General features: G+C 50.6%; 1 protein-coding gene across 1 annotated transcript; it reads right to left on the reverse strand.

The window, feature by feature from the left end:
• Positions 1-865: 865 nt before the first annotated feature.
• MROH7 (maestro heat like repeat family member 7) lies at positions 866-43,693 on the reverse strand. Its single transcript, XM_036113994.2, has 22 exons — positions 42,466-43,693; positions 36,246-36,319; positions 33,271-33,345; positions 31,849-31,928; positions 31,437-31,566; positions 29,283-29,378; positions 28,670-28,774; positions 28,324-28,459; positions 26,291-26,403; positions 25,550-25,726; positions 24,972-25,126; positions 22,624-22,762; positions 19,383-19,573; positions 14,522-14,659; positions 13,325-13,439; positions 8,969-9,109; positions 8,115-8,294; positions 7,372-7,527; positions 6,979-7,101; positions 3,821-3,923; positions 1,644-1,706; positions 866-1,110 (listed from the first exon to the last, which is right to left on the reverse strand). The coding sequence occupies exons 1-22, from the start codon at positions 43,691-43,693 to the stop codon at positions 866-868; spliced, it is 3,963 nt and encodes a 1,320-aa protein (XP_035969887.2).
• Positions 43,694-59,133: the final 15,440 nt, after the last annotated feature.

Consider the following 59,133-nt stretch of genomic DNA (forward strand, 5'->3'; position numbering starts at 1 on the left):
TGGGAAGCTTTCCCTGACACCCCAACTCCCTGCTGGCCTATGTACATCCTTTGGACTTCACAGCTCCCATGAGTTCCTTCATCACAGCACTGGGCTGTTGGTGTCTTTCCATGTCTCTGATACTTCCATTAGACCAAAGTGTCTCAACCTCAGCACTTTTGACCATTTGGGATGGATAATTCTTCACTGTGGGGCCTGTCCTGTGCACTGTAGGATGTTTAGCAGCGTCTCTGGGCTCCATCCAACAACAAAAATGTCTCCAGATATTGCCAAATATTCCCCACAGGTCAAAATCACCCCTTTTGAGAAGCCCTGCTTCAGAGTATGAATTACCAGGGCCTGGGACTGGTCTTGTTCTCCTCCAGCACCCAGAGCAGGCCTGGTCCAGGTGAGGTGCTCAGTGAATGTGACCCGAATAAGAGACAGCCAATCTCCGAGCAGAGACCCGAGAGTGGGACTCAGAGGTCAGGGCTCCAGGATGTGCCGATGTCATGGGGTGGGAGAGTCTCTCCTTTCCTTCCCCTAAAGCCACTCCAATCACCATCCCCCTTTGTTCTTCTACCCTCCCTGTGGGGGAGGGGACACTGAGGCAGGCAGGAGACTTGCTCTGTGGCCATGAGGAAGCCACTTCACCTCTCAGAGCATGGCTTCCCCACCTATAAAATGTGGACACAACAGCCTGTGTGAGTCTGTCGATGTTGACCGAGTCAACAGTGAAGGCCACGCTCATCTTGCCGATGAGTCGCACAGAGCCACAGTGTCTCCCATGAGGAAACACTCACAGGGAGAGGTAAGCCACGTGGCATTTATAGGGGCATGACTGTGGCCGTGGCCACCCCTGAGGAGGGCTGGGGGCTCAGGGACATCACTGCTTCAAGGACATCTTCCAGGAGCCCAGGGCCTGCATGATCCAGGAGCGCCGCTGGTGGGAAGTGGGCAGGTTCTCACAGCTGGGGCTCCAGCGGTGCGTGGTGGCCGGGTCGCACACCCACGAGTCCCCGTGCGGGAGTGGCCAGGAGTTCCGCCAGCAGCTGGCCAGGATGTGGTCCTGGGCCTGGGCCGCGTAAATGCACACTGATGCTTCTGGGTCGTGTCTCAGGTTTTCCAGAGCTGGGTCACAGGGAGGGGAAAGGCCGCTTGTTAAGACCAGGTCTCCACATAGGTCTCACACTCATCCTTCCTTCTCACTTCTGTGTCTTGGCTCAGGCACTCTGCTCAGCATCCCCTCATCTCACCTTCCTCCCAGCTCTTCAAACCGTTCCTGCTTTTCAAAGCCTGAATCAAAACTGCCTCCTTCAGGAAGCCTTCTGGGACTGCTCCAGCCTCAGGCTCCCATCCGTTTCCCCAGTTACAAAATTAATCTGCCCCAGTAAGAGTCTGAACTATTCGCCCTGCACGAAATGGTTTTGGGCTTATTTTCTAGTCTGGTTTCCTAGACTGTAAACTCCCCTAGGGTGGGGCTGTGTATTCTGTGTCTTGGTGACCCCTTAACACTACTCACTGTGGATAAAGACTAGCACAGTTGGGCTGAGCTGAAGCCACTTGCTTTGAGACCTATCTCTTCTGTTTCCTGTCACCCACTGTGAGCCCACTCATTCTCTCACCGGCCCCCTGAGATCTCAAAGATGCAGGGTATGACTTACCTGCTTTAACTTCATTCAGACGGTCTTCTGTCATTATGCTCTCCATGCAGGGGACCAGGGACCCTTGAGTGTAATCCAAGAGGTTAGTGCATCCACCTCCTGACTCTGACCCCCACCCTCAGACCAGACCTCCTAAGAGAAACTCTCCCACCCTTCTTGAGTCCCACAAATGAGGACATAAAAGGAGGACTTCGTTTTGACCCTGGGACAGATTCTCCCAGGGAGAGGTGGCAGGTCCAGAGGGCAGAGATGGCACCAGGACAGGGACAGGAGCTGGGCTGCAGCTGACTCTGACAGTGGTCCCTTACCCAGGCTGGCCCTCAGTGTCCTGATCTGAGACTCAGGGAAGTGCTGCCTCAGCTGCCCCCCTTCTTCAGGTAGTTTGAGCAGCATTCATGCGAAGGACACAGTGCCTCGCATACCTTTCAAGCAGGTGGTTGGTGGGGCCCTGGAAGGCCTGAGACTCTGCTCCTCGGCCACATTGTCCAGCCCTCCCCCACTCCCTGCCTGCATGCCTCGTTCCCAAAGCACCTGCAGGTCCTTGAATGTGGCCTGCTGTTAGGCCCTTCCCACATTTCTCTGCCGGGCTCATTCCTATTTATCCTTGACTATTCGGCTTAACATAATTACTTCTCCGGGAAATCCTTCCTGACCCTGCACCCAAACTCGGTTAGGTGCCTCTCTGGGTTCTCAGAGCACCTGAGTTTCCCTTCATCTGTATATACTGTGATATACCTTGTGACCTATGAACCGCTCCCACCAGACCCGAGGTCTCCCGCTTAGATGCACTCGAGGTGGGCAAGTGGGAAGGGCAGTCTCTGAGGATCTTAAATCACACGCACAATTGTATGCATGTATGCATTTTTCTAGGGAAAGTGTTCATAACTTTCTTCAGGGTTTCACGAACGCACAAGAGGTGAGAAATCACTGCATCGGGCAGGGGGTTGTACGGGGATGGACACCGCTTCTCCTCTGCTTCGTTTCCCCAGCACAGGCCTCTGACTCAGAGAACACACTCAAGTGTTAAACACTAACATTTTTAGATGTGATTAATTTGGAGCAGGATTTAGAGAAGTCAGCGTCTAGGAAATAATGTCACTCTGTGTGAGAAGCTGCCTCTGAGCAGGCCCCCACAGTCTGAGGGATGCCCCCGGTCCTGGGCATTGCTCCTCTGTCCCTGCCTGGATCATGTTAACAGCACACGCGCCCCACCCCCACCCCTGCCATCCACATCACCTCCGGAAGGGTTCTCTGTTTCTCTAGACTAGGCACAGTGCCTGACAGAGTGGAGCATCAAGCAACGTTTGCTAACTGAACCAGTGAATGGGTGCATGGGTGACTGGACCGATGAAAACCACAAGTGAATTGAGGAAAGGAACCAAAAGAAGCATCGCTTTTCAAAGTGGGGGATGGGAAGGTCATCCTCTCCAAGCTCCTGGGCAGTGGGATCTCTTGGTCCTGGTGAAGAGTGTGTGGTTATTTGGGGGAGGGGAGGGCAGTAGCTGGGAGGAGATAGTCCCACATGCCATCAGAAGGCTCTGGGCTAGAGTGGGGGATTCTGAGTGAGGGGAATCTAGTTGTTTTTTCCCCAGAAAGGCAGAGGTTGGGATTATGGGAAATGTGGAGTGAGCTATGTTGAGGGAGTACCTTGACTAGCCAGGCTTCACGTTTTTTAAAAAGTATTCTCATCTGATCTGTGAAACAGGAGTTAATCCCCATTTTACAAGTGAGGAAACAGGCTCAGTGGCAGTAAATGACTCGGTTGGGGTCACGTGGAAAGGGGATCACGGAGCTGAGATTCTACTTCACTCTTTCTACTGCACAGCTTGGCCCCTCCTGACACAGTCAATGGTAGGCTCCCGCTGGGCCTGGAGCCATGCTGTACTAGCGGTGGGAGGGGCGGGCAGGAAGCAGCAGTCCTGCTGTGTACAGTTGCCAAGGTTGTGACCTGCACAAGGACTCCAGGCTGGATCCACCCTGTGGCCCAGTTCCCAAGCAGGGATTTTAGAGGAGGGAAGACCTTTCTAATTTGCACCATGACTGTCTGCTGGCCAAGCCTTGAACCCAAGGGAGGCATTTCCCAGGTGCCAGAAGGACTGGCAGCTTCCTTCCAAGGGGAGGAAGCAAAATGGAGGGCAGGCAGAGTCCCAGCAGCAAAACTAGTTCTGCCAGGTTACCTATGAACATGACTGAGTACTTCCGGAGGGAGGCCCGGGAACTCTTGGCATACTCCAGGCTCTGGCTGAGGAATGTGAAGGTGCTGTCTTGGTGTGTAGTCACCTGGGACAAAGAGAAAGCCCAAGAGTGCTGGCCCTCAGGGGGACCAATCGCCCATCCACCCTTCCCAAAGCTAGGAATGGTGACCCTGTCAGGCAGCCGAGCCCTGGCTCCTCGCCTCCTAAACTTCTCTGCCACCCATCCTGGCCTCCGCCTGAGGCCCCCAGAGGCCAGGCCTCATCTTCTCTTAGTGGATTGCAACAATCCTTTCCATGGTCTTCCTGCCTTGAGTGTATCCTCTTCCAGTCCACCCCCTGCTGCAAGTTGAAATAAAGTTCTAAAATAAGAAGTCCAGCCAAGTGAGAATGGACATGGCATGCAAGGGACATGATGGATAAGGAGACAGGTCTGATCAGGGTGAAGAATTCAAGTTACAGTGCAGTGAAGAATAAATTAGAGAGTTAGAGAGGTCTTAAAAGTCCTTAAAAGCCAGACAGGAATAAGGCTTACTTATGCATCAGAAAGTAGGAAGCCAGAATCCATTCTTGATAGAGCAATGACAAAGCAATGTTTTGGGCAAAATAGTCTGACGGTGGTGTTCAGGATGAGTTTGATCAAGTAGAAACTAGGGGGCAGGCATTCTGCTAAGAGGCTGTGGAGGGAGATGAAGAAGAATCTCATACGATCACTCTCCTGTTGACAATCTGCATGTCAGGGAGTAAACTCTGGGCCTGGCATCAAAGCCTTCATGATCATGCTCCCCTGCCTCAGTTTCCACCAATGCCTCTACCTGGTATGCACACTCTGCTCCAGTGCCAGGATGTGGCCCGGCTCTCCCCAGCTCTGTGCCTGGTACAAGCGATTGCTCCCGATTGGAGTGCCCCTCCCTCTCTTCTTCATCTGATGGATCCCTCTCATCCCTTGAGGCTCAGCTCAGAAGCCACCCCTTCCCTGAAGCCTTTCACAACTCTCAGACAGAGCGGCTCTCACCACTCTTCACGCTTCTGCAGCATCTTGCACAGCCCTTGTCATGTCACCTATGACATTGTGCTGTGATTATTTATACCTATCTCCCCCACCAGATCCAGAGCTCCCCCAGGAGAAGGGGCCAGCTCACTCAGCTCCGAGTCCGCAGCTTCCTGGACACAAAGCTTGGTGTGGCAGAGCTGCCCAGAAAGCACTGGATGGATGGATGGATGGATGGATGAATGAATTAATTAATGGGTTACTGCCCCCCCCTTAAAGCTCAGGCTAGAAGTTGACCTTCACATGAGCGAACCTGTTGGTGCTGGATAGAGCCAAAACAGGGACTCTAGAAGGGCCTAACACAGAGGTCACAAGCCCACAGCCCACAAGCCATGAAGAGTTGGCAGAGCAGTGGCCAGCACAGTGTTTTCAACAAGCTCAATTGATTGCTAATTAATGTCTTATAAAAATCTGCGTCTCTAGCTTTTCTTGTGAAAGCAGAGTTGCTGGCAAGAGCGGCCTGCACCGTGAGCAGGATCACCCACTCATGCTTGCAACAGGGCCTGGCCTCCATGTTGCCAGAGGTCCCACCACCTCTGTGTCACCCGTGATCATTTTCCACCCGTTCCCTGGTCGCTGGAGGTATCTGAATTAGCGCCCTGGCCAAACACCGCCCCTAGGCCTCTTTTTCCCTCATGAAATGACGGGAATAATGTTAGACCCTGGACTGCAGAGGTTTTGAGCATTACTGATAGTGGTGGTGTCCAGCCCTTTTCTTAATCCTAGGAACCATCTGTGACTCTGCATATTTTCGTTAGATTGCTGTGGGGGGTGCTGGCATGCCCCACCCAGGTCTCCCTTTGGTGTGAAGGATTTCTCCCCCAACACTGAGGACTGCCTCCGAGGAAGAGAACTGCCGACCCAAGGTCACGTCCCTTTCCCAGGGTGGCTGGCATCCAGTAACAAATGGACACGGGGGTGTAAAGACCTGGCCCCTGGCCCCAAATGTGGGGGATCTCACTGCAGTGGTGGCTGAGACCTCCCCCAAAGCTACACTGCAGCTTGACCTCTCCTCCTGTCCCTGCCTTCCCTTCCACAGGGGTCGATCCCAAGGCCGTGCCCAAATAAACCTCCTGCATGCTAATCTCTGTCCCTGAGTCTGCGTCCTGGGGCGCCTGTGACAGCAGGGTAGGTAGGTGGAACTTAGAACAAAGCTTCCCAAATGGTGTGCAGAGGGACTGGGCTGCATCCTGCAGTGTGCATTCCATGGAGTACGGGTGGCCTGCTCCTACCTCAGGATGCCCTCACATGTTACCTAGAAAGGGGGTTTGGTGGTTAAATAAGTTTGGGAAACCATGGATCAACAACCATGGAACATCTCAGCACAGACCATCTCAGAGCCTTTAGTGAGCCGAAGGGATTGAAAACCCCCAAGAGGAAGATGGCGAGGCCGTGTTTCCCAAACTTATTCATCTTAGAGCCTCTTTTCTCCCCTGTGGGGCATTTCCTGTGGGGTGGTGTCACAGAGAATACACCCTGGGAAATGCTGATGCAGAACAGGGAACCAGTGAAGCTTCTGAAACAGGGAAATAACATAGACAGACTCGTGTTTGAAGCAGACTGCTCTGGTGGCCCGAGTGGGAATGGGATCGGAAGAGATGAGGTTCAAGGCGGAGAGAGCCGGAGGTGGCTGGATCCACAGCCCAGCTGGGAGACATCCGTGCCCTGAACTAAGGGCAAGGACCGTGGGGACAGGAAGCGAAAGAAAACAGATGCGGAGATGTTTAGGATATTTCAGATTGATCGATTGTGGAAGGTGGGGGAGATGGAGTCTAGGGTAATTCTAGGTTTCTGCTTTGGGGATCTAGAGGGACAGAGCAGAATTGAAATGGGAAGGCCATCAGCTCAGAAGAGGCATGTCGAGCTTGAAGCGTGTGTGGGTCAGCGGGGACGTGTCCGGTAAGCCACCGGAGAGGGACACCAGAACTGAGAAGCCAGAAATGCAGATGAACGTCCAGGAGCCAACAACGTGTGGGTAATAGTGCAATTGCCGGTCAGGATGCTTGTGCAAAAAGAAGGAAGAGGAAAGGGGAAAGCTTTGCCCACCTCCAACACGCTCGTCAGGAACCACTGTGGTCTTGAAAGCACTCACAAGGTACTTGCATATTTTGGCCACCGTCTGCTGCTGGTTGTCCCAGGACTTCCGGCTATAAGCTCTTTTTGGCAATTCCCATGCCATGATGCAAGAACAGCGGAACAGGGTCTTTATACATTTCTGGGGACCAATAGGAAGACAATACCAGAGCTGGGGAATTCCAGAACAGCCAGAACATCTTCCAGAAAAAAAAAAAGGGTTTTGTGAAACTGAATTCTAGAAAAATCAATTCCTATTTGAAAGGCACAAGTGAAGTTGTCCGTTTTGCGGAGGAATTCTGACATGGTGCCTTTGGAACACAGGCTTGTCCATAATGGATGGTTAGTGATTCTGGCTTGGTTTCCATAAAGGGAGGCTCGGCCACAGGGCCCGCTGCCTACACACACTCACCTGGCTCACCTTGGCGTTGCCCTCTTGCATGATCAGCAGCAGGGGCACCAAGGTGCTGATCAGCTGCTCTTCCACGGCCGGGGTGCAGGGCGACCGCAGCTTCTGGACCACCTTGCCGTACAGGCTGATGCAGGAGGAGCGCACGTCCTCTCGAGACTGGGGCAGACCCCGAGGCTCAGGCATGCTCCCTCCTCCAAGGGGCTGCCTGGGCCTCTGAGCCCCACATGAGGAGGCATGCGGCCTTCCTCCCACTCATTCTGGGGGACCCTCCGGGCACAAGACACACAGAGATGGAGCAGGGTGGAGGCCACCGGGTGGGGCTGATCTGGGGCCAGCGCCTCCCTCACTGGAGCCTAGCTCTGGACTTCTGCCTGCTCTCCCCAGCCAGGGCCCCCTGCTAACCTAAAAGGTGCCTTAGTGCCAAGTGGGAAAATGCCCCCCTCTGCTGGAAGCATCAAAAACACGTGCCCCCCTCTAGGTGGGCCAATTGCAATGAGGCAAGTGTCTGGCGAGACTTGATTACAAAAGAGTTCTCTCTGTGAGAACCGATCAGAGAAGGATCTTTCTCGGTGCAAAAGACATGGGCCAGTTGGAACAAGGTGCCCCTTCCCCTGGGGCTGACTCCGCTCTGCCCTGCCTCAGCAGGCCACCAGAACTATAGCAGCCCCCAGAGTAGTCAAGAGCCACCCTCCATGGGCTGCCCCCCAACCCTCGCACCCTCGCCCCACCGTGGGATCCCTTACGTCGCTGAAATGTGGCAGCAGGATCTGCAGCATCTCCACATAGACCGAGCTGTCCATCAGCTTCCGGTCCTGCCCCTTGAAGATGGTCTTGAGGTTGTGGGCCGCCTCCACCACCAGCAGCCCGTCCATGCTCTTCAGGCCCTTCACCATAGAGGGTAGGAGGGCCTGCACCTTGGCAGTCTGTGGGGCAGGACCATTGGGATGCGGGCTCCTACCTGACAGTAGGGGCTGACAGGTGGGAGACCCAGCCTCTGATTCACTAAGATGAACTTGGTGGAGCACGTGCTGCCTCCAGGCCTTTGGTTATGCCATCCCACCTGCCTGGAATGCCCTTGCTCAAGCTCTTGTTGTCCCCAAAGTCCTCTTTGGCCTCACTGACTCCTTCCGGGTCTGGATACCTGAGGCCCTTTGTTGCCACCCCTTGTTGGCACTCGGTAGAGGACCTGCATTGTTAGTTAGCTTTCTGAGTCTACATCCTGTCCCTTCATCCCTCTATACCATGAGCCGCAACAGTGCCTGGTAGAGGAAAACAAAGCACTTTTTTAAAATGTTAAGATGTACCAACAATCTGGGCCTCAGTTTCCTATCTATAAAATAAGAATAATTACCGCCATCCCCAACCCCTCCTAGACATACTGCCCTCAGGGTTACTGTGGAAAAAAACTGGAGTAGAAACTATTTCAAAAAGAATAAAGTGTATAGGGAATCATTAAAGGCTATTCACTTTACAGATGGGGCAACTGAGGCAGGGAGAGACAGGGATTCCAGCATCTGAGAGTCAGTGATGGCCAGGCTCCCTCCTTCCTCCAGCTCAGGGCCTGGCTGGGCCGGGCTCTCCTCTGCCCTCTGCTCACCTTCTCAGTCCTGCGGGCCAAGATGACCAGGCCTCGGATGGATAGCACCTTCATGATGGGGTCCTGGTGGTTCAGGCCTTCTGCCATCCGCCCGAGAGAGTACTCCTCCGGGATCCGCCGCACCTGCTCCATCTGCAGAAGCTGCGGGAGTAACAGGAATTACTCCCTGAGCCAAGGGCAGGGCAGCCCCCTGTCTCCCCATGCACCGCTAGTGCTCGCTGGATGACCAGGGGCTGAGTGTGGGGCATGAATGATGGCTATCTGGTTAGTGCTGTCCGACGCAAGCCACGTGCATTAAGTTTAAATTTTCTAGGAGCCACATTAAAAAGGCAAAAAAGAAATAGGTGAAATTAATGTTAGTAATGCCTCTTACTTGACCCAGTATATCCAAAGTATTATCATTTCGACACGTAATCAATATAAACATTATTAATATATTTTACACTCTGTGAAAAAAATTTTTTGAACCAAGTCTGAAATGTGGTGTGAATTTTAAACTTAAAACACATTTCAATTCAGACAGACACATTTCGGGGGCCGAATAGGCCCCATGTGGCTTGTGGCTATCATATTGGATGGCACTGGTTTAGTTATGACAGCCACTCACTCCTGTCCCCACCCAGCCGTCAGTGTTGGTGACGCTGAACTCTGTCCTCTCTGCCTGGCTTCCCTCTGCCCACTGTCCTCAATGAGCTCCTCTGCTCAGGACTTTAACTGCTGTCCCTAGGCATGTAACACCCTAGTCACTGTCTCTAGTCTGTGCCGCTGTCCGGAGCTTCCGACTTGGAAAACCAACAGTTTGCCAGACATCTCTGCCCGATGTCCATCACCACCCGATGTCCATCACCACCTCATAGCAAGGCGGAACACATCACTCTCTAGCTCAGAGCCCCCGTGCCCCCCACTGCCTCTCACCATTGGGCCCAGCTTGCCTCTGGGGCCTCATTCACTCCATGTCCACCCTATAGCCCACACTCTTACCACCAACCAGCTTCTAACCAAGCTGCCCATTGCTTGTGGAATGATCCAGGCTGTTCTGTCCTCTCTGTGCTGGCAGGATGCCCTTCTGCAAAGGCGCCCACCTCCACTCCAGTCCCAACTCACCTTGCATGGCTCCATCTAAAACTCGGCCCCCCTTGAAGCTGTGTTTGACCATGCCCCCAGACCTCACCTCACCTGGGTGGATTGCCTCCTTCTCTGGGCCCCTGGGAGCCCTGAACATGGAAACCTGAGTGCCCCTTTCTGCTTAATGCATCTGCCTCCTGCATCCCCCCGGGGCTTCCTTGAGGACAAACACTGACCGTTACTCCCTGGGTTCCTGTTACCTAACACAAGCTCTGGGGGAGAGTGTGTGCTTAGGGGACACTTTGGTGCAAGAGTTCAGGTCCAACATGAAATTCAGTTCCTTTCCTCCTTAGAATTGCCCTTCCTCCTGTGTTCCCGTTGCCAGGTCTAGCACCACCACCCCTCTGTTGTCCTAGCCTAAATCAGGCATCACCCCCATCTCCTTCCTCTCCCCGCCACCCTCCCACCCACGGCAGCCAACTCATCTTCAGTTCCTGCCTGGTCATCCTCATAAACACTTCTCTCATCCATTCCCTGGCCTTACCGCTACTGTGACTACTGAGACCCCGAGTCAGTAGGACAAGGGGAGAGGGCCAGGCAGAGGGGCAGGGCGGTGGCCCAGAGGGGGAGGAGGCAGTAGAGGAGAGGCTCCACCCACCGCCCTCGCTCTGCCCAGCCACACAACTGGTACCCAGGCCCGCCCGGCACCAGTTTCCGGCCTGCACACTAGAGATGTAGAGAAGAGTACTGATGATAATCAATAATAATAATAATAGCAATATAGCTGACTCACAGGCGATGCTTCCTAGATGCAGGCACTATCCTAAGAGTTTTACGTGAACTCATTTAATCCTCATCAAAACCCTTGGGGCGCCTGGGTGGCTCAGTCGGTTAAGCGTCTGGCTCCTGATTTCAGCTCAGGTCATGATCTCAGGATCGTGGGATCGAGCCCCGAGTGGGGCTCCAAACTCATCTGGGAGTCTACTGGAGATTCTCTTTCTCTCTCTCCCCCTCTGCCCCTCCCCCTGCTTGCATGAGTTCTCTAGTGCTCTCTCTCTATTAAAAAAACCCTATGAGATGGGCAATTCATTATCCCCATATTGCAAATGAGGAAACTGAGGCACAGGCAGGTTCCAGGACTTGAGGTCACACAGCTCCCTTGAGTTCCCCTGCCGTTGGGAGCAGCAAGCACACACATAGACGATCACAGCATAGGTGACTGGGGAGGCCGGGGCGGGATATGTGAGCTACGTCAAGGTGCCACAGTGACTGTGGTGGGCCTGGCTCTGGCAGAGAGCAGCCCACCTCTTCTGGGGAGCGGGAGAAGGACTGAACCTGGCTGAGGATACTTGCTCCAGGGAGGAGGGCCACTGCTCAGAGTTCCAGGGGAATGTTCGGGAAAGATTAAGCCTAGCACCCCTGACCTTGGGGTGGACATGGGAATGTCCTCTGAGGTCTGGCAAGGTGCCACCACCACCATCCCCCCCAAGAACCACAAGTGGTAGCCACTCACAGACTTAAGAGAGAAGTGGCTGACTAGAAATGAGGATCCAGTCAGGCAGACCTAGTCGGAATCTCTCTGGACTCCTTGAGCATGCCCCTAGCTTGCCCTGCCAGAAGTGACACATTCTACTGGTGCCTGCAGGGCCAGGCCAAGTGTTCATCAGGGCACTCACTCATCCATCCGCCTACTTGGGGAGCTTTCAGGGCTGGGGCTGGGGATGCAATGCCAACACGACATGGTCCCCCCTCCCCAGACTCACAGTCCAGCTGGAGAGGCAGAAAAGATGCAGGAAATGCCTGGAAGGCCATGCTGCCTCCTGTCCATCTAGCAAACTTTACTCACCTGTCAAGGCCCAGCTCAGATGGCACCTCCTCCAGGAAGCCTTCCTTGACCTTCTACTCTCCGAGCAGAAAGTGAGCCTCCTACCTCTGAACCCCACTGTAGACCCTGATGAAGGCGCAGACCCCAGCACGACAACCAGCAGGTCACATGAGACAGCACAGGTGGCAGTTAGGAGAGTGGGCTTTACAAGGGTCCACGGACAGGTGAACGGACCAAGTGTGGTAGATACATACAAGGGAGTATTACGCAGCCTTAAAAAAGAATGAAATTCTGAGCCCTGTTAACAACATACACGAACCTTGAAGACATGATGTTGAGTGAAATAAGCCAGACACAAAAGGACATATTGTATGATTCGGCTTCAGTGAAACCTGCAATGGCAAGCTCATAGCGACAGCGCAGAATGCTTGTCGCCAGGGGCTGCAGAGGCCCCCTGGGGAGGTAGTATTTCATGAGACAGTTTCAGTTTGAGGCGGAGGCTGCACTGGGGAAGGAAGATGAACAGTTTTGTGGATGGTGTTGCCGGCTGCATGGGCGGTGTGAGCGTACTTCATGCCCCTGGACGTACACTTAACCTTGGCGAAAATGGTAACTTTTACGTTATGTGTATTTTACCACGATTCTTTCTAAACTAAAGAGAGAGAGGCAGGGAGGGAGAGAGTGGGTTTGAGAACCCAAGAGTCTGGGTTTGAATCCTGAGTCTGCCACTTATGAGCTGCGTGGCCTTGGAAAATTGATTTAAATCTGTGCCTCAGTTTCCTCCTCTAAAATGGGGGATGAAATGGCATCTGCATCATAGGATTATTATGAGGATTAAATGCATCAATATGGGTAAAACTCTAAGAATGTGCCTGGAAGATAGTAACTGCTCAGCTATTATTGCTGGTGGGTCTCCTCTTCTGGGTCTGACCCTAACCAACCTCCTGATTCATCTCTCCCAGCACCCCCTAGTACCCTCCACACACTCAACTCAGCTTAGATAGTCACTTCCTCTAGGAAGCCCTCCCTGATGCTCCCACCACCACCACCACCTCAAGTCTCCTGTTCTCCCACCACAGTGTGGACTGCCCCCATCAGAGCACAAGTAACTCCATGGCACCCCATTTCATAATTGGGACATCCTCTGGCTTCCCTGTCACACTGAGAATTCCTTGAGGGCTGGGCAGAGTCAATTTCATATTTGTACCTCCAACCTTGTATCTCTAGTCTGGTGCTCAGCACATGGCAGTGCCCAGCAAAGGTTGGGGCTTGCCTGGGCACGGGGGGAGTCTGGAAAGAGTAGAATGGGGTGAAGGGGTGGAGAGAGGAGCAGCAAATGGGAGATCCAAAACTCTCCATTTTTAAGTACTGTTTGCACAGGAGAAATGACCGGTAATGTGAACTGAGGTGTGTGCTTGGGAAGGCCGGAGAGGAGCCTCGCCCAGGGCCCGCTGCCCGCTCGGTACCTCCACGTAGAAGGCGGTGGCAGTGATCTTGTGCTTTTCGTTGCCTCGCTCCAGGAGCGGGATGAGCAGGTAGAGGATGCGGCACAGCTCCTGGCACGAGTAGTGAACCATGGCCCTGGGGGTGAGGAACGGTGAGCAGCCTCAGGCTCTCCAGCCCCAGGGGACCTGCTGGGGGTAGGAGGGCCTGGCCTGATACCCTAAAGTCTGAGCAAGTCAGAGGCACCTGGGTTCCTGGGTTTCCAGGATTTCCCACCTGGACAGGACCTCAGAGGCCATCTAGTTTAACTGCTTTGTTTTACAGATGGGGTACCTGAGGCTCAGAGTGGAAAAGCTTGCCCAAGAGCGCAGAGCATACAGCTCTTTGCACAATGCCTAGAGCATAGTAGGTGCTCAATAAATGCAATTGTATCCTGAGACCCCTGGGGACAGCACCATCCTGGGCACTCAGGGTGCAAGGTTAAGGAACAGACTGTTCCTGCAGGAGCCACATCATCAGAATCGAGATGCCCCTTCCCAACCCCATGGGAGGCTGTGTATGGGGGCAAGGGAAGACCCCGGTCTGGGTCAGCAGGTCATCTCCCAGCATTGCCACTTCCTGGCTGTGTGACCTTTGATACACAGCTGTCCCTCTCTGAACCTTGGCATCCTGCTGTGCAAAATGTGGGCTGATAATCCCTGCCCCACCAGTCAGCATAACCTGTGAAAGCTAACCTGTGCTGAGCCCTTCCCATATACCAGGGGCTGTTTAAAGTACTTTAACACTCATCCTAAACCCTGGAGATGGGTCCTACTATTATTTCCACATGACTGAGGGGAAAACTGAGACACAGAGAGGAGCAAGAACTTGCCCTGGGTCACACAGCTGAGAGGTGGTGGGCTGGGACTCGGACACAGGCCGACCAGCCCCAAGGCCACACTCTGAACTACTTGGCTATGCCCCCATGTCTGTATGAGTGTAGGAACTAAGGTCCCCATACAGTGAGAAAGGTGCTTCGTAGGGAAGCTAAGTGCCCTGCAGTTGCCAGCACTGTCCCAGCCACAGTTAGTGCCCACGGAGGGTGCGGCCACCCACCGAGGTAGACCATACCCCGCCACTTAGAAGAGGTGATGGACTGCGGGAAGGGTCTTGCCCAGAGAGAGATGCAAACCGAATCTCTCCCTCCGCCCACCCCCTGCACCCTGCTGTCCCAGCCTCACCTGGCCAGCAGGGACACTCCCCGGTGGTGGTTCTCCGCCTGCTCCAGGAGTTCCCAGCCGCCCTGGTCCTCCAGAAAGGTGGCCTCATACGAGCAGCCCATCCTCAGCAGCAGGGTTTTCACCACTTTGACCACCCAGCTGCCGAGATGAGGGGGCTGAGACCTCATGCCCCCCGCCCCCCTGCGGGCCGGGCCTCCCTCCAGCCAGCCTCCCATCTGGCCAGCTCCCATCTGGACAGACAAGCTTCTCTGGGCCGGGCTGATCGTGAGGTAGCAGTCATCGGTGTATCCACCAAAAGCGGCTTTTAAAAAATTATTATTGGCTTTGAGAAAGAGAGTCAACAGAGGCAAAATTCCGCCAAATGGTGCTTCATCCTCCCTTTTCTCCTGAGTCTCTTTCCCTGGAGGGAGAGGTTGGAGCCAGGCCTCCCCAGCACCCCGGGGCCTACCTCCCTCTCTCCCTGTGTGTGTGTGTGTGTGTGCGTGCATGTGTGTGTGTGACTTTGCTGGTCCAGGACTGTAACTGACAGCATATGTCTCAAAGACCCAGGGAGGGAGAGAGGGAGGCAGGCTCCAGGTGTTGCCCACCCTAAGAGCCTGGAACTTGCCCTCCCCGACTCTCCCTTCCCCCACCCATTCCCTTCCCCACAAAAACTGAATAGCTAAGCTAAGATTTATATGTTTTCATTAGGAGAAGGAAGGTTCTACCTTCCATGTCAAGCATCAGCACCTTTAACTAAGACCAAATGAGCCACCTGTGTAATGTTCTCCTCCGTGACTTGACCACTCCTCTCCCAGTGTGTCCCCATCTCCAGGAGCAGCCGGTCACCTTCTCACCACCTGGCTTGGGGACAGCTCTGGGCTCAGGAACTCACAGGCAGTGACGTGACTTAGAGGTTTCAGACAGTCGCAGCTTTTACCCAGACCTCACCCACCCGCTCCCGGTGTGTGCAAGCTGAGGAACTCGGAATCAGGCTAAAGCTTTTGGACACAGTGCCGCATCATTCCTAGTTAGGTCACTCCACTCTTCCACCATTTCCTTGATCGGGCTCCAAATTTTAACACAAATGACCCTACCCATCTTCCTTCCTCCCCACCCCACTCCCAAAGATACACCTCCAGGAGCCCCAGACAAGGTCTGTGCTGCTTTGTAAAAAGGCGGAGGTGACAGTGCGGGGAGGAAGGCTGTGGGTGTGGCGCAGGCCCTATGGCTCCCCCAAACGCCCACTCTGCAAGCTTCTCCACCCTCACGAGCGCCAGGGGAGTCAGAGGTGGTGCCATGGCCCTGGCACGGGGTGTCCCACTGGGAGGTGGGGTCCTATTTGGTCCTTACAACATACCTGTGGGGCAGGAATCACTTACCCCACTTCATGGGCAAGCACACCAGGCTGCCAAGAGGTTAAAGTGGTTTACCCAAAGGACAAAGCCCAAATGATGGAACCAGCACCCAAATCTGAGATGTTCTGACTTCAAGCCCAGCCTTGCAACTGCTTGCCCTCAGCCCCTCCAAGCGTGCCTCCCTGAGCATCCCACACAATAGAAGCCAAAGAAGAAAAGACTGAGAAACTCGACTGCATACAAACTTAAACCTTCTGAATGGCAAAGACCATAAAATAGTTACCGGTTAAGTGGAATACACGTGACAAAGAGTTAACATATATATATGTAAATATATATATGTGTTATATATTTATATTAATATATAAAAAGCTCTTACAAATTAACACAAAAAAAATCTCAACAGTCCTATATAAAATTGAGCAAATGTTGCTCACAGAAAAGGAAACACAGGGGCACTGAGTGGCTCAGATGGTTAAGCATCCCATTCTTGGTTTTGGCTCAGGTCATGATCTCAGGGTGGTAAGATGGAGCCCCGCGTGGGGCTCCATGCTCAGCGCAAAGTCTGCTTGAGATTCTCTCTTCTCCCTCTCCCTCCCCCTCTGCTCCTCCCCCGCTAACGCGTGCACTCGCTCTCTCCCTCTCAAATAAATAAAATCTTTAAAAAAAGAAAACAGGAAGGGCATTTCAACCTCAACCTCAATCATAATAAGAGAAAATCAAACTAAAATGACAGCATTTTTTTTCAACTTTCAGATCAGTGAAGATATAAATATCTTCTGTTCCACTGTGCTGGCCAAGGTGTGGGAGACGGCCATTCTCACACCCTCCTGGTGCAGTGACCTCTGGGGCAGGCCATGTGGCAAACTGGGTGCTTGAGGGGGTACTCCATTTTCCCCTTCATCATTCACTGGTCAAGAATATTTTCTACCACATATCCCTGTCCCAGCTCACTATTAAAATGCAGAAACCCTTCGGTGAGCCCAGTCTCCTTTCAGGAATTTGTCTTACATTGTACAATCACATGTGTGCATAAAGACATATAAATGAACTCACTGCAGCTTTGTCTGTAAGTGCAAAGTACCTAAACCAAGAGGATCCTGGTTAAATAAATTATGGTACATTGGAATTCCACTCAGAGAGATAATATGTGGCTGTTAAAAATAATGAGGCACGGGCGCCTGGGTGGCTCAGTTGGTTAAGCGACTGCCTTCAGCTCAGGTCATGATCCTGGAGTCCCAGGATCGAGTCCCGCATCGGGCTCCCTGCTCGGCAGGGAGTCTGCTTCTCCCTCTGACCTTCCCCCCTCTCATGTGCTCTCTCTCTCTCTCTCTCTCTCTCACTCTCTCAAATAAATGAATAAATAAAATCTTTAAAAAAAAAAAAAAAAATAATGAGGCAGCTCTATATGTATGTTCTCCTAAGATATAGTATATGCTAAAAGCAAAAGTGTGTAACTATAAAGTACGCTACTATTGGTGTAAAAATAGAAACAGAAACGTGTGCTTATCTCTATATCAACCACCTGTGGAAGGGTATGAAAGAACCTGGTTGTTCTGGGGAGGCTCATTGGGTAAGGAGAGGAAAGGAGACTCACTTTTAATGCCTTCTGAGATTTTTACCCATGTGCATATATTACCTATACGGGTTAATAATTAAAAATAAAATGGTGAGGGGCGCCTGGATGGCTCAGTCGGTTAAGCATCTGACTCTTGATCTCAGCTCAGGTCATGATCTCAGGGTCGTGAGTTCAAGCCCAGCATGGAGTCCACTTAAAAAATAAAATGATAAAATAAAATAAAAGACCTCAGTGTGAGACAGGAATCCATCAAAATCCTAGAGGAGAACATAGGCAGTAACCTCTTCGACATCGGCCAGAGTAACTTCTTTCAAGACACGTCTCCAAAGGCAAGTGAAACAAAAGCAAAAGTGAACTTTTGGGACTTCATCGAGTTAAAAAGCTTCTGCACAGCAAAGGAAACAGTTAACAAAACAAAGAGGCAGCCCATGGAATGGGAGAAGATATTTGTAAACGACATTACAGATAAAGGGCTGGTATCCAAGATCTATAAAGAACTTCTCAAATTCAACAGTCAAAAACTAATAACCCAGTCAAAAAATGGGCAGAAAACATGAACAGACACTTCTTCAAAGAAGACATACAAATGGCTAACAGGCACATGAAAAAATCCTCAACATCACTAGCCACCAGGAAAATACAAATCAAAACCACAGGGGCGCCTGGGTGGCTCAGACGTTAAGCGTCTGCCTTCGGCTCAGGTTATGATCCCAGGGTCCTGGGATCGAGCCCCACATCGGGCTCCCTGCTCTGCTGGAAGCCTGCTTCTCCCTCTCCCACTCCCCCTGCTTGTGTTCCCTCTCTCGCTGTGTCTCTCTCTGTCAAATAAATAAATAAAATCTTAAAAAAAAAAAAAATCAAAACCACAACGAGATACCACCTTATACCAGTTAGAATGGCAAAAATTAACAAAATGAAACAACAAATGTTGGCGAGGATGTGGAGAAAGGGGAACCCTCTTACACTGTTGGTAGGAATGCGAACTGGTGCAGCCACTCTGGAAGACAGTATGGAGGTTCCTCAAGGTGTTAAGAATAGAGCTACCCTACGACCCAGCAATTACACTACTAGGTATTTACCCCATAGATACAGTTGTAGTGAAAATAAGGGGCACACACACCCCAATGTTCATAGCAGCAATGTCCACAATAGCCAAACTGTGGAAGGAGCCAAGATGCCCTTCAACAGATGAATGGATAAGGAAGATGTGATACTTATATACAATGGAATATTACTCAGCCATCAGAAACGATGAATACCCACCATTTGCATTGACATGGATGGAACTAGAGGGGATTATGCTAAGTGAAATAAGTCAAGCAGAGAAAGTCAATTATCATACGGTTTCACTCATATGTGAAACATAAACAATAGCACAGAGGACAATAGGGGAAGGGAGGGAAATCCAAAGGGGGAGAAATCAGAGAGGGAGATGAACCATGAGAGACTATGGAACCCGGGAAACAATCTGAGGGTCTCAGAGGGTGGGGCGGGGGAGGGCGTAACAGGGTGAGGAGTATTGAGGAGGGCACGTGTTGTGATGAGCACTGGGTGTTATACTTAGCTAATGAGTCACTGAACACTACATCAAAAACTAATTATGTACTATACAGTGGCTAACTGAGCATAATAAAAAATAAATAAATAATAAAATAAAAGGTGGACCTTGGATACAAATCTAATACAAATTAGTACGTCTAGGGAGGGAGGAGGAAACATGAAATTGTGAGCTCCTTGGGGGAAGGCTGATTCATTGCTGTTGTCCAGCACCAGGCAGGCCTGACACACACACCAAATAGCTATTGTGCAAATTATTGGCTCTCCTAAAAATATGCTGTTTTCTCTTTTAGTCCCAAAGCTAATTTCTACCGGTTAACTGCCCTCAAGATTTTAGGAAGGGCCCTTGCTACGTGGCCCTCCCCCAGCCAGGGACAGCAGGACATACCGCACGGGTACGAAGAGGGAAGGCTGAGTGTCCTTCTTGGCGTCCTTGCGGAAAGCCATGCGGCCAGGCAGGTGGAGACCGATGTGGTAATGGACCTGAATGAGCAGGGCCAGGAGCAGCTGGGGGTAGATGCGCCTCACGCGGCCCACGCAGCTGTTGACCGACAGGAGCTCACACAGGCCGCTGGCTGCCTGGGGGCAGAGCAGGGGGCTGACTGGAGGCTCCTGGCAGGGGCCCAGGCTGCTTCTCTAGAAGGTTGGACCTGGATCTTTGCTCTTCTCTGGCTCAAACTGGTAGAGCCCAGATCTCTCCACACCGCCCCCCCCCCGCCACCGCACCCCAACTCCTGGCTCTGTGGGTGAGCCCTACACCAGAACAATGGCCTGCCTCTTTGTGTTGACACAACCCTGGAAGAATTGGCTGGAGGGCTCCTCTCCCACCTTGTGTGAGGTGGAGTCTTGATCCCATTGCGCAGGTGAGGAGACGCGCTCAGAGGGGTGAAAGCACTTAGCCCTGGTCACCTGGCCCTTGGGAGCAGAGCTGGGACTGGAACCCTGGCTTTCAGACACCAGCTTCCACATGCCCTGCCTCTTCCTCATTCATAACACAGGCACGGAGACCATGATGGGGCACCAGTTGTCCCCTCGCTTTGGGCCATTAAACCAGGCCGCCCTCACTGCCTCCCCTGGTGCCCAGCAACCAAGAGAAACAAATCCAGCCTTGAGTGGGAGCCAGGGAGGCCCAGCCCTGGACTCTGGCACTCCACGCCTACTGATCACTCCCTGCCTTTTCTCTCCACGACTCCCCACACCAGCTGTCCCAAGTCCCGGGAACTTGGCTTTATTGGCTTTTGGCCCACCATGCTCCCTGGGACCTGGTGTGCTCATTGTCCAACCTCTCCACCTGCCATTCATCTCTGGTCCTGGCCTGGGCCTGCCTCCCACCCCGCCCACCAAGGCCTCTCTAACTGGCAGGAGGACAATGCAGGGGCGGGGGGCGGGGGAGATGATGAGCTGGGGTCACGAGATTGGATAGCTCATTCTGGCCCCACCACTCCCTGGCCCTCTTTGGGCTTCAGATTCATTCATCCTCTGTCAAGGGGGGTCAACGGTCCTTGTCCCGCCAGCCCCACAGGTGTGGTGGAGAGTGAATGAGGGGAGAGGTGAGAATGCTTTACAAAGAAGTGACCAAGATCTGTGCTCCCATGCTGCTGGCCCAAGGGAAGAGCATTTGACTGTGAAGTGACAGAGCCCACAGCATGTTCCCAGGGAAATAAGTGACACAATGAGGGCTGGATGAGAATGATGAATGGCAGTTATTTATACTTTACAGCCTAGGAAGCCCTTTCACACACACTATTTCACTCTTCTGAAAAGGGAAGATAGACAAGGCAGGACTCATTACCGCCCATTTTACAGATCAAAACACCAAGGCTAGAGAGGGGGAAGTGATTGACTGAGATTATATAGTGAGGCAGTGGCAGAGCTAAGATGAACCTCTTGGACTCAAAGCCTTTACGTTTTTCAGTAAACCAAAGATAATGATTGTATCCAAAAAACACAGTCTGTGCTGTAAAGTCTCTAGTGATGTGCCATAGGGCTCTGCTCTTGGCTCAATCTTGCTCACATTGTTTATCAACACCATGAGATAAAAATTAGTCCGGGCTGTATCTATGCTCAAACTGTACTTGAACAAAAGCACAAATGAGTGACTCAAGAATACACTAACACACACTGATTGAGAGAGGAGAGGATGAATGACCAAATCAGGGAAAGAATGGAGGCTCATGCCTTATTTGTAGACCTCAGTGCTGGGGGAGAGAGGCAGAGAGACCCAGTGGTGAAGCACAGGATTCAGAAGTAGGAGATCTGGGCTTGAGCCCTGGCCCCACCACTCCCTAGGTCTGTGACCTTAGCTAAGGCCTGGGATGTAACTGAGTAACAGTGTCCACCTCTGTAAAGGGGTTACCACCCATGCCCCCACCCGCCTTTATTCGCTTCCCTCCACCCGAATGTCTTGCTCTCTGCTGAATCCCCAGAATTCATGAGCTTGCCTGGCACATAGTAGGTGCTCAATTAATGCTGTTGAATAAGTAAATCAGTCCAACAAAACTTTTTTTGAGCATCTACTATGTGCCCGGTATATGTCAGACATTGAGGATATCATGGTGAGCAAAAGAGGCTCAGGCACTGAATCCATGCATCTCAGAGATTACTCAAATGACCCCACAAATTGGTGTCAAATCAAATCACAACTGGGGTAAACTCCTCCAAGATAAAGTATGTGAAGCAGAGTGTAATATGCACAGATTTGATCATGTCAGGGAGATAAGAGAGGGCTTCCCTGAGGAGGTGATGCTTGAGCTGAGAGCTGAGGGATGAGTGGAAGTTAGGTTAGCGGAGAGCAGTCAGGAGAGGGAACTACATGTGCAAAGGCCCTGTGACAGAGAGAGCATGGTGTGTATGAATTTCTGACAAAGAACAAGGCTGGAGCCATGCAAGTAAGAGGGACCATGGAGTGTGGTAAGGCCCGAGAGGGGCGCAGGGCCTTGCAACACAGGTAGGAACACTGTGTTATTCTCAAGGGGAATGGGAAGCCATTGAGGGGATTGAGAAGAGCAGGTGTGCATTCTCCAAGATTTTTTGGCTGTGGTACAGATTGGAGGGGCTGGAGTGGAAGCAGGGAGATGAGCAGGGGTATTATCCAGCTGGCTAGGGCCAGGATGACAGTGACAGAGGCAGAGAGAAATCTGTCCCTCTACCCAGTCACCTTCCTGCAGTCAGAACCGCCTTTCCCTCTGTGTTCCCAGGGCTGAGCTCGGAGCCTGGCAGAGAGCACGTAAACATGTTCCGTCACTAAATGAATGAATGAGGTACCTCATTTTATCTTCACGACCACCACATAAGCCAAATCTCCTCATTATCATTCCATTTACAGACGCAGGGGCTGAGCCTCAGAGAGGAGAAGTGACTTGCTTGGGTCACAAACTAGTACCCGTAGCCAAGCCTGTTCTCAGACCCAGGTCTGTGAGTCCCCCTCCCGGACTGCCCCCCTCCCTGTAAGCAGTAGCACCGTGGCATCCAGTGGGTCAGAAACAAGAGCCCGGAGACAAGAGCCCAAGCCACATGACTAGTCCCTGGCAGAGCAGGGCACTAGAAGCTGGGCGTGCTGAGCTCCACAGGAGGGGAGGACGGGGAGCGCAGGACAGGGCGGCCAGGGGGTAGGCGAGGCGGGTGCTCACCGCGAGGGGCACGATGGAGGCCCGGCCCTTCTTGGTGAAGGGCTTCTCCTTCAGGCTGGTCAGGAGCAGGTCCAGGAGGTCTCGGACATCACAGCTGGGCTTGCGCAGGATCAGCTGCCTCCACATCTCTGCGCCATTGCTGGGGGGCGGGGGGGTGGAGATGGTGAGTGGGGACCAGGGTGCTGGGGCCACCCTGCCTCCCAGTGGTTTGGGGAAGCAGAAGGGAAGATGCCATCAAAATTCCATGTGTGCCAGGGAGGAATGGTCCAGAAGACACTCTCTAAGAGGCAGGGGGCTAACAATTATTGAAAACCCTATTTGCCAGGTATCATGCCATGTGCTTTATACACAATTTATTCAGCAAATATGGAGCGTCTGCTGTACCGCAGGCATTAGGCAAATCTCTGGCGTATAGATGTGAGCAAGATATTCAAGACATTCAAGTTCACTGAACTCCCAAATGACCCTCAAGGTGGGTTATTATTCCCATTTTACAGATGCGGAGTTGAGGCTCAGAGAGGTGAAATCATTAGTCCAACACATCACAGCTAATGAGCTGCAGAGTCAGGAAGTGACCAGGTCTGGTGCCTTCAAAGCCGGTGGTCATTCCTCTATACCAGGGGGCCCCTTGGGGCCTGGACCTTACATTTGTCACATAATATCAAGGAGTGCCTGCACCTGTCCCCATACAAGGCAGTACTCCAGGCAGGGGAAAGCCTCTGGGCCAGCCGGCCCCAGCCTGTGGGCATTCCTATCAACTGTGCGGAACTGAGAGCACTGAGAGGCCAGTGGTGCACGAAAGGGTTAACGGAACCCCTTGCCCCTCTGCGCGAGCATTTGAACCTTCCATTAACTTGCTAACTCTGTTCCCCTGGAAACCTGATAAAGATAGTATGTCAACTATGTTGCTAGGCAACAGTGCCTATGGTAAAAATGACCCAATTGGTAAATTGCATCTGGGCTGGGAGGAACTATAAATTAACTATAAGAACCGAAGAGGACGCTGTAGCATTGAGCTTCCCAGGGAGCAGTGACTCTTGGGACTGGGCTTGTTCCCGTGGGGACCCCAGAAGCAAAGTCTGCAGATCTTTTGTAAGAGAGAGCAGTTCTTAGGAGACATTTCAGCCAGGGCAGCCCCTACCCCTCTCACCGGGGAGGCCCAAGAGTCCAGCTCTTAAGCCCAGACGGAAGACTAGGGCATCCCGGGCACAAGATGGTAGGAGGCCATCTCTCTCGGGCTCACGCAAGCACCGGCGTGGCACCTGAGAGCCGGGCCTCCTTCCATCTTGTCCCGACTCTGTCTGGCCTGCTGCGTGGGCTGCCGCAAGGACTCCTGGGAGGAGGAGCCCCTGCCCCTGCTCTGTCCTATGGCCTGAGCGACTCCAATGTCAGGTGTGGCCCTGCCAGTCTTGTGAGTCTGAAGGTTTGGTGATTCCAAGAAGAACCCTCTGGGGGGTGGGGGGTAGTGTGGCCAGAAAGGGTGAAATTCTTCCAGGTGGGAGCACGGGGACGTGTCCCCCGGCCCTCACCTTCCCAGCTGGTCTCCCTGGCCTCTATGAGTGACGCCAACTGTCCCCTACTAGAAGCACAGCTCATCACCCAGCTCGGCACGATTCTGCATGCGCTCTCGTACAACTATCTGAAGGTGTGGGCCATATACTTGCTGCCTTGTTCTGCTCATTCAAAGGTATGGGAGTGTTTCCTGGGCTGGGAGGCTGGAGCAGTCAGTCTGGTCTCTCTGGCCACAGTGCCCTCTGCCCGTCAGACCATGAGCTCCCCTAAGGCTGAGAGCAGGGGGCATCCTCCCGCACCACCCAGCCCTGGGCAGGCACTCAGCTTAGCTGGCTACATTGCTTGTCACAAGCAGCCATCTGGAGTGGGAAGCATGCAGGGAGTATTTCCCCCTTTTGCCTTTGGAGGAAAGTGAAGCCCAGAGAGGGCAGGTGAACTACCCAAGACCACACAACAGCTGGAGGCAGAGGCAGGACCAACACTCAGGCCTCCTTTCTATGGCCTCCTTAGGGCTCTGGCTTGGAGCTGGTCAAATCTGAGGTTAGGTCCTCATCCTGTTGCTTGCTCACTGGGTGCTGAGGACAAGGAACTTCACCTCAGTTTCCCCATCTGCAGGGTGGGGTTGTTGTACTGAGGGAAGGGATTAATGCTCTGCACAGACACCCAGCGGTGCTTCGGAAGTGCTTAATGGTTGTCATAAGCACCACAGACCGTACGGAAAAGGGGCCAGCTGGGAGGGCCAGGGCCTGCTCTGGGTGGGAGGACAGGTTCCCAGCCCAGGATGGGGGCTGCTCCAACCCTCTGAGGTATGGTGGCAGGAGCCCCTCCGTTGGTACCTGTCCAGCGGGAGGGGGCACATGAGCAGGGCCACAACCACCTCGGTCATGAAGGAGCTGGCCAGGAGGGAGACGGGCAGCAGGGCCACCTCACGGGCCCGCGGCTCCTGGATGTGCTTCAGCTGCACGTAGATGCCCTGCATGATCTCTGGGATCTGGGGCACAGCCAGAGTGGCCGTGAGCAGCCAGGCGGCCAGTTGGAGAAGCCAAGGCAGGCATGGGAGAGCAGGGAGAGGGGAGGAGGAAGGAGGAGGGGGTGGCAGGATAGAGGGGCAGGGGAGAGAGAGAGAGAGAGAGAAAGGAGGCAACAAGAGACAGATGAGGGGGCGGGCAGCAGCGCACCTGCTCCTTCCCTGGGAGACAGCCAATGGTCCTCACTGCCTTCCCCACCCCCGCCCAGATCAGTAAGTGAGTTCTTCCTCACCCGCAAGTAGGAGGCACCTAGAACTCAGCCACCACCACCCCTGCCCTGCCCCAGTGCTTAGGGGCTCCCGCACCCCCCACCCTGCCGCTGCCAGACGGCTGGTCTCATCCCTGGGGGCTCTCCCGGCTCAGCCCCTGCCCCCAGGGAGCCTTACCACCTCCAGCACCCTGTGGCGGTACCATTCCAGCACCGAGCTGAGCGTGACCTCTGAGGCCAGCTGCATCATCTCCCCAGAGTCCTTCCCCCGGGCCTCTGAGCTGCCTTTCAAGCCTTCCAGGGCTGCTAGCAACAGGTCCTTTACCTGCTGGGGTCCCAGGAAGTCTCCAAACTCCTGAAACAAAGGCACAGAGATACAGACACCCGTGGACGGACCCCAAGCGAGCCACCACCAGATACACGCGGACGTCAGCAGGGCAGGCCATGCAGACTCTGTGGGGCTCCAACCCTTTGGGGAGGAGCTACAGAAGAAGGGGAGACATGGCCCCTGCCCCCAGAATGGGATAACATGCTTCTGGGCAGGGACCAGAGGAGGAGGGGGCACTCAGGGTGGGCCTGTGTGGTTGGGGAAGGCTTCCTTAAAGGGGACTTGAGGGGCGCCTGGGTGGCTCAGTCATTAGGCATCTGCCTTCAGCTCAGGTCATGGTCCCGGAGTCCTGGGATCGAGCCCCATATCGGGCTCCCTGTTCTGCGGGAAGCCTGCTTCTCCCTCTCTCACTCCCCCTGCTTATGTTCCCTCTCTCACTGTGTCTCTATCAAATAAATAAAATCTTTAAAAAAAAAAGGGGACTTGAGCCTGGAAAGATGGAAGCAGGGGAGAAGACATTAGGGTGGGCTGGCACTGCCCCTCTCCCCCGCTCCCAGGAAGGCCCCGAGCTGGTGGGCAGCGGGCGGTCACCGCAATCACGCGCAGAATATTCTGGCATGGGCTGACAGGGTTGTAGGGCCCCAGGAATCTCTTGTTGCTCTCATATAGCTCCTCCTTATTGGTCTCTTCCTTCTCTCTGGATCCTGCAAGAAGAAAGCCTCAGTGAGGCCTGGCCACACTATTTTTTTTTTTTTTTTAACTTTTTGTTAAACACAGATGGAGGAAGTGCACAAATCATAGATAACCAGCTTGGTACATTTTTACGGAATGAACACATCCAGGTAACCAGCACCTGAACACGAAACAGAACATGATCAGGAAACAGAACATGATCAGCATCCCAGAGGCCCCTCTTTGCTCTCCCTTCCAGTCCCCTGCCCCCTCCCCCACCCAGGTAACCACTGTTCTGACTCCTAAACCCACAGGTTAGATTTCTTGCTGTTGGACTTTATGTGGCATGTTCTCCTGTGTGCCTGGGTTTCCCTCAACGTTATGTGGGGGAGATTCATCCACTGTTGCAAGTAGCATTGGCTCATGGGTTCGTGGTGCTGCATCATTTCCCATGGTGGGAATACACTACGATTTATGTCTCTCTCCTACTTCTGATGGACCTTTGGGTCACGTCCAGCTATTGGTGCTGCTATGAACATTCTGGTATGCCTAGTCCATGCCTTTTGGTGAATGTATGTACACATGTGTTGGGTATGTAGCGAGGAGTGTACTTGCCGGGTCCTAGGGTAGGCATCGGGTCAGCCTCAGCGGATGCTGCCAAATGGTTTTCCGTCGGGCCCAACTATGTGCCCACCAGCAGTGCACGAGAGTTCTCGTGGGTCCGCATCCCACCAGTGAGCTGTTGGTTTGATTTCTGCTTTCTGGTGGGTGTTCGGTGATACCTCTTTAAATTGCAACCCCCCCTACCTGGCCTTCCCAAACCCCCTTTTCTGATTTGTTTTCTTAAGTGCCCGTTATCTGACTTCACTATACGTATCACTTGTTTATTTTGCTCATTGTCTCCTGACAATGAGAAGGGCAGCTCAACAGGGAGGATTATTTAACTTCATTGCTGTTTTCAGTGCCTTTGGAATAGACCTGGCACAAGGTGGCTTCATATTTTCTGTTGAAGGAAACACCTTTCAGGCTCATTTCCTAAGGCCTGACTGCGGCCTGGCCTGGATCCCCTGGGGTATGCAAGACATAAACACAAGAAAGGGCCATCGAGACAGAGGGACCCTATGGACCAAGTGTGTGGGTTATCTGTAAAGAAAAGAAGCTTGAGACCTGGAATCAGAGAGACCCGAGATCAAAGCCTAGCTTTGCTGCTCCCTCCACTCAGGGGGTCTGGACAAACCACTTCACCCTTGAGAGTCTAACAGTGTGGGTCTGGGGTCACCAGATAAAACACAGGATAGCCGGTTAACTGTGATTTCAGGTTGCCAGGTCACTCGGCCTCCGGAGCCAGGGAAGTTTAAACAACATGCCAAAGGCCTGGGCAGGGTTGGGACCGCGGAGAAAGGAAGGAGCAGGTAGCTGCCGAGACGGCACAGTACCAGCCCGATGCCGGTGAGCCCACTGCCCGTCCCCAGCTCCCTAACGCTGCGTCTACATGTTGTAGCCGCTCCAGATTCTAACGTGGGACCTGTTCTTTGTTCATTCACTCAGTAAACATTCGCTGAGCACCCACCTGTGCCCAGGCCCAGGGCTAGACCGTGGGAATGCAGTGGTGACAAAGACACAGCCTTCCCTGCTCTCGGCACATTAGGGCCAGCACGCCTGCATGTGCGTGGGGCCGTCACAGGAATGGGACGGTGAGAGTCACAGATTACACTTGGAAGGATGAGGAGGGGCTCCGATGGAAGGACTGCTTAAATCAAAATAGGTTTGCTTGTCGCCTCTGTCCTCTGGGTCTGTGGGGACTGAGGCTTCACACTGGCTTCTGCAGACCCCAACAGACACTTCGCTGGCTCCGCCACCTTCTCCCCGTGCCTTGCTGCCAAGGCTCTAGTCCATTCCCAGGCTGAGCACCTGCTCAGAAGGCTTGCCTCAGAGGCACTCAAAGAGCTTACGTTTTTGGAGCTCCAGGATGGTGTAGAGGATGATGATGCCGTCCAGAGCCTCCCGGCCAATCTCCTCATCAGGATCCCCGATGCGAAGGATGAGCCTCCCCAGCAGAAGCCCCAGCGCCGGGAACCCCGAGGTCATCTGTTTGTGTCATAACTTCAGGGACTGAATCTTATAGGTTCAATACTATTATACAGTAATTAGTGAACAGAGCCGGATGGTCTGACCCCGATAGGAGAGCCCTCTGAAGATGACGAGGGCCACCTGGGAACCTCGGGACAGATACACCGGCTCCCTTAGAGCCAAGAAGATTCTCCCTAAGAGTGTCCTCCCCTCCCAGGGGCCACTCACAAAGAAAGGCAGGGTCAGAAGCGTGTGGTTCAACACAGAGACATTGCTGTTCACAGCCCGTGCTCGCTCATGGGCCTTCCCGGAGTTCATCCAGGGCCCCAGGGGCTGTGAGGACAAGGGCGAGACTCAGAGCCACAGGCTGGAGGCCAGCCTTCTGCTGCCTGGGTGGGCAGGTCAGCCTTCACCAGTCAGCAGGAAGCTTCCAGGAGGGCATAAAGGCAACAGTCCACAGCCCCCCTCCTCCCCCTCCTCCAGGAGCATAGGGAGACATGGGGTCCAGAAGCTGAGGCTAGGACTGGAAGACCAGAGGGAGGAGGAAGGTCAGAGAGGAGAGAGATGATAGGTGGAGAGTCATGAGAATAGAAGAGAGAGAGAGAGAGGGATGAGAACGGAGAAGGCAAAGCTTTGGGGGCTGGGACAGCAGGAGCATGGGGGATAGGGAGAGAGCGAAGGGGCAGGAGTTTGGAACAGGGCCTGTAAGAGGGACCCGGGGGTGGAACACTAGCACAAGGTGACATCTGGAAGTCAAACCACTCCTTCTGGGCACAGCCTCCCCACCGCTCTGGAGCCTGTTCTTTCCCCTCTGCCCTGGTGCTCCTTCCTGCCCCCACACCTCCAAGATGCTCTTCAGCCCGGCAGGAGTGGGGTCCTCCACAAAGAGGGCGTTGAGCAGTGTCTGCAGGGCTTCCAGGGTCTGACGGTAAAGTGTCTGTGGACAGGAGGAGGACCAAGCCACTAGGAGGCTTCTGGAGCAGACCCGGCCTGCACCCCCTGCTATGGGTCAGGGGACGAGCATTCGGACCCATGAGAGCTGCTTTCTGGCCCCACCTCGGAGACTAACTTGAGGTGTGATATTGGACAAATTATTCCACCCCCCCATGGGTTACAGTTTCCTTATCAACAAATCAGTGGGGCGCCTGGGTGGCGGAGTCGGTTAAGTGTCAGACTCTTGGTTTTGGCTCAGGGTCCTGGGATTGAGCCCTGCGTCAGGCTCTGTGCTCAGCGCAGTCTGCTTGGGATTCTCTCCCTCCCTCTGCCCCTCCTGCGCTCGCTCGCTCTCTCTCAAATAAATAAATAAAATCTTAAAAAAAAAAATTGGTGATTATTATCCCTGCACTCCTACCTTAAAGGAGGAGGAAGAGGAACCCCGACATTGACTGAGACTCTACCATGGGCCAGCTCAGTGCCTGGTGATTCGCACAACCATATCCCTTTGTCCTCAAAGTGTTTTTCTCATTTTGCAAATGAGGACGCACTTGTCCCAGCTCCCACGACAAGGAGGCTTTGAGTCGTGGGGAACGAATGAGGGGATAGGTGGGGGAATTAAGAGCCAGATAAACGGGGGGGCCAGCCTTACTTTTATTAACGTCTCTGGGAAGTTCTCGGATGCTTTTTTTACTTGCTGCTCCTAGACCTAAATACATTTTCCAAGTTGCCTCTGCAGGGAGCCATGTCTCGCCTGCCCAGGTTCCCGCTCCCTTAGCCACACCACAGTCTGAGAATAGTCTTAGGAAGGTGCAGGCATTACACATACACAAGGTGGAGGAGTGGGTTTGAGCCACTCTGGGAAGACCCTCTGTCCCCTGGCTCCTTTCCTTCTGCCAGCTCGTCACATCTGTCTGTCTCCCAGGTTGTCCCTGTCCAGGCTTCCCCAGTCTGTGCACACCAGGGTTACACCACAACCACCAAGCAGGCCCCACTTACCAACTACCTCCTCCTTCCCTCCGATCTTTGGCCCATTGCTGCGCAGCACTGACCTCTGCTGTCTGGGCCTGGTACTGCAAGAGGGCTGCCTGCTCTCTTCCCAGGCTGCAGGGATCCCCCACCTTTCCTTCCGGTCCTGTCTCAGTGCACCACCTCCCGGGACCCAGAGCCCTCATGCTGCCAGTGCCCTCCAGCCTCGCTTCCCAGCACTCTTGCCTCGACCTCTGCGCTCCAGCCACAGTGCCCCCTTGTCATCCTTGCCATCACCATGTTCTCACTGGCCTCAGGCCACTGTACAGGCTGTTCCCTCTGCCTGGCATGCCCTTCCTTCTGCCATCCCCTGTTCCCCACCAGCTAACTAGCTCTTCTCTAACCTCTCAGCTGCCGCACCATGACCCTTGACCCCCACCTAGGCCAGGACACCCATTCTAGGCTTGCTTGCAACATTTACCACCGCTGCAAATGTGCATTTATTCGTATGATTCTTTGACAATGTCCATCTCCCCCCTGCCCTCCCTCTACTGTATCCCCCAGCCCCGGGTGGTTTTGGAGTGAATGAAAGGATGAATGAATGTGCCTCCCTCCTGGCTGAAACTCCTCTCCCTAAACCTCCCCCACTGACCCTACATCCTACACTAAGGGTCACCTCTACCCACTTCTCCTGGGACCACCCTGCCGAGTTGGAAGACGCTCACAGGAGCCCCTTAAGGTTCTACCCTCACCCCAGCTAGGCCTCACCCCAGCTCACCCAGTCCTCAGCCCTCCTCCTCCCACTCCTGGCCACCTCCACTGGCCATGCCAACACGTGCTCACATCCCTCTCTTAGGGCAGGACCCACAAGTGGACAGAGCACCCCAAATGAGCAATCCCTTATTCTGAAGATTCACTCATTCACCAAATATTTATCAAGTGCCTGCTCAGGCCAGGAGAGGTGAGTTCATCCAGCTTGGAGTAGGAGTATGAATGAAGATTCACATCTACCTTCTGGAATGCTCTTTCTCTCCCCACTGGGAGATCAGAAATGCACCTTACTCTAAGGACACTGACGGCCCTGAGGACTCACCTCTATGGCCTCAGCCTTGGCCTCGTCTTTCTCCTGCATGGCTTGCACAGAGGGGAGGGAGAACACACTCTTCACACACGTGTGCACCAGCTCTGATCTTTCTCGCCCACCCAGCACGGGCTGGGTGTGACTGGCGGAGACAGAAAGCAAGGGCATTCAGTGAGGGAGGGGCCCTGGGGCCGGAGGCAGGAAGCTAAGGATTCAGGGCTGGGAGGAGGGCACCTAGCCGGGGGCCTGGGCGTGGCCTGTGCAAGATGAGGTAGGAAGGAGGGAAGTGGGTGTGGAGGACTGGGCCTGGGGAGAGGAAAAGGCACCTGAGTGGGTGGGGCACTGAGGACAGGCCCCAGAGGAGACAGGTGGAGCCCAGGGAAGAGGGGAAAGGGCTGGGGGTCGGGGAGGGGGCTGTGGACACCTCAGCTGGGTCAGGGTCTCCATGGCCTGCCAGCGGACGGTGCTTGAGAGGGAATCCAGTGGCTCTTCCTGGATCTGCCTCTGGACAGGGGATCACAGAGGGGCCAATGAGGGGGCAAGGCCACTGCAGACCACCAGGACCGAGGGCACTGTTCCGCATAGGGTGCGGGCCGCGGCAGCCGCTCAGCCTGGACAGAACTCCCCACCTCCACACCATGCAGGGCCTCCCGTGGGGAGAGCCAGCTCACGGCTCAAACCCCGTCCTGAGCTCAGTTCAAGGCCACCAAGCACATCCCACACCTAGGGTCCGACAAGAACTGCTTCAGCAGCCTCGTGGGAAGGAGGTATATTTAAGCCGTGGACTGGCCCAAAGCAAAAAACACCAGGAATGGCTCCTGAAGGGGGTCCACCTGAATTCCTTAAAACTGTCCTAGGAGCTCCTGGGTGGCTCAGTCCGTTAAGCATCTGCCTTCAGCTCAGGTCATGATCTCAGGGTCCTGGGATCGAGCCCCGCATCGGGCTCCACACTCAGTGCAGAGTCTGCTTGTCTTTCTCCCTCTGCCCCTCCCTCAGCTTGTGCATGCACTCTCTCTCTCTCTCTCTCTCAAATAAATAAATAAAATCTTCAAAAATAAAAAATAGGGGCGCCTGGGTGGCTCAATTTTTTAAGCATCTGCCTTCAGCTCGGGCCCTGATCCCAGAGTCCTGGGATCGAGCCCCTGCACTGGGCTCCCTGCTGAGTGGGGAGTCTGCTTCTCCCTCTCCCTTTGCCCCTCCCCCACTCATGCTTGCACGCGGATGCAGGCTCTCTCTCTCTCAATAAATAAATAAAATCTTAAAAATAAATAAATAATAAAATTAAAACATCCTAATTACTTCTCACTGTTCATCTCCCATCTACACACGATAGGTGCTCAATTAATGTTAGTTAAATGAAGTTATCAAGGGCAAGGATTTGATCTTTAAGGGACCCAAAACTAAATACAATTTTGGGGACTTCAGTGGCCCAAACCATTCCAGTGGATAACTGAGAAGTGAATGTATTTTGCAAAATGATAAGGAAACTCTTGGAAGTTTCCCACCAGGAGGAATTTCTGGGAAAAGAATGTATTAAATAGTAACGACTGGTCCCGGGGCCCGGACTCTACAGTGATCTGCCACCGGGTCGCATCCTCCCAACGAGCGAGCCCCTGCATGGGCATTACCACAGGCACTGAGGAGATGCGAAGGGCCAGGCTCACAGAAGGAAAACGGCTTGCCGAGCTCCCTCGGGGGTGGAGGGCAGTTAGAGGTGGGCTGAGGCTCACATCCAAGTGTCCTGCCTCCTCCTCTGTCCTCCTCCCACCTCAAGCCTGTCTCATCAGTGGGTGGACTCCCGCCTCCTCCCCACCCAATGCCACAGACCCGCACGGCGTTCCCACACCATCATCTTCTTCATCATGGTCTTCTTCTCGCCTTCCCCTTCCTGGCACTTCTGGAGGGTGATGACATTCTCCACCTCGGAGGCAGCAGAGGGCAAAGCCACAGGGTGAGAGCCGCACTGACCCCTGCCCTCAGGGACAGCCCGCACACCCCCACCAGCCACCGCCAACTCGTCCCCAGCCGCCAGCCCCCAGCATCGGCTCCAGAGAAATGAGAAACCACGGGGGCACTTGGGGTGGGGTGCAGATTTGGGAAGACTGTGGTGGCAGCGGGGGAGGGGTTGGATAATCCCTGAAGGGCAGCGTTTGGGGGAGGACCAGATTTCATGCACTGCCAAGCACACCCCCTCTCCAGTCTCGCTCTCTTGAGGGAGAGGAGGCAGGAGCTGATGGGACAGGAGAGGTGCCGAAATCCCACGACTAGTAATACCTTTTAAGGGCTTTCTAGTGTCCACTCTTAAGGGCACATCCTAGTCAAGTCAGGTCAAGTCATCCTGCCACCTGAGAGAGGGAATACCTTTACCAACGTCCAACTAATCTATGAGGTCTCATTATCTTAAGGTAGAAGAAGAAAAACTCAAGGAATAGATAAACTAACTTCATGTAGTGAAGAAAGCAAAGCAAGTGAACCTGACGGGCGGTGTGGTGAGTGCGAGAGGCCGCACTGTCTTCGCCACCGCAATCAAGAGGACGGAGAGCCCTTGAATCGGGGCTCATCTTATCGCTTGCTTGGACGAACAGAAGGCCATGAAGCGATGATGTGCCAATTCCTGGCCTAGCCCTTAAGGAAACTGGCAGTCTTTTCCTTCTGGAACCCAGCCGCCATGCTGCAAGGAAGCCCAGCTAGATAGGGAATGATGACAGCATGTGGAAGATGAGGGTCATCTCGGATGTCCCAGCCCCTGCTCCCGAGTGACCTCAGTCTACAGCACAAAGCAGAAGAGCCACCTCACTGAGCCCAGACCGTTTCAGAATTGTCATACAGTCCAGCAAGTCCACTTCTGGGTAGTTAGCTGAAGAAAACAAAAGCACTCATTCTAAAAGATGTGGGCACTGCTATGTTGACTGCGGCACTATTTACAATAGCCAAGATACGGAAGCAACCTGAGTGTCCATCGACGGATGAATGGATAAAGAAGGTGGGTGAGATCTATATGTACATACACCCAATGGAATGTTACTCAGCCATAAAAAAGAACGAGATCTTGCCACTTGCAACCACATGGATCAACCTAGAGGATATAGTGCTAAGTGAAATAAGTCAGACAGAGGAGACAGAGAAAGACAAATACCATATGATTTCACTTATATGTGGAATGTAAAAAAACAAAACAAATGAACAAAGAAAACAAAACAGAACAGATTCATAGATACAGAAACATTCTCATGGTTGCCAGAGGGGAGGGGGTGGGGGGGCTGGGCAAAATAGAAGAAGGGAATTAAAAGGTACAAACTTCCCATTATAAAATAATTAAGACATAGGGATGCAATGTACAGCATAGGGAATACAGTTAATAATATTGTAACAACTTTTATGGTGACAGATGGTAGCTAGATTTATCCTGATGATCACTTGGTCATGTATTTAGATGTTGAATCACTATGTTGTATACCTGAAACTAATATAATACTGTATTCACTTATAATATTGTATAATATAGAATATATATTATATTTTATAATATTCACTTATAATATTGTGTACACTTCAATTAAAAATAAATTAAAATTAAAATTTTTCAAAAATTTCAGAATCGTGAGAAATTGGGCCCCTCAGTCCTTATTCCCCCAGCGGAGTAAACTTTTAGACCACTAAGTTTTGGGTTGGTTTGCTAAATAACAACTGATAAACGGCCAAAGTGATGTTAGAGGGATAGCTTATAGACTGAATGGTCATAGAAGACCTCTCAGAAGAGTTGATATTTGGACTGAGTCCTGAATGACAAGAAAGAGGTAATCATTTAAAAAAAAAAAAAAGGACGTAACCACATGAAGAACTAGAGGAAGGTCTGCCTATCTCCCCAAACTAGGCCTCACTTCAACTTTATTATGCCCATTTTGTAGCTGAGAAGAAACTTCCTGGCAGAAAGGACAAGTGCAAAGGCCCTGGGGCAGGAATGAGTATGGCATGTGTGAGAAACCAAGAAAGGCCAGTGTGGCAAGAACAAGGTGGACAACCGGAGGAATGCCATGGGATGAGGATGGAAACTCCTAAAATGCCAGACCTCTTATTCCTCCTGGCACCCTCTCCCCATGCCCCACCCTGGGGCACCCAGGGACTGGAGTTTGCCTCTGAAGCAGCCTGAGGGCAGGGCCTCCCTCCTGCACGGCCTGGCCTGGGTGGATCCAACCTCCAGCCTCCGTCCACCGGCCAGTCTCCCTGACTGTGTGTGTGTTCACACTCATGTCCAGCAGCCTATCCAGTCTGCCCCCACTGGCCCTCACCAAGTCCTATAGGTGCCGGCTTTCTCTGGCCTCCTTCAGTGCTTAAAAACCTTTATTAAGCACCTATGATGTGCCAGGCACCGTTCTAGATGCTGGGAGTAGAGCTGGGAATAAGAGACCAAACTCCCTGATTTAGGGGGCGCCTGGGCGGCTCAGCCGGTTAAATGTCTGCCTTCAGCTCAGGTCATGATTTCAGGGTCCTGGGATCGAGGCCCACCTCGGGCTCCCTGCTCAGAGGGGAGTCTGCTTCTCCCTTTCCTTCTGCCCCCCCACTCATGTGCGTGCACTCTCTCTCTAATAAATAAATAAAATCTTTTTTAAAAAAAATCCCTGATTGATAGAGGACATATTCCAGTGTGAGAGGCTAACAAAAACCAAATGAAGTAGCAAAGCATAGTGTATACCAGATGGTGATGAGTCCCAAGGAGAAAAGAAGAGCCGAGCAGAGAAACAGGGACCACTGGGTCTGGAGAGTGGGGGGGGGGGGGGGGCACCCTGGGGAAGTCAGCTGGGGGTTGGGCAGGAAGCATACCAGAGCCATCTTGTTGTCATCTTCTCTCTTCCCTGGCACCTTCACCAGGCATGAGGTCACTTCATCGAAGACTCCTGAATGTCACAGTTTCAATGAGGAGACAAGAGGGAGGGTAAAGATCTGATATAGATCTGGTGCCATAGTCCTGTCTCCCCTCCCCCCACTGGGCCCCTCCAATCCTTGTTTCCCTAGCTGCCAGACTGAGCTGCCTTCCCTGAAAGCCTTCAGTGGCACCCCATTCCACTGAGCATAAAGCCACCATTCTTGTCAGGGCCTCAAATCCCTGTGGGATCAGTGTCCTCTGCGCACCTCCCCAGCCTATCTCCTGCTGCTCTCCTCTGGCTCACCATGCTCTGGCCACACTGTCCTCCTTCCAGGCCAGGGCAAACTTCCCCCTCAGGGCCTTTGCACAGGTGGTGTCCTCTACCTGGGCCACTCCACTACCACACCCCACTGGCCCAGCTGGGGCTCCCCTCCTTCAAATCTCTGCTTGCCTGCCACTCCGCGGAGAGGCCTCCCTGACCTTCAGGGTAAAGGAGGACTCACTACAATCCTCTTGAGCATCATCCTATTCTCTTCTTTCAGCTGTTATCACAATGTATAATTAAACTGATTTGTTATAGTAGATACCTGTTTTGTCAGCCCTAGATTTCCTCATCTTTCTTCTGGTGAAAGAGGCCCTTCTCCCCTGTGGGCTACCCTTTCCATGTAGCTAGTAAAGCTGGATTACGCAAGCCCACCCATCACCCCTTCTTCAGATAGGGGTGGGCCTGGAACCCAAGCTTGGCCAATAAAAGCATCCCATGCCCCCAGCCACAGTGATTGGCCCAGGGATGGGCACTTGGCTGAACAGGACCAATAGAGCCCCTTATTTAAGAGCACTGAGGGAAACCCAAAAGAAAATGGGTCTCTTTCTTTCTGATGGCCTATGAGTGCCTGGAACTTGGTTCAGGGCCATCTCGGCTACCAGAGGCTTCTGGAGGATGGAGCCAACAGGGAGAGGAGGAAACACCAACAGTAGTGAACATGGCTTGCTCCAAGATCTTGTCTCCTAGGTACCTTTTCCACTGAAAGGAACAAGCCTTCTCGGAGAAATGGCTGAGCCTGGGATTTGGGCAGCAAAGTTCAGAATGAGCCTGAGACATCTGGTACCGGAAAACAACAGAGCTCAAAGAATGATGGGGACGTGTCAAAGGGACATAAAAGCTTGGTTAAAGGGGATCCCACTGGCCAAATTGGGAACGATTTGGGTATCACAATAAATAGTGGTAGCAACAGATTATAGTTCATTGAATAACCTAAGAAATCATGAGTCTATACTAATATAAACAAGTACATGAATACATTGAAAGTTTGATGAGGAATGGAATATTTACATAGTTTCCAAGTACCTCTCCACATAGCGTTTATTACAAACAGGTGGTTTAAGTGCTACTAGCGTCTATTGGGTGGAGTCCAGGGATACATCTTTTTTTTTTTAAGATTTTATTTATTTATTTGACAGAGAGAGACACAGCCAGAGAGGGAACCAAGCAGGGGGAGTGGGAGAGGGAGAAGCAGGATTCCCGCGGAGCAGGGAGCCCGATGCGGGGCTCGACCCCAGGACCCTGGGATCATGACCTGAGCTGAAGGCAGACGCTTAACGACTGAGCCACCCAGGCGCCCCCAGGGATACATCTTACAATGCATAGGTCAGCCCCTCCACACCCACACCCACATCCCCACAACAAAGAATTATCTAACAAAATGTCAGTAGAGCCAAGGTTGAAAAATCCTGCCCCAGGAGACGGGTATTAAATGGAAAAGGTCACAAGGGATGGTTCTGGGCTGCTGGAAAAGATCTCTGTCTTGATCTGTGTGGTAGTCTCCAGCATGTATACATATGTAAATACTCATCAAGCTGTACTTGAGATTAGTAGTACACTTTACATATTTTACTGATACATGTTATGTATCTTGAAAAGGTTTTTTAAAAGGCTAGTACAATTTGAAAACATGTTGTCTTTTAAAATGCAAATGGACAACAGATGCCTGGGTGGCTCAGTTGGTTGGGCGTTGACTCTTGGTTTCACCTCACCTCTGCCTCTGGTAGTGATCTCAGGGTTGTGGGATGCCCCCAACTCAGGCTCCCCACTCAGGGATGGAGTCTGCTTGTCCCTCTCCCTCTGCTCCTTCCCCTGCTTTCTCTCTCTCTCAAATAAATAAATAAAATCTTAAAAAAAATGCGAATGGACAAAATGTTCCTATTAAAAAGCAAAGATTGGGGGCACCTGACTCAGCCAGAAGAGCATGTGACTCTTGATCTCAGGGTCAATTCGAGCCCCACATGGAGTGTAGAGATTACTTAAATAAATAAAACTTCATTTTTTAAAAATATTTTATTTATTTATTTGACAGAGTGAGAGAGAAAGCATGAGGGGGGGAGGGTCAGAAAGAGAAACAGACTCCCTGCTGAGCGGGGAGCCCAATGCAGGATTCAATCCTGGGACTCCAGGATCATAACCTGAGCCAGAGGCAGATGCTTGACCGACTGAGCCACCCAGGCACCCAATAAATAAAACTTAAAATAAAAATAAAAAGCAAAGATTGACCCTAAATAGCCAAAATAATCTTAAAAAAAACCCCAAAAACAAGAAGTTAGTGGAAAAAAAAAAAAAGAAGTTAGTGGACTCACACTTCCTGATTTCAAAACTTACTATAAAGCTATAGTAATCACGACAGTGTGGTTTTGGCATAAGGACAGACATATAGACCAATGGAATAAAATAGAAAGCCCAGAAATAAATGTAGTCAATTGATTTTTGACAAGGGTGCCAAGACCATTCAGTGGGGAAAGGATGGCCTTTTCAACAAATGGTTCTGGGAAAACTGGATTTCCACATGCAAAAGAATGAAGTTGGGCCCCTACCTCACACTATATACAAAAATTGACTTGAAGACTAAGATTAAAAGCTAAAACTACAAAATTCTTCAAAGCAAGCATTGGAGGAAACCTTCGTGATATTGGACATGGCAATAATTTCATGAATATGACACCAAAAGAACAAACAATAAAGGAAAAAATAAATTGGACTTGGTGAAAATTTAAAATTTTTGTGCATCAAAGAACACTATCAGGGCGCCTGGGTGGCTCAGTAGATAAAGCGTCAGACTCTTGATTTCGGCTTGGGTCATGATCACAGGGTCGTGAGTGGCTCAGAGCTCAGCGCAGAGCCTGCTTATCCCTCTCCCTCCTCTTCTGCCCCTTCTCCTGCTCATGCACGCACATGCTCACTCTCAAATAAATAAATAAATAAATCTTATTTAAAAAAAAAAGGAACCACTACCCAAGAGAATGAAAAGGCAACTCACAGAATGGGAGAGAATATTTACAGAACTTCTAAAACTCAACAACAACAAAAACAACCAAATTTGAAAATAGGCAAAGGACTTGAATACACATTTCTCCAAAGAAAGTATACAAACAGCCAAGAAGCACATGAAAAGATGCTCAACATCGGTCATCATTAAGGAAATGCAAATCAAAGCCACGATGAGATACCACTTTACAGCCTTTAGAATGTCTATTATAAAAAATATTTTCAAACGAAGAAAAATAACAAGTGTTGGCAAGGAGAGATTAATTGTGTAGAAATTGGAACCCTTGTACATTGCTGGTGGAAATGCAAAATAGTACAGCTGCTCTGGGAAATAATTTAGCAGTTCCTCAAAAAGCTGAACATAGAATTACCAGATGATCCAGCAAATCCACTCGTAGGTATATATCTAAAGGAATTGAAAATAAGGATTCAAACAGGTACTTGCACACTGATGTTATAATAGCAGCATTATTCACAATAGCCAAAAAGTGGGAACAACCCAAGCGTCCATCCATGGGTGAACGGACAAATAAAATGTGGTACACATCTTGGAATTTTGTCCAACCATAAAAAGAAACAAAGTACTGATACATGATACAGCATAGATGAACATTATGGTAAGTGAAATAAACCAGACACAAAAAGTCAAATATATGATTCCACTTTCATGATATATCTAGAGTAGGCAAATTCAGAGAAAGAAAGATTAGAGTTTAGCACAGCCTGGAGAGAGAGTGATGGGGGGCTGTGGCTTTATGGTATGAGCTTCTATTTGGAGGGATGAAAAAGTTTGGGAACTAGATAGTGGTAATAGTTGTACAATATTGTGAGTGTGACTAATGCCCCTGAATCATACACTTAAACATAGAGTCACCATATGACCTAGTAATCCTATCTCTAAGTGTATACCAAAGAGAAATGGAGACATATCCATACAAAAATTTATGTATGAATGTTCATAGTAGTATTATTCAAAATAGCCAGAGGGTAGAAACAACCCAAATATCTATCAACTGATGAATGGATGAACAAAATGTGGAATACAGTGGAACATTATTCAGTTGTAAAAAGGAATGAAGTACTGATCCACCCTACAACATGAATGAACCTTGAGAACATGCTAAGTAGAAGAAGCCAATCACAAAGGACCACATATTGTATGATTCCATTTATACGAAATGTCCAAAATAGATAAATCTATAGAGACAGAAAGTAGATCAGTGATTGACTGGGACTGGGGGTCATGGGTTGGGGATGACATCTAAGGGGTATAGAGTTTCTTTTTGGGGTGATGAAAATGTTCTAAAATGGATGGTGGTGATGGTTGCATAACACTGTGTATATTTTTAAAGCATTAAATTGTACACTTTAAGTGGATAAATTTTATAGTTATATAAATTATATCTCAATAAAGCTGTTTAAAGAAAAAACCAACTTGCGGGGCACCTGGGTGGCTCAGTCGGTTAAGTGGCTGCCTTCGGCTTGGGTCGTGATCCCAGGATCCTGGGATTGGGCCCCACATCGGGCTCCCTGCTCAGTGGGGGGTCTGCTTCTCCCTCTATCCCTCCCCTGCTTGTGCTCTCTCTCTCTCAAATAAATAAATAAAATCTTCTAAAAAAGAAAAAACCAACTTGCATCAAGTTCCTCTATATCATCAGCATCACCAGCACAAAATAGAAATTGTATTAGAAGGTAAGATATGCTTTGTGATAGGAATAAAAACTATAAAGTACCTAGGAATTAACCTACCAAAAAAAAGCACTAGACCTTTATGGAGAATTTTTTAAATTCTAGCAAAGGGTATATCCTATATAAAGGAAAACTTGAATAGACGGATAAATCAATAACATTCCAATAAAAATGTCAGAAAGACTTTTTGAGGACTTAGACAAATGTATTCTAAAAGCATATGGAAAAAATAAGTAAGTAAATAAATAAACAAACAAACAAACATTAAATGCACATGGAAGGGGCACCTGGCTGGCTCAGTCAGTGGAGAATGTGACTCTTAATTTCAGGGTTGTGAGTTCAACCTGCACGTTGGGTGTAGAGATTACTTAAAAATAAAATCTTTAAAAAAATTTTTTTGTTTTTAAATGTATATGGAAGAATGAGGGTCTACTAATAGCCTCCAGGGCACAGTGTGGATGCTACTGTCCTCAGAATAATTTTGAGAAGAACTTCAAAGAGGAATGCTCACCCTACCAGATACATATTGTACCTTTGTAAATACATATTTACAAAGCCATGGTATATTTTTAAAAATCACAATGTGGTATTGGTGCATGAACAAACAAAAATATTTGGAGATACAAATAATTGGGAAAAGGTCTTTACAACATCAACAATCGACAAGGGATTAATTTTCAGAACTCCTGCGTATCCCAGGTGAGTGAGGCGGAGGCTCCAGACAGGACTTCAAGGCTTCACTCAAGTGAGGATGTCAAACACTCAACAGAGGTGAGCTGAGCCTAGAGCCTGCCTGCTCCATGGGTCAAACTTGACCCTGAGAAGCCAGGTCTGAAATTTAACTGGAAAGAAACAGGCCTATATTTTGAAAGAAATGTATAGTTAGTTGTGTGACTCATAATTTGGACCTAATAAAAGCGTTATGATCTGGAGTTATTTCAGTTACGGAAATTGAGGCTCAGAGAGATTATGTAGCTCCTCCCAGGTCACACAGCAAACAGAGGCTGAGCACTAGATCTCTTGTGTATAATTAATATATTGCATGCTGTCCACTGCAGGCTATTCCTTCCTCCTCCCACTCCTCTTCTCTAGCCTCCCTGCCCTACAAGTCTGAATACAAAATTCTTGCAGGGTAGTGCCCTCTCTGGGGCTGGCACCCTTGCTGTGCTCACCCTCTGGGATGCTTTGGAAGGCTGCGGTGTCGTCTGTGGTGTTACGGGTAGGGAACCCCAGCGGGAACTGACCGGTCTCAGTGCTGACCATCTCGCCCCAGCTCCCCAGATTCTCATCCAAGGGTATGGCACGGATGCTGTTGTCCTCAGAATAATCCTGCTGGCTGCTCAGTGTCAGGGTGGAGGTGTCACTGAAAATGAGGCTGGAGCCCAGGCTGAGGGTCTCATTGGAGCCCAGGATCAGGGTCATGCACGAGGGTGGAGAGAGGGTGGAGTTGGGTCCGTGGGTGCTGGAGTGCAGGCTGACACCGTCACTAGAGCCAGGAGTCAGGGTCAAGCATGAGGCCTGAGTGATGGTCATGTTCAAGTCAGACCTGCGATTGCCATTTGAAGCCACGTTGATGGTTCCCTTGGAACTCGTGTTCCAGGCCGCACCAAAGGCTCCTTTTGAGACAGACCCGGAGATCTTATGTGAAACCGCAGTGATGGTCTCGTTGGCATCTGGGATCAGGGTCCCACCAGAACCTCGAGCCGCATGCAGGTCCAGCTTAGAGGTGTTTCTTGAGCCCACACCGAGTATCCGGTTGGCGTCTGGGTCCAGAGAAGAGTTTGAGGCTGGAGGAAGGAGTGCTTTCGAGCCTGGCCTGGAGACGCATTGGCCCACAACCAGGGCTTCTCTCGAATAGGGCCTTATAAATGGGTTTGCTTCAGGCCTGGAAGGATTGGAGTTACTCTGACCCAAATCAAAAATCTTGCTTGGGAGGGAGTTGAGAGCCTCCTCAGAATTGGGCCCTGTGTGGCTCCCTGAGCTCAGACCCTGGGCCTCAGGAGAGCTAGGGCTCAGAACGAGGTTTGAGGCTGGACTTGGGGCCCTCTGGGAGGTAGGCCTCAAGACCTGATTTGAACTCGGGCCCAGGGCTTCACCTGAGTGGGAAGTGGTGATCTGGAGGGAGGCGGGGCCCACAGTCCAGCTGTCCACAGGCCTGAGGGTGTTACCAGTCACCAGGCCAGGGGCCTCCTCTGAGACAGGACTCAGACTTGGATTAAGGTCTGGAACAAGAGCTGAGCCAGGATTCAGGGGTGGGTTCATGAGAGGAGCAAGGCCCATGTCTGAGTGGGGCCCAGAGATGGTGCCGGCGCCTAAATCTGAGGCCTCAGTGAAGCTGAGACTAGGTGTCATCTTCGAGCTTTCACAGAGGACCAGACTAGCCCCTGGGTTCAGGGCCATGCCCGGTCTGGCGGTCTCTCAATGCCTCTGCTTCCTTCTCTCCAATAGCCAACTGTTGAGCTCCCTGCAATGCTCCTGAGAGAGAAAAAGGCAAATTCAGCATGCTTCACCTCCTAAGTCATGCTTAAAACCTTTCCATGGCTCCCCACTATCCTTAGGATGAAAGCCCTTGCATGACTTCCCAGGTACTTCGTGACCACGCCCAGCCCACCTTTCCAGCCCCATCCACACAGCTCTGCGCCTTGCGCTCTGGGTCCCAGCCAGATCCCCCAGGTTTCTCTGGCCACACCCTGCTTCCTCTCAGCGCTTGACCCTTAACCAGTGCAATTCCCTTGGCTTGGAACTTCCTCCCCCTGTCCTTTGCCAAGCCCACTCCCCCCGGCAAAATATTCATCCTACTTTATTCCAGTGACCCATTTCGTGGTCTAGCCTCTGGAAGAGGTGGCAAGAACCATGCTTATCTTAGTCCCTGGGACATCCCCAGCCTCTAGCACCCAGTGCGAAGTCCATAAATACTAGACCAAGGTAGAAAAGGGCAAGAAGGAGCCTCCTTAGGGGTTACCCTACTTCCAGCCTAAATTTCTAGAACTACTCTGCAGATGGCTGTGGCACTGGATTCCCAAAACAGCCCCTGGCAGGGCTACGAACTGACCTTGACAGTTTGCCTATTCTGGGTGGGGTAGGCTACCTGGGAGGAGAACCTGGGGCAGTCCTCCAAACCAGAGCCCGCTTCACGCCAGCAATCGGACTGCAGGGTGAATTCCCCAACCCTCTCCCCACCCTACCCCACTTCCACCCTTGGGCTCCTCTCCCTGTGGGAATCACTGGGAGAGCTCACCTGCATTCATGGTGTTCTTAAGCAGGACTGGGCCCCTGCGAGGAGACACAGAAGAAGACCGAGTCAGGTGAAGTGTGTTTTCTCAATGCTTGCTGAGCAAAGTCTACAGGCCAGACATGCACATCTGCTAACCAAATCTGCCCCCCTCCCCTGCACACACACACAGAGTCCTAGAAGTTAGATATTATTGCTCCATTATATACTTAAGGAAGTGGAGGTCAAGGAAAAGAATGTCACCAACCCTACCAGCCCTCAGGGAAGCCAAGACCATCTCTTTATGCCACTCATCCACCTAAACTCCTCCATGGCCTTCCACTATCTTCAGGACAACATTCCCAGTTCTCAGCAGGACCTAAAAGGCCCTTCTGTGTCTGGCCTTAATGCCCCTTTCACTCCTCTTGCCCCTCCATACTCTCTTCCCCACTCCACTCCACCACCCTTCAATGCTTTTGTGTTTCTCCAAAGAGCCAGGCTCCTGGGTTCGGTCTGGGCCTTCCAGGAGTTAGGCGTACCCTTCTCCAGACTCCTGCCCTGGCTAGCACCTATGGCTTCACCCTTCAGATTCCAGCTTAAGAGCCTTCCAGGTCCCCCAGAAAGGTGAGGTCCACTTGTAAGTTCCCAGGGTACCTTGTCCACTTCTCCTTTGTTGGCACATAATAATATCTGGTCTCTCCACTAGGCAGCAAGATCTCAGAGAGTCTAACATAGCACCTGGCACACAGGAACTGTTCAGTAAATAAGCTGCTTGCTTCCTCTTCTTATGTCTTCTTCACTCACTCATTCATTCGCTAGCTCATTTCATCGCTTATTCATTCACACACTAACTCATTCACTAAATCATTTACTCATTCTATAAATTTTGCTGTGCCTCTTTATAGCTTGGCTTCGGAAACACCATAGATTTGGAGTCATATGGCTCTGGATTCCATCCCAGTTCAACTTCTCACTAGTCTGAGGGAGCCTGGGCAAAAGACTTTCCCCCTCTGGCCCTCATCCTGCTCATCGCTAACACGGGAAGCATAAAGCCTGCCACCCATGCTGGTGGTGGTTTCAGTGCCCAGCACAGAACACACGGGCTACCGAAGGCCTCTCTAAATGAGAGCTACCTTTCTGTTACCCTTTGCCAGGCGCTGTGGGCAGAGGGGAGTAAGGTGCTCAGAGCGCAGGGGAGCTGCCTTCATTCCAAGCAAGCAGATCACGTACAGCTTGCATCCTGCCTCAGAAGCAGGCAGTGTCCGCTTACCAGCAGCACCAGGGCTGATTTGACCCTGAAGCTAGTGAAATTTAAAAATTCAGGACTCCTGGCCTACACAGTCCCTTTCCAAGGGTACTATACTTACTTTTGTGTTCACAATTTTGTCTTCTTTTACTTAAAGAAGAGCCTAAAAAAAAAATCTTCAGGCTCCAAAAACCCCTAGATCTTCCCGTCATCGCCCCTCCCACCTGTGTGCATGCATATAAGAGTGTGTGTGCGCGCACATGCATCCACACACACACCACAGTTATCAAAGAGAGGCATTCACAACCTGGAAAAATATGCATCAGGTGCAGCCTCGGAGGCTGTGCATAGGATTTTAGAAGGCCTACATGGTTTGGCCTATGGAAGAGAACAATCTCTACCCCTCTGACATAGCAGGTGCGTAATACCAGGTCACTGGGCGGACAGCTACAGGTCTCGACCCTGGCGGACCCTCCCTCTTCCGTGAGAACAGAACAGATCTCCCCCACTCTTCTCCTCTTCTTTCCCTCATTCTCTTCTTTCATCTTCAACAGACAGGCAAGGCTTCAGAGCTGCCTGCCAGTGACGAGGGCAGCCCATGTCTCCCCGTCCACCAAAGGGACGTTGTGCACTGGGAAGAGTGGTGGTTGTTGAGGGGCTTGGGTGGGACACGGCGGAGCCAGAGGAGCTCCCTACTGACCCGGCGGCCACAAGCCTTTGCTTCCCAAGCCCTGGAGCCCCAAATGGGGAGGGCGGAGGACAACTACAAAACAACCAGCTAATCCTGTCTAAGACTGAGAGAATCACTGACTAATTCCCATCTTCCCTCCTCAGTGAACCCTTCCAGGCCTTGAACAAGGGTTGTTGGCGCTCTCAGGGGGCGTAACTATCAGGGGGTCTTCCAGTTCCTCGTGGAGAACACATTTATCAGCTATATGGGCCTGCAATATGTTAAGCACTTGTAAGAATGCAGTCCCACACCTACACGTGCACAAACACGTCTGTCGTGGGCCACCTCACACCGAGAGAATCCAAAACAGAACATGCCAGCTTTCCCCTAAATCAGAACTTCCTCTTCTCTTCCATTTCTAGAAACTGGCACTACTCTACAAGCCAGAAATGATATCATCCCTGACTACTCTCTTTCTCACTAGCTGCATCCAATTTTGGCCAAGTTCTGCCAACTCTGGCTCCAGAAAAGCTCCCAAATCTCCCCCCATATCTCCGTCACCACTGCCAGCCCCTAGTGCAGATCCCAGTGCCTACGACTCCTGTATGTAGGGACTGCTCCCAATATACCATTTTCTAAATCGAGCTGCACATATCTTCCTTTAAAATTGCATTCAGGGGCGCCTGAGTAGCTCAGTCGTTAAGCGTCTGCCTTCGGCTCAGGTCATGATCCCAGGGTCCTGGGATCAAGCCCCACATCGGGCTCCCTCCTTCGCGGGAAGCCTGCTTCTCCCTCTCCCACTCCCCCTGCTTGTGTTCCTGCTCTCGCTATCTCTGTCTCTATCAAATAAATAAATGAAATCTTAAAAAAAAATAAAATTGCATTCAATGGTGTGGTGCTGACATAAGGATAGATATACAGATGAATGGAATAGTCCACATACTGTATGATTCCATTTATATGAAATATCTAAAATAATCAATTCTAGAGAAACTAAAAGCAGACTAAGGCAGATAGAGAGAGGTTGCCAGGGACCAAGGAAAGAGAATGGGAAGTGACCGTTTGCTGGGAACAGGCTTACCTTTTGGAGTGACAAAAGTGTTTGGCAACTAGATAGTGATGGTGGTTGCATAACACGACGAAGGTACCAAATGTCAGTAATAGTGCATTTTATGCCATGTATATTGTGCCACAGTGTTTTTAATACATGTACCAGGCAAGAGGGTGTAGACTCACTTTTCCCTGCTCCTCCCTTCCAAGTACAACTAAATGTCCTGGAAATGATTCAACTGACAACCATAAAAGGACTCTGAAAGCTAGGAAGAAGGCAGTGGACTAGCTAGGAACCTCAGGACTGGAGGGATGACACTGGGCGCATTCCCCAGGGTTTTCTTTTTATCTCCCATATATCCCAGACTGAGCACCAGAGAGGCCCGCAACGCAGATCCACCAAGAGCATGTGTGTGCATACATAAAAAAGCCTGTTCCCTCTGGCCAAAGGACCAGGACAGGGGAAGCCCAACAGAGATGCCCCCCACCCCGTGGGGAACCCTAATCCCCATTCCACATCCAGGGCAGTGGCAGGCCAATCCACCTGCAGGAGCCCTGCCCCTCTGGGCTCTCCACCCAGGGGCAGAGAATTTACCAGGTCCCACAGCTCCTGGCCTCCCGGTGACGAGAGGTGGCCAAGGGCAGCACCATCTTGCCCCTGCAGGCAGTAGCACGGGGAATGAACAAGAGCCCCAGCAGGGCCAGAAGAACAAAGCTTCCAAGGCTATGAAAACTATCGTTGGAACTATGGTCCATAAAAGCAGGCCAGAACCCACACTCGGAGCCTTAACAGGTTGATTACCAGCTAAAATAGATTCAAGTAGGATCAAAAGTCTCTTTAACATGATGTCCAAGATGTCAAGGATACAATCAAAAATTACCCATCATACCAAAAACTAGGAAAATCTCATCTTGAGAAAAGATAACTAACTTCAACACTGAGATGAACCAGGTGTGGGAGTTTGCAATAACGATTTTAAAGCTGTCATTATAAAAATGCTTCACCAGGCAATTACCAGTCCTCCTGAAACAAAATGAAAGACTAGAAAATCTCAGCAAAGAAATAGAAGTTATAAAAAAATATAATAACTGAAATTAAAATAGAAGTTATTTTAAAGACACAACTGAAAAAATTTTAAGTTGCTGTCCAGCTCAATAATAAAGTGGAGGTGACAGAGGACAGAAGCAGTGAAACTGAAGACAGAGCAATAAAATTTACTTAATCCAAACAACAGAGAGAATGGACTAAAAAATACAAACAGAGCCTCAGGAACCTGTGGTACAAAACAAAATATCTAACACTCTTAGTCAGGGTTCCAGAGGAAGAGGGGGTGCTGAAAAGATTCAAAGAAGTAACAGCTGAGGGGCGCCTGGGTGGCTCAGTCAGTTAAGCGTCTGCCTTTGGCTAGGGTCATGATCCCAGGGTCCTGGGATCGAGCCCCATGTCGGGCTTCCTGCTCCCTCTGCCTGCCACTCCCCCTGCTTGTGCTGTCTCTCTGAAATAAATAAACAATATGTTACCAAAAAAAAAAAAAAGAATAGCTGAAAATATCCCAAATTTAGTGAAAGACATAAACATACAGTTTTAGGGAGCTGAGAAAACCACAAACAGGATAAACCCAAAGAAATCCACCCCAAAATGCATCATGATTAAACTTCCAAAAACTAAAAACAATGAAAAAAACCTTAAAAGCAACCAGAGAGTATTACGTATCAGAGAACACCAATTCGAATGATAGAGGATTTCTCATCTGAAACCAGGGAGGCCAGAAAGAAGTTGGACACATTTTTCCAGTGCTGAAACAAAAAAAACCTGTCAACTGTGAATTCTAGATCAGGCAATGAAGGGGAAATAAAGATATTCTCAGACAAAGGAAAAATGCATGCCAATCCAATCATGTCATTCCCCTGTAGAACCCCTCTGTGACTTCTCATGGGTTTTCAGACGATGGGTTGTAAGTAAAGCTTATATTTTTCATAAGACAGATTTCTGGGCCTCCACTTTGCACCTCTGAGGGGGCTGAGGAATCAGACTTTTATCAAACTCTCCCCCTTTCGCCCCTCCCCAAAGTGATTATCACATAACTGGTGGGTAGGCCACTGGTGGAGACATCCGGTCTACAATGTGATGGCTGTGTTTCTTTTACCAGGACCCTCAGCCCACAGGCCTGGCCCCTCTATCTTTCCAGCTCCATCCATTCCCTTCCCCAGCCCCATACTTGAACCACTCTCAACTTCTCCCAGTGCCTCAAATGTGTTGGCCTCCTTCTTGACTTGGGGCCTTTGTAAATACTCTTTCCTCTTCCTATAAACTTCCCCAAGATTACCCATCTAAACCTCCATCACTTCCCCTGGCTAACATCTAACATTTTAGATGCCAGTTTAGGAGTCCCTTCCTCCAGGAAGTCTTCCTGGGACCCTCAAATGTGGGTGAAGTGCCCTCTGCATGTGATCACTCTGTTCTAGACAATCACTCTGTTTACTCATATGTCTCCACTCTAAAAAATGAGCCTGTCAGTCTCTGGCTATCTTGGTACCCCTGTTTTCCCGGCACATGGCACAGTGCCTAGCACACAGGGGAGGTTCAGAAACAATTCATGGAGTAAGGGAATGGATGGATGGATGGAAGGATGGATGGATGGATGACAACTCTTTAAGATAGGTATCATTATCTTCACTTACTGACATGTTAATTCAGACTATTCAGGAATCTAAAGTAATGTTTGCAAAGCCCCAGAAAATGGCAGCCAGAATTCAAACCCAGGTCTTCTCAACTGACAGCTTTTCCTACAACACCCCAGGGATTTCTGAGCCATGAATCACTCAGTGAGCCCACATCTCCCTGTTTCTCACTCCTCATTCCCGTTGCCACTTAGGCCCTACCCTAGAGGAAAAGTCCAAAGAAAACAACACAACTCTCCTGATGCCCAGTTATAATGCACCAATCCAGGGCTTTGTGGTCAGCTAGACCTGAATTTGAAACCTACTTGGTCTCTCACGAGTGGTGTGACCATGGGCAGGTGGCCTCACCATGCTGAGCATCAGTATTAATACTCAATCCACAACATTGGAGTAGGGAGTAAAATGGATAATGGACATAGTGAGGATCACAGCACCTGACCCCCAAGAGTACCCCAGTAAATGCTCCTCCTCATCATCCCTTCCTCCCTCTGGGTGAATATAGGGTAGAAGAACTTGAGATAAAGACCAAGTCTGGCTTCCAGGGTCTCTGCCTTCTTGCCCCCACCACCACCCCCAGTCTATGGCATTCCTTCCTGGGTCTTCTCAGCTCCCCCAACTCCCACCCACCATACTCTCAAAACAAGGCTAACTCTTTCTCCATGAGCCTTGAGCTGCTGATATAAAGTTCAATGTGTTACCTCCACCTGGGGCATCCACATGGTAACAGAAAATTCAGCTTTAAGCCAAAGGTATGAAGTTCTAACTGTGGAATTTACCCAGGGGGGTGGGGTCAAGGTGGTAAATGCCTTGAGGCTGTGCAGGCCGCCCCCACCCCTGGGACTTTTCCAGAGCCACCCCTCAGCTTACCTAGTCTCCCCCCAGCCCAGGCTGGTGTTACAGTCTTTGTGAGGTCACCATGACTCAGGAGTTCCCAGCCAATGAGGCCCCTCCTCTTGCCTACACAGTAGCTAGAAGCAGGGAGGTATCCTTTCAAAGGAGGACCCTCCACCACTGCCGAGAAATGACCTTACTCAAATGAAGACCAGGTTCCTTGCCCAGCATTCAAGCCTCCCCATCAAAGACCCTCACCATATGACCTTACGCCTTTGTTTGTCTTGGGGTGACAGCCTCGTTCTGAGGAATGTTGCAGGCTTAGGGCACAGCATATCTGAGAGGGAGGCCTGCGGGTAGTGGGCTGTGTGCAAAGGTCTTTGGAACCAGGCAGTCCGTGTGGAGGAAACTGAGACCCACAGAGGGAAAACCCTGGCCCAAGGTCATGAGTGTCCCTTATCTTTTCCCTACTCCACCCTGCCTCCTCACCCAAGGCACAGATAACAGTGTGGAGCGGGGCAGGAATGAGGGCCTGGCCGGGAGACCCAGACCCTGAAACCTAGATTCCAGGATAAGGCAATGAAGACACTACTCTCTTGCTAAAGAAGCTTTGTAACGCTTAAGATTACCAGTGACTACTCTGAAAAACTTCACTGGGCACCGTTTAAAAAGCCGTACTGAAACTATCCACTAAACTATATTCCCGATTACCCAGGTCATTCAATCTGGCCTGGAAATCCGCCTCAGCCCCCGAAGCCCCCACCCCAGGCGCCTCAGTGCTCAACAGTGAATACCCTCCTACCACCTCAGATCTCCCTTTTCTGCCCCCACCCCTCTGCTTTCCACACCCCTGCCCTGCCTGCTCCTGGCTCTGCCCCCTCCCCACCCACCTAGAGCTCCTGCCCACTTGCCTCTTCCACATGGCCTACCACCCAACATGGCCAAGTTTTCTTTTTCAGCAAAATCCTCCTCAGGCAGGAACTCCTCTCTTGTCCCAGTAGCCCCTCACCCGTCCTTCAGCTGCGGTGCCAAGCCTCTCCCAAGAACCCCCTCTGACTCCCTCCTCTCCTCCCCCGGCCTCATGCACCCAATTAACCAAAGGTTCTTCCAATTTTGTCCTGTCCCTCCAACCCCACCCCCTCCGCTCTGGCTCAGTCCTCATCACCAGAAGCCTAGATTTTGGCCAGTCTTCTAAATACTGTCCCACAGGACAAGCTCTCCCCTGGGCTAGCTGCCACCATCTGGCAGCAAAGGAGCCTCCCTGACAACTCATTCCCACGCCTTCCATGTCACCCACTGCCCACAGGGCACGTTCAAGCTCTTTGGTCTGGCATCGAGGCCCTTCCGCAGTCTGCTCCTACCTGCCTGTTTCTGCTCCCTTCGGATTTTGTTAATTCATACTGGAACACCATATGCATACAGGAAACTGTGCGTATCATGCCAATTCTGATGAATTTTCACCAAGTGCACCACGTAACCAATGCCCAGATGTAGAAATGGGACATTGCCGGGACTCCCAGAGACCTTCCAGTCACTAACCCCCACCAAGGGTAACCACTATCCCGACTTCTAACACCATCGTTCAGATGGTACTTCATTAAGGAGAATTATACAGCACACACTCTTGTTTCTAGCTTCCTCGGTTGAATACTGTTTGTGAGATTTCACATATTTTTGCATGTGGTAGCGGCTCCTTCCAAATGTTGGCCCCCCTCTGGTCTCTTCCTGCTTTTTCTCTCTTTCCAGAATCTTCAGGTAGTTGTTTTTTGTTTTTCTTTGTAAGTTTTTTTCTTTTTTTTTTTTTAATTAAGCTCTTCACCTAACATGGGGCTTGAACCCATGACCCCGAGATCAAGAGTCATGTGCTCCACTGAGTAAGCCAGCCAGGTGCCCCCGGGAAGTTGTTTTTTTTATATTTTGTCCAGAGTTCACAGTTGTTATCTCTAGGAGGGTTGGTCCGAAGGAGCTGCTTTGCCGTTACTGGAAGTAGAATCTCTCCTCTTAATTTTTTTTCTTATTTTTCTTTTTTCCTACTTGCTTTAGGATTTCTGAATTTGCCTGCCTTCTCTTACTCTGCTTTCCTCTCTTCTACTTGGTGGAAGTTACATATTTCATGTCTATTCTTTAGGGTTACCCTAGCCATTTGAACATGCATACTTACTGGCAAAGTCTAAAATTAAGTAATAGTGTTATCCACCTTTGGAAAACCAACAAATGAAAACCAAAAGGAGCTTACAAGAGTTCAAGTTTAGTCAGCCACCTGCCAACTTCTATGCTATTTTCATCCTTTATTTTAGTCCGGTTCTGTTTTTTAAACCCTACCAATTAGACATTATTGTTTTATGTGATCAATGTTTGTTTAGGTTTAACCGATATCTTGGCTGACCATTTTTTAAATTGAGTCTCGGACCCACCACCTGAGATCAATTTCCTTCTTCCTAAAGAATAGCCTTTATCGGGGCATCTGGATGGCTCAGTCATGAAGGGGCTGACTCTTGATTTCAGCTCAGGTCGTGATCTCAGGGTCTTGAGATCGAGCTCCACGTTCGGCTCTGAGCTCAGCGTAGTGTCTGCTTGAGAGTCTCTCTCCCTCTCCCTCTGCCCCTCCCCCCACTCACTCGGCTCTCTAAAATAAATAAATAAATCTTTTTAAAAAAAGAATAGCCTTGGGGCACTTGGTGGCTCAGTCAGTTAAGCGTCTGCCTTCGGCTCAGGTCATGATCCCAGGGTCCTGAGATCAAGTCCCGCACTGGGCTCCCTGCTCAGTAGGGTATCTGCTTCTCCCTCTGCCGGCAGGTTCCCCAGCTTGTGCTCTCTCTGACAAATAAATAAATAAAATCTTAAAAAAAAAAAAAAGAATAGCCTTTATCATTTCCTGAGTAAGAGTTTTTTAGGGATGAGCTCTAATAGCTTAAAAAAAAAACAACAACACTTCATTTTATCCTCTTTCTTGAAACTGTTTTCACTGTATGTATTATTTTATTTGAGCACAGCAATGGTAATATTAATAGTCCACTGACTCCTGGCTCCCATCGATGCTTTGAGAAGTCAGTTTGCCAGCTTTTGTGTGATCAACCTATTATTTCCGGCTGCTTCTGAGATCTTTGACTCGAGTGTTCTGCAATTTTTCTATGACATATGTAGTTATGGATTGCTTTTTTTTTTTAAGAATTTCAAAGAGATTTTTTTTTAAAAGATTTTTTATTTATTTGACAGAGAGATAGAGAGACAGCACAAGTAGGCAGAGTGGCAGGCAGAGGGAAAGGGAGAAGCAGGCTCTCCGCTGAGCAGGGAGCCGGATGTGGGGCTCGATCCCAAGACCCCAGGATCATGACCTGAGCCGAAGGCAGCCGCTTAACCGACTGAGCCATCCAGGCACCCCTATGGATTTCTTTTTATTTTACTTTATCCTAGTTGGAATTCAATGTGATTCCTAAATCTGGAGGTTGGTGCTCAATCATTTGGAAGTTTTTCCACAAATATAAGAAAATAATTGCCTTTCCCTCATTCTCTTTCAGTTCCTCTACTACTCTGACTACATGCATGCTAGCCCTTCTCTCTGTCTTCACCTCTCATACTTCCCATCTCTTTGATTTCTGGAGAGATCTTACATAATTCTCTAATCGGCTGTGTCTATGCTGTGTTAAGTCTTCCCATTAAATTTTTTATTTTAATTGTATTTTTCATTTCTAGAAGGTCTGTTTTGCTCCCTCTCAAAATTTGCTTGGTCGTTCTGTTTAGTCTACTGCTGTTTGTTCACATTTTCAAGGTAGTTTCTATTTCTTTAAACATGTTTTATTCTGTGTCTGGTTGTTTTGACTTCTAAAGACCTCCTGGGTCTGATTCTGCTGTTTGCCTTTCTGTCAGTTTTCACTCATGGGGCCTTGTTTTCTTATGAGTTTTGGGGTTGCAGACTATGAGCTGTTCATTTTCTTTGACCCTTTGCTTGGGAATTCCTTAAGTCCTGGATGAAGCTATGTATTTCCTCTTGAAAAGATTTGTTTTTGCTTCTGCTAGTTACCTTGGGGCACGCCCAACTACCTTAAACTAAATTCTACCATTTAGAGTTTTTGGACCCCTTAGGCGATATGAATTTGGACCAAGAACCAGTGTGAGGGACAACCTGTGGTTAATAATTTTCAGAGGAATTTATTTTTTTTAAAGTAGGTTCCATGCCCAACGTGGGACTTGAACTCACGACCCCAAGATCAAGAGTCGCATGCTCAACCGACTGAGCCAGCCAGGCTCCCCCAGAGGAATTTTTTTAACCCACCAAGTGCCAATATCAAACTGGCAAGTGGGTTTATTTCTCCTTAACCTTTACTAAGGGTGCAACCTCTGGATTCCATTTTCATGAAGGTGTATCCTGCTAGAATTCGCACTTTGGAGGGAGCCCTAGGCTTTATCCCTTGTCACCCCAATCTGTACAGCCACCAGAGGGGAAGCTCAGTGTCGCCAGGGTTTGGCAAGATTCCTCAGGACAAAAGTCAGCCTTGACAGTTGCTTACCCCTCAGAGCTCCTGTTTGCATGTCATTTCTCAGAGTTTCCTATTACATCAGCTGAGAGACGCACTTTAAACGATTATTATATTTTACCCAGCATTTAAGTTGTTTTCCCTGGGAGGTTTGTCCGGTGTGTTCAGTTCATTACACTGCTGAAACTGTGCCCCCGTCTCCTCTCCTCCCATTCCCTCCTACACAATTTCTGCTGTAGCAACACTGTGGTTTCTCCAAACTCACGGTAATGGTTCTTGCCTCTGTGCCTTTTCTCATGATATGCCCTCCATCTAGAATCTTCTTTCCCTCACTCTGTTGCCCAAAACTGGGTTTACCTCAGAGGTGAACAAGACACAGACAAAAGACACAGACAAGCCCAAGGATAGGACAAGGAAGGGTTTTACCTGCAACAAGAAAAGGAGCATCCCGGAGATCTTTCCCAAAGCAATGTCCCCTCAAACAACAAAATTGGGGAAGTTTTAAGCTAAGGATGCACACATATTCACGAAGGGGCTTGTGCAGTGGGGAATACAGCATGGACTTGGGACAAAAGTCATGTGATGGTGACTGAGCCCAGGTCAAAATCTCGAGGCCTACAAGGGTCAACATCACCGAGTCTCCAGCTCCAGTGGGTCCTCTATCTCAGTGTTCAGAGGGGCTAGGGTCCTGCAGAGATAACTCAGAACGTGTGTCAGCTCCGTCTTCACTTCTGAATATGATGGGCCTATGTCCTGACCTCACGGTGGCTGTTTGTTCTTACGTTCTTTCACAGGATGGCTGAGGGCCTAACATGACTTTTCTTATGTCAAGAAAGCTGTGTTTGTCTTTCTTTTTCTGGGGACCCCTAACTCTTTCTGCTTACAGTTCCCCTCCCACCTCACCTAACTCCTACCCATCAGTCAAAACCTGATAGGTATCATCTCCAGGAAGTCCTCTGTGATGCCCTCCCCACAGCTGGGTTAGGATTTTCTCCTCTGCTCTTGCAGCATAACTCAGAACACTTCTGACAGCATGCTGTAAATTTCTGCTCATTGGATTATTTCCCTCATTATACTGAGAATGTTTTAAGGACAGAGATGATGTCTTTTCATCTTTGCTTGCCTTGTACCCAAAGCCTGCCCCAGGGCTGGTACCCAACATCTTCATCAGAGCTGGTACATCAACATCTTGCGGAAGAAATGAGTCTTATTCTTTTTTTTTTTTTTTTTAAAGATTTTATTTATTTATTTGACAGAGAGAGAGATAGCAAGAGCAGGAACACAAGCAGAGGGAGTGGGAGAGGGAGAAGCAGGCTCCCCGCTGAGCAGGGAGCCCGATGTGGGATTCGATCCCAGGACCCTGGGACCATGACCTGAGCCGAAGGCAGACGCTTAACGACTGAGCCAGCCAGGCGCCCGAAATGAGTCTTATTCTTACTCTGCACCACCCCAGCCCCCACATGCCTCACTCTCTACCCCATGCTGTTACAGCAGCAATAGAAAACTACAATGCCTAGTCAACATGCCTTCACCTCAGATTGCCAAGGGCTCAAACTGGCCCTCTTTCCCTCAAATTCCAGCCCCTGTGTTCAAGTTTGTGCACAAAAGTGGGCATAATTAGGGCGCCTGGGTGGCTCAGTTGGTTGGGCGACTGCCTCGGCTCGGGTCGTGATCCTGGAGTCCCGGGATCGAGTCCCGCATCGGGCTCCCTGCTCGGCGGGGAGTCTGCTTCTCCCTCTGACCCTCCTCCCTCTCATGCTCTCTGTCTCTCATTCTCTCTCTCAAATGAATAAATAAAATCTTTAAAAAACAAAACAAAAAACAAGAAACGTTTAAAAAAAAACAAAAAACAAAAAAAACAAAAGTGGGCATAATTATAACAGCGGAATGAAGCAACCTGGTGACACTATTTCTGTGGAATATAGAATGGATAAAAGGAGTGTGCTAGTCTGAGAACATCTCCAACAAGCACATCAAAGAACAATACATACAGCATGATTCTGGTTAGTAAAAAAAACAAACAAACAAACTTGGGAAGAATAAAATAAGATGAAATCAGAGAGGGAGACAAACCATAAGAGGCTCTTAAGCATAGGAAAGAAACTGAGGGTTGCTGGGGGGGGGGGGGATGGTGTAACTAGGGTATGGGCATGAAGGAGCGCATGTGATGGAATAAGCACTGGGTATTCTAGGCAACTGATGAATCACTGAACTCTACCTCTGAAACTAATAATACACTATATGTTAATTAATTGAATTTAAATAAAAAAGGAAACCCCCCCAAAAGAAAGAAAACTAGCACACCCACCAAAAAGGCAAAACAAAACAAAAATACTAGTAATAAATGTGCACTGAAATGATTGGAAAGATCTTCAATAAAATGAAAACAAATTATAACTGGTTAGTGGATCTCATTGTTCATTTTAAGATGATCATTTCCTTTTTCCATGTTTCTGAATTTCCAGTATCTTTCTTATACCACTTTTATAAGGGGAAAAATAATCAGCTTTTATTTTCTCCCTAAGAGATCCTACCCACCCTTCAAGATCCAGATCAAACCCTGCCTCCCCCAGGAAGCCTCCCAGATAGCTCTGCCTTGGCCGGGGGCCTTCTCTCTGCTCCCATGGCCTTAACACTGCAACTGGGTTCCAAATGCCTCAGGAGCAGGGTCTATGTTGGAGTCTTCCCAAGACTCAGCAGGGCCCTAGCTAGTACAAGTTGAACGTTCATGAGCTGGATTTTTCCTAGCTGAGGTATTTCAAGGCTGCATTTCCCCATACTCTGATGAGCTTCTCTGGGGGCATGAGGGGGGTGGGAATGCAGCCTCCCAGAAGCTCGGTGGGGGGGCTCTCAGGGCCCAGTGGGCAGAGCCTCCTCTGGTGCCAGCTTTAAAGATGGCTGCTCCTCATCTGAAATGTCGGTGCTTCCCAACACCCTCTCGTTTTTCTCTATAATATATCAAAGTGACCCAGGTAACAAAGCCTGGGGTTCAAATTTTGGTGAGCCTTTTGTCTTTCTGAGCGGTATGGTGGGGGAAGTCATGTGGCTGGGGGGTTGGGGGGACGGTGCTAAAACAGATGGCCCAGGTGCTAGGGACAGTCGGACCTTCTCCAGCCACTTCTCAACACCAGCTTCCAGAATCACCCTCTGAAATGCAAAGCTAAAGGAGTCTCTCTCCTGCTTATCCCATAGGTGAAGGGTTCCCACCCATCCAGGTTGGGGCCAAGCTTTTTACCAGGGTGACCCAGACCTATCTCCCCGAGCACCCCTACTGCACCTGGAGATCCAGTCACACTGCACTGTCCATGTCCCCAAGCAAGCCCTCTCCCACACGCCTTTGCTCGCTCCCACAAGCACCGCTCCCTTTGTCTGGAACATCCTTCCCTACTCCCTGCCCCCATGGTTCTCCAAGTCAACTCAGGCCATGCCTCTTCTGAAGACCACCTGCGCCCCCCCAGGAGGCTGGGGCTCCTCCTCTGGACTCCTAATCCCCTTGTGTCTCCCCGATCCATCATGTTCCCCATGGGGGCCCTGCCGTTGGTATTTGCCAGGTCTGACATCCTTACGGGCTTGAACTCCCCTCCTTCAACACCAGCCCTAGAATGGCAGCTCCACATCTGAGTTGCTGAAGCTTCCTGACACCCCTTGGCTTCTTCTCTTCTACAGTATGTCGTG

The sequence above is a fragment of the Halichoerus grypus genome, chromosome 5 (assembly GCF_964656455.1).
Source record: "Halichoerus grypus chromosome 5, mHalGry1.hap1.1, whole genome shotgun sequence".
Lineage (NCBI taxonomy): Eukaryota > Metazoa > Chordata > Mammalia > Carnivora > Phocidae > Halichoerus > Halichoerus grypus.

Coding starts and splice junctions, on each gene's coding strand:
- MROH7 (XM_036113994.2), bottom strand. CDS start 43,693: ATGGCCCTGAACCCAGGGGCTAGTCTGGTCCTCTGTGAAAGCTCGAAG. Junction 31,567..31,848: donor GAGACCCTGACCCAGCTGAG/GTGTCCACAGCC, acceptor TGTCTCCGCCAG/TCACACCCAGCCCGTGCTGG. Junction 14,660..19,382: donor TCCCTCTTCGTACCCGTGCG/GTATGTCCTGCT, acceptor TCATCTCGGCAG/CTGGGTGGTCAAAGTGGTGA.